The 72,089-nt window shown below is 37.6% G+C and overlaps 3 protein-coding genes across 3 annotated transcripts; all 3 read right to left on the minus strand.

The window, feature by feature from the left end:
• Window positions 1-14,736: 14,736 nt before the first annotated feature.
• LOC149213320 (putative protein phosphatase 2C 5) lies at window positions 14,737-15,624 on the minus strand. Its single transcript, XM_089393112.1, has 4 exons — window positions 15,555-15,624; window positions 15,198-15,351; window positions 14,982-15,045; window positions 14,737-14,828 (listed from the first exon to the last, which is right to left on the minus strand). The coding sequence occupies exons 1-4, from the start codon at window positions 15,622-15,624 to the stop codon at window positions 14,763-14,765; spliced, it is 354 nt and encodes a 117-aa protein (XP_089249238.1). The 3' UTR covers window positions 14,737-14,762.
• Window positions 15,625-24,810: 9,186 nt separating this feature from the next.
• Window positions 24,811-25,821, minus strand: LOC149213321 (putative disease resistance protein At4g19050). The gene is made up of 3 exons (XM_089388978.1): window positions 25,458-25,821; window positions 25,014-25,418; window positions 24,811-24,818 (listed from the first exon to the last, which is right to left on the minus strand). The coding sequence occupies exons 1-3, from the start codon at window positions 25,819-25,821 to the stop codon at window positions 24,811-24,813; spliced, it is 777 nt and encodes a 258-aa protein (XP_089245104.1).
• A 1,182-nt stretch (window positions 25,822-27,003) lies between these two features.
• Window positions 27,004-27,522, minus strand: LOC149213322 (putative disease resistance protein At5g43740). Its single transcript, XM_089388979.1, has one exon. The coding sequence runs from the start codon at window positions 27,520-27,522 to the stop codon at window positions 27,004-27,006; it is 519 nt and encodes a 172-aa protein (XP_089245105.1).
• Between the last annotated feature and the right edge of the window lie 44,567 nt (window positions 27,523-72,089).

Here is a 72,089-nt window from a genome sequence, read left to right on the forward strand (position 1 = left end):
TAATAACAATAAAATTTTGTTCACAGATGGAGGATAGGGGGTCTCATTACGAGCCAGCCTACCATGTTCATAAGGTTGTAACAAAGTGACATTCCCATTATGGCCACCACACCAGGGTTATGATCCATTGGATAGCCAAATTATCCTTGGAACAGGAGGTCTCATCACGAGCCGGCCTGATCACTTTTGCTACATCCCAGTGAATGGTAGTGTGGTTATCTGGTTACCACGCCAGCCCACTGGTCTCTTCTATAAGAACAACACTGAAACTCTCTAGTTATAAATTGAGGATTCTGGCTCATATGGGTTAAAAAGCAACCCTGCCGAGGCTATAAACGCTTGCTGGCAGTAGAGGCTCTGCTTATCGTATTGAAGTTATATCTTATCGTCAATTATTATTATAATACCCTTTTCTTATTTTTTTCTTTTTATCAGAGAAGTTATTTCCTTAACTTTTTCCCTGTTTTGAACTTTTATGCATGAGAAATTGTTTTATGATCAATCACATCATTTTCAGCTAGCATACTATCAGTAAAGCATCTTTTTGGCATATTGTCGTTCTTTTTATCTTTTTCATAACTTATCATCAATCCTAAGCGTCCTATCTCTTATTCATAACTATCTTTACATACTCTACTCTCATTATAACCATAACTCTCACTGTCATATCATTGATAAGTGTACTCTGCTTCATTTACTGATATATTGTTCATTCTTGTGCCTTGCCGTCAACATAACCCCTCTCATACGCTTTATGGTCATGGAATTCATTTTCCAATTGGAGGGGAGGAATGTATGCATTATGGGATTGCATGCGATATGATTACTGCACTCTGCCATAACTTGTTGATTTGACAAAATATTAATATTGCATGTATACAAAAGTTTTTCTGACTGAAAGTTTTGCATGCATCTTATCTCTTTCTCTTCAAAGCTAACACTACGGATTCAAGAACATTGTATGCAAAATAGTGATTTGTTTACAAGAGAACAACAAGTATGGGGGGAAACTCTATTCGCAGCATGACCACACTATTGCAACTAACAAAAGAGGCTCGAGCAACTTATGAACATGAACAATTCTTCAGACATGATGTGCTTACCTGGATCCCACCTTTTGCATCACTTTCATTGCCAACTCTGCCTACATCAGTTTCACCAAATGCCAATACATATATGTCATTCCACATTTTTCTTTTTGGAGGTAAAACTTGAGGTAAAATAGCATAATTTTCTGATTTATTACGAATTTAGGAGAATTTAATGAAATCCATTTTGAGCATTATTTATCATCCTTCATTCCACATCTTTACCACTTCCCCTTTTTCAGTGGCATATTATCTTTCAGTTTGGGGGAGTGTTGCTTTCATTCATTTCTTTCATATGACCATGTCATTCATATTCTTTATCATCCATTGCTATTCTTATTCATTCTCAACACCTCCCTTATTCCATGTTGTTTTACACCGAGCATAGACTTCAACAGATAGTAGCAACCACCTCTATTTGTTTTCTAGCATCACATGAGGGCATGCTAATTCTTCAGAGAGTGGGAGGAATTGCTACGCATGATAGATGTTTTCTATTTTCTTTCTCATTTAAGGCATACAATTTCAGTGTAGAAATTGATTTCCATAATATTTTTAAAGCTATGAACTCAATTCTTGTGATTTTTGGAAAACACAGACGTATCATTAATACAAACCTAGACAATTTCAAGATAAATTGGTTCATAAAATTTCGGAAATCATGCACTCTCACCTACAGCCATTTTGTTTATATCTCATGATCCGTGCATCAAAACAGTCTGATTTTTGGATCATAAAGGCATTCATATATTATAAATTTACTTGCCAAATTTCAACAAAAGCTGGTTTGTAGTTTCTGAGAAAATGGTTAATGAAGTTTGCTGTTACTTATATCATATTTTGTTGCAACTTCATATATACATATAGTTGAATGTCAATGTAAAAATTATTATGCCTTCATCAAGATTACTAAAAGTGAATATTCATTAATTAAGGAAGAATTCATTTGTTCTATCCATTTCATGAGCTGAGATGAACATATTTTTTATTGCTTGGTTAACACATGGGTTTTTGTCTTTGGGTTGCATGAGGACATGCATTATATTCAGTTTTCGTTGCATGAGGACATGCAACATATTGAGTGTGGGGGTATGTTGGGCCGTTAATATGCCATTATTATTATCACTTTTGAACACTTATTCCACCCATTTCTATTATTCTTCATCATGTCATTTATTATAATTTATTATATAAATCCATTTTATGATGATTTATGCTTCTATGAATGAATATTATTTATTCTCCTTTATTTCTAATAAATTGATGATTATGCATGATTTTATCAATGATAGTTTTAATAAATCAGTTGTAACATTATTCACCATTTTTAGCCTCCAAGATAATTTCCAGATTGAAGATTTGATCATTAAAAGTGCCAACTCAGAAATTCGCTGGAATAAGAAGTGACGGTTTTGCAGTTGAGATTCTGAGCAAATGAAGCAGAATCTGGAAAATCCGGAACATGGGTTTTGTCCAGAACGGACCCAATTAACTTTTCTAAAGAACGATTTGCCCAAATTCGGCTTGTACTGATAGAAACGAAGGGTTATTTGAGCACGATTTTCTCAGATTTGTTGTTGCGGCCGTCCTCCAAATCTGAGCTGCAAAGCCAAATTCGACTTGCTCTTGTTGAAAGCTGGATGGAAATATATCTTCTTGTTGATCAATTGGTTAGAAGCAAACCAATTTTGTAATAGAAATCATGTTGTACTTATCTTTATTGTAACTGCTCTCTGATCTCTCTTTATTTAAATCAGAACAGAGATCAGAGATGGGGTGATTTTGAGAGGATTCGAATGATGGAAAAATGATGGAATTGAGGATTTAGAATTAGAGATTTAGAATTAAGAATTCATGATAGGATAGGAGGAAGAAAGGATTGTTTCAGGCTGTAAGTCTCAAAGCTGCTGTTGTTGTAATGATTTTACCATTTAATGATTAATACTTGATTTGGGAGTTGTTGTTCATTCTTTTCATCTGAAGTAGCCCAGCAGCATCCGCTGACGGCTAAGGGCCCAGCCTCTGGTGGAGTACACTGCTGCTGTGTATCATATCTTTACAGTTGCTGCTGTGTGATGGTTTGATTTATTTCCTATTCTTTTGAATTGCATTATTTTATAGTTTCATGTTTTTATAGTGTGCTGTTAGAATATTTTATGGAATTGTTTTATTGCACAACTTGAGATTGAATCGAGTGGCTGTTCTTTTCCATCATAACAGAGATTATTATCCTTTTCAACTTATATTGTTATGCTGTTCATTTCAAATGTAAAGCTTCGCTGTTCATTTCAGATTGTTGGTTATTCAATTCCACTAATCAGAGTTTGTTGTTCAGATTTATTAAATATGAATCGTTGTTTAATTCCTTTAATTATAATTTTGTTGTCCATTTACTTCGTTGTTCAGTTTGGTTGATTAATTGCAAGATTTTGCTTTTAAAGAGTTTTCCTAGTTTACTTTCAAAGGCAGCTTTAGTTCAGTTTCGATTTCCTTTTGATTGCTTTAAAGCAGGACTGTCAACTGTAGAGAACATTGGTTATTGCTTCCTCGTTCCCAGATTGATTGTCTTGTTCCGGTTTGATTTCAATTGCATCAATATCCAGAGGAATGAGCTATTACTATTGTATCCTCGATTGATGGTTGTTTGAGTGAATGATTTAGTTTAAAAACATTTCAGTTTCTTGCTATTCCATTTCTTAATTGTTGTTCCATTTCTTATCTGTCGTTCCATTTCCTATTATTCGCATTATCTTTGCTTTGGTGTGAAGAACGATCTGAAACTGTAGTGGGCATTGGCATTTGCTGTCTAGTCCCCAGATTGATGATCTGTTCCTTGATTACTTTTGGTTACATCAGTTTCCAAAGGGATGAGTTATTGCTACTGGACCCTTGACTGATACATTGCTTATTTTTTCGAATGCATGATTTAAGTCTTAAGGTGCTTTGTTGTAAGTAGATTTTATTTCCAGCTTTCATTTACTTTTGGATTTTGAGCACTATACTGCAAAACATTACTCTTGTGTAAATAGCCACCTTAGACTGAGTACACTCTTGAAATAAAAAGTCGTCCCTGGGTTGATAATTAATGTGAAGGTAATTAGGAGTTCAAAAGACACCTTTTTATCGCTCCACAGTATGCTTATAGAATTTTCATTTCTTAAATGGAAGATCTTGAAGACTTTAGAGAATCTAGGGTTTGTAAACCCGCTAAGCTTTGAGTCAGAGAACCCAAGGAACAAAACCCTATCGAATAGTTTTTGTTGTAAGAAGTAGATGTAACCCTTGATGATAAAATAAATGACATCATGCTAATGTGAGAATAAGATTCGTGAATAAGTCCAAGATTAAGAGGGAGTTGTCCTTCCTCAAATGATAACTTGTAGGTCAAGGCAAGATCCATCAAAGCTTGATTAGCAGTTGGAAGAATTGGAAGAACGTGACAAAACATGAACATTAAGGAGGAAGAAGAAATTGAATACTTGACAGCACAAAACAAATAATTCACCTACCTAAAATGGAAAGAGGGAGCTTTGATTGGTTCAATTCAGGAACATATTGATTGGGTTGAAAATCATAATGCTGATAGAGATATTATTGATGATTGGAAGTTGATATGATTTCTTGAAGAATGTAAAGCTAGATAATGTGAAGAAAGTAATGTCGACATTAGAGGGAGCTAGAGGAAGAAATTAACTTGAACAATATTACAACTTGAAATTTGGAGCAACGTCAATAGCTTTGGCAATGTTAAGAAGAAGAGACACTATGGGATACATGGCAGATTCTTGAGGCAGAAAATGTGACAATTGGTACAATCAGTTGTGAAGCAGAATGCTTTATGAACTACTTGATGACATTTTAGATTCAATTTTTTTCAGGGATACAATTAAAGGAAGGTCAAATCACTTTATGATTCATGACATGATGTAGGATGAAGTCGTGTAGCAGCAGTATATCTCCAATGATGAAGAATATAGCTAATATATTGATGATGTTTCTTGGGGCAAGCTTAGGCTTGCAGATGTCTCCTCCCTGGTTGAGAGGGAGTGAGGGTGAAGATTGTATTCTCCGTGTGTCATGTACTATGGCCAAGACTAACAACCATAAGCCTAATAAAGGCACTGGAAAGGAGAATGGTGAATTGGATAAGCATCTACAATCGATATTCTTTGAGGATTTCTATCCACGATAAGAATATCTCGAGGACCGATATTATTTGAGGATATGTATCCAAGAAAAGAATAGTCCTATGAGGACATACCTTGTGAACATTTGAATGAGGTATGTGCCTACAAAGGTAGTGGTGTCCAAATTTATGCCTCCCAACATTGTACTTTGATCCAGTTGAGATATAGAGCTTATTATTCAAGGCCTTGCTATTTTTTAAAATGTTGGTTATGTTAATGCTTATCAATTTGAATCCATTCTTATGAGAATAGTTCAACTTGAGAGTATCTTGTTTTGTCATTATGAATACCTCCCTAGTTAAGAGGGAGTGTTGGAAACATAACTAGTGTTAGTCTTCATAATGTTATCCAAATGTACTATTGGTGTATTTGTTATATTCATTATTATTATTTATAGTCAAATCATGTTCTTCATGCTTACAGGGTCAATTGATTCAAAAGAAAATTTATTATGGGTCAAGGAAATGTAAATGAGTCAAAATCCCATTTGGACTTCTTGTAAGAAAAGGAAATTTATATTTGTCTTGAGTTAAAGAGTCAAATGTCAACCACAAGATCAAGTCATCTCTCCTTAACTAGTCGGCCTAAGAGGTATCTTTTTTACCTCTTGGATAGCTATAAATATAATTCAATTCAACTACTTGAGGAGCCAATCAGTTTCAACCATCATCATGTTGATTTTTGTGCCAAGAAAAAGAAAAAGATAAATCAGCAAAAATCAAAGGAGAGAGAAGAAAATTAAGTGAGAGAGAAGACGAGCTATTTATGCCCTGATTCTACTCACACATGAAAACTTTATCCTATTTTTCAGAGGCTGTTACAAGGTCGAAATTACAAGGAACTAAAATTTCAAGAGTTAGCAAGATTTCAGAGATTTGACCAACGTTGACTATTATAGACTTTGACTTGGTTGGAAGAGACTTGGAGGAGGATTGACTTTGGTATTTGTGACAGTCTTGGTATTGGTATTGGTCTTGGTCTTGGATATCTTGCTTTTATATGATTCTATAAGAAGAGGATTTTTTGGGATTTCCCTCTTGTGGGGTTTTGCCCTGGCTTGGAGCCTAATTTCTTGTGTTCTTTGTCTCTTTGTGATATTTATGTTTTGGTAATTTCATGATGAAGATAATATAAAATTAATAAGAAACCAACAAACATTCGCAAGTAATTATCAAGTAATATAAATCATTAATTATCTTCTAGCCCTTGCTTTCTCAACAAGGTGATATCAAATTCAAAAAATAGATATATTTTTACAAAATATTGTCTTGGATCTATAGTTTTCTTACGACAATTTCTAATAATGAAATCATGTGTGCTTTTATATGGTTTTTTTATTCTTAATTTAACCTTGTTTGTAATTATTTTCTTTTTAAGATGTTAATATATTGCCATTGTCAGAACACACGTGAATGGAGATAATCATGTGATGCATTTCATTGATATGATACTCATATAAGTACATGCTATATGATCTTTGTATTCATCTTCCATGAGGTCTCTTGGATTCTCGATGACTATTAATATTCACTTGTGACTCTTCATATCCCTTCTCAAGTGAATAGTCAAAATATCATAACCCAGACTGATTAAGTTTCAAAGATTCCCCCACATCCATCCCTAATCCAAAGTGGTCTATGTGAGTCAAATCAAAGAGCTAAAATTTGGAAGTGGAAAACTACCAGTGATTGAATGCACTCTCTAAATTTGGTGGTTTTGGGATGACCACAAACCAAATGGTTAATAAAATCTGACATATTCTACTAAATGGTGTTTTAAGGATGACCACAAACTTTGAAACTTGGCACTAAGGCTTAACAATTTCCTCTGGAAAATGGTGGTTTAGGATTACCACAAACTTTGGAAATTTCCATCTAAGGCTCAACAATTCCTTTTGTAAAATGGTGGTTTAAGATGACTATAAACTATGGAACTTGGCTCTAAGGCTCAATAATTCCCAGAATATTTCCTAATTTTGTGAGAAGTTGACAACTTCTACTAATTGGAAGTGCCTTGAAACAGTGGTTTCAATATGGTCGCAAACTGATGTCTAGTAGAAGTTGTGAGTCTTCTAATAAATTATGGTTTAAGGAAGACCACAAACCAAATCATTCTCTTAGAATATGGCTCTGATTCTGGCTCTAATACAACTATAACTTAGGTACTCCAATATTGCAATGGGAAACATAGTAATGAGCATATTCAAGTGTCTTTTAGCTTGAAATATAAGTTTGTCAAGATTAAGGTTCATTAATAAATAATGAGAGGAGGACCAACATTATAGGTATAATGTATGTTACACAAATAACATCATTCAACATGTCACTATAAGGAACTCTCAAGTCGGCATCAAAACTGGCCAAGACGCGATCCATGGTTTGGTCTCCAAATAGATGCCAATCCAAAAAAACTTGCAGTTGTGTGTACAATTGAACACAATTCCAATGATGTGTAGATAATGTATTTCATTTCTAAATGGTCCTAAAGTTCATTGTATATGTAATGAGCATTGTGATTATAGATTTAAGTCATCACAATAATTGGGACTAGATTGAATAGCTTCAAGAACAAATTATGATTAACAACATTTGGTAACAATCTTGGAGTTTGGATGGTGCCACTAAACAACTTTACAGTTGTGATACTAATAATGATCACAACAAATACAACAATAAGTGCAACTAATAATGTAAAAGTGAATTTCACAAAATCAACTCTTGAAAGATATAAATGGAGTTAAAATAAGGATTGTGGTGAGAAATAATATAAGAACACGTCCATTCCACCAATGAAATCCAAACCATTCTTATACGAGCATGATGTGTGCCATTTGATGAGGTTCTAGATAGCACATTACCTATTATAATCATACAAACAATAATAATTCCTAAATTGTAATTCTGACTTAGACCTACAACATCATCTTCCCAATTCTCCCAAAGGTGTCTCCCATGATGCCACAAAAGGAAACCACTACCCTGACTCTACTAAACTTTAATAGAATGTCAATGTAATAATATGTCATCAAGCCAATAAAGATAATGAAAAAACTCTCAAGGACCAATCCTAAGACCTTCATAGTGGTGGGTAAAGAGATAATCCTTGATCCCATGATCATAGCCGATAAATTGAACAATGAACTAGAGAATGAGTCACCATTGAATTCTTCATGCACACCATATGTGTTTTCTTAGTTCTTCTTAGGCAATAGTGTATTATTTTCACTCACCAAAGGCTTCTGCTTCCATGATCTCTTCTTCAATGGGGCCACAATATTCATTATTTATACAAATTTAGGCAGCAAAAAAATCATGGGTGGTGAGGTTTTTGAGATGGAGAGGAAAGGCTTGCAAATCGATTCAAATGAAGAATTTAAGATAGGAGAGAAATTTTTCACAAAGGATTTTTCTCAAACAGATGGCATGAAAATTCTATTGGCACACTCAACACATTTGATAATGCATTGAATAGATAGAGGAGAGTGAGAAACACTACAAAAGTAGAAATGCATAGACATATACCTTATACACATAAAAAGAAATGGTTGTGGAAGAAGACACAAGAGGCTTACCAAGTAGGCGCGTAGAGAATCTTGGCAAAGGGTGGAAAAATGACTCAAGGACAACAAAAACTACTCATGGAATTGACATGGCTACGATACCACTACTAGATAACAAAGGAAAAAAGATATGTGTGATAAGCATGTGATGCATTTCATTAATATGATACACATGTAAGTATATGAATGACTTTTAAGAGGTCTCCTAGACTCTCAATGACTATTAATATTCACATGTGAGTCTTCATATTCTTTCTCAAGTGAATAGTACAAAATACCATAACCCTAAGGGAATAGGTTTTCAACAACCATCTCTATATCAAACTTCATTTCTCATATCCAACATTTCCCTTTTATTTCAATGGCTTCATTGGTCCTGAATTACTTTTATTCAACAAATGCTTAGCAAACAAACTAATTAAATAATACCCCACAAATGTTTCAAATGCATTTGTAAGTTCTCAAATTCTACATTCCACACTACTCCAGTTCCCCGTGAAATTTTAAAATACAATAATTTTGATCTCTCCACCTTATAATGACACACTTTTTACACCTTTAGTGACAATTGTTAGTATTACACTTTATTGCATTGATAAATAGAAGGTGCTTTTGCAATTTGAGATAAAGGGAACACTCCACATATGTTTCATCATGATATGTGTGTTACACCATATTATATGTGTGATGCTTATAAAAAAAAAGAAGATAAAATCATTAGTTGAATTATGGTGTTAATAGTACACTTAATTGCATTTATAAACATAAGATACTTTTACAATTTGGGTGAAAGGAAAATGTCACATGTGCTATGCCATATTATATGTGTCATGCTTATAAAAATATTTTATCTATGTAATGCATTTTATAGGGAAAACCATTGAGCACTTTTTCTCATTTTGGGGATGATACCCATGGTAAATGGATTATGTAGAAGGTTGAAGCTTTGTCAAAAATATACTCATAAAGAGTTCAACATGTCACTTGTAAAAATTGAATTTGAATAGGGAGGATAACACTCCTCCCAACAACTCAAGCTAGACCTAATTCACCTACTTTGTATGAATTCTATCAACATCAACCAAATTATAATCTAGGGTTCTATGTCTATCAAAGTTTGAACTTGGATTTTAGAGTTTCATGTTTGATCTCAACCATTAAATGAAATCCAAAAAACAAGACCAAAGTTTTTATTTATTTTAAGTGAACATAGATTCATATTAATCACGTATATTTTAAGTGGTAAAAGATTTACAACCAAGTTCAACTTTTTATTTATTTTAAACTAGTGTAAATCTACATTAACCATATGTTTTAAGCGTTGAGAAGTTGCCCACTAGGCTTAGAAAAATCTGTGATAATGTATTATTAATACACTCATTGTGTAAGGGTTGTGATTTCAAAATTCCAAAAAAGGAGAAATTTACACTTAAATTAACTCTATCTATATATGTTTTAAAGATGAGAGAATTACATTTGAATTCAATATTTATTTCTTTCAAAATAACATAAATCCATGGTTATTTTGAATATTTTAAATAGCTAAAGGTTTGCATTTAGGTTTTCTTACTCTTTCTTTATATTTCATATATAAAAACTTATATTGACCTTGTAAATAAAAACATTCTAATTTAAAATAATTAAATTGTATTGAAGAATAAAATAATTAAAAAAAAAACTACCGCTTAACCATCTTGAATTAAAATAAATATATTTTTATATGTTTTATATAAAATAATAATAAATAATATATATAAGTTGTAAATTTGTTTTATTTTTATTATGATACTTATATATATACCATACTTATATATACGAGGAAGAAAAGATTTAAAAGCGTCACATATGTTTGTGTTGTGGTAAAAATATTAGCATTTGCACTAGATGTTGCAAAGAAAACGTCGTAAGGCATAAAGTGCGGAAATCCATTATCCATGTAGTGTGTGCATTATTCAACAAGGTGGATCTCTCTAAATTCATTGCAAACATTTATGTTGTTGCATTTCTAATTTATTTAGAATCTACTACTACCTCCTCTTCTTGGAATATTAAATTTCTTATCACCCCATGATGACAATCCCTCTAATTATTGGTATCACAGTTTTTTCCACTTTAGTGGGTTTACCTTCAACCTAAAGAAACATGAACTTGAGTCACTCAATTAAAAAGAAATTGCTAAATTGCTATTTATCAGGTTTTGAGTAAAAACAATTAATAACTCATATTTACAACCCCTTAAATATTTACAACCTTTTAAGTCTTGTATTTATAACTCATATTTATAACCCTTTAAAATGAAACTGACTATCTATATTTTTATTAATAATAAAAAGAATCTTCTTTATAAAATTGAAACTCACATGCTACTCCTATATATTTATGTTATATTTAATATTCAGTGTCCATCAATTGAATGACAAGATGAAAGCTCAACTTAATTGCACCTTTAAAATGTGACTTAAAAGTTTAATTGGTAATTATTTATTCAGTAATTTGTACATTGTTAATTGCAATTTCTCTTGAAAACTAATGTTTATATCAAAATTTTAAAAATTAACACTCACTTCTCTCGTAGTCTGGTGTTTCTTTATTTGATCATGGTACTCAAGATTGCCTTTCTCCAAAGTATCCAATGTGAAGATGATATCTTATGTGTTTCCGTGTTTCTTTATTTGATCATGGTACTCAAGATTGCCTTTCTCCAAAGTATCCAATGTGAAGATGATATCTTATGTGTTTCCGCTTTCTCAGTAGGTTCATGTGATTATTATTATTTTTGGTGTTAATGTTTATGATTTTTTTATGCCCATCCATTATTTATTATCTAAACATTGATGTTTGAAAATCCATAAGTGGCTAGTGTGGAAATTGCAAGGTATGCTGAGAATTTGGTTATCTAGTAAGCTTAGAGTCATTCTTGAGTCATTATCTTTACCATCTCAGGAAGAAGAAGAAGAAGAAAAGCCTATTGAATTGAAAAAGAACCCTAAAAAGTATTAGGATCCATGGGTCATTTTTTTTTGCATCATGTAGCAAGATCACATGGTTAATTGATTATGCCACATGAAGAATTAGCCTTTGCCAATATTTAGGCTTATGACTAGGTGATTTTTTCTACTAATATTCTTATACCAATTTACCATGATAATTCTCTTTTAAATTAAAAGGCAAGCACCATTTTTTAGTGTTTCAACTTCATTTATAAAGAGTTTAGTGCTGATAATTAGTAGATTATATGAAATTTTGAAAATTGCACTAATATATTATTGTTGTAAGGCTCTACATTCCCAATGGAACTCATATAGTGAGTGGATAAAGAAATGATAAGTTTTTCAAATGGTGAAATAATTTTCATATGCGTGATATTGTGATCTAGATAAATAAAACCAAACTCTTCATTTATCATGTGTCTTAACTCTTTTATATATCCAGTGTATTTTTCGTACAAATAAGAAGCATTTGTTAATCATGCATCATGTAATATGATCTCCAATTAGTAGAAAATACTTAATATCAAAGAAAGAAAGACAGAGGAAAATGCTTTTAATGTCCACAAATGACTCAATGTTACAAAAGAGATGCTTGCTAATGAATAGGATAAGGTAGCTTGGGAAAAGTGTAGTAACAGCTTTTATAAAGAATCCTATATAGATTTCCCGTTAACAACATATTAAGATATTTTAGAGAGTAGTTAAGTATGTTTAGAGATGTGCTAAAGAAGATAAGGTCACTAAATAAAAAATGAAGATAAACATCAATTCTTATTCGAAAATAATACAGAAAATAATTTGTGGGAACTTACTACTCTTGAGAGAAGCTTCCCAAAATTTCCTAATGGTGCTTCTCCTTAAATAAATAGGTTTAAGGCTACATCTAATTACATCAACATGGATAAGACAAGCTCTCAAGGATATGGATGTAATTTAATTACTAGAGTTGATATTCATGAAGTGAGAGTGCACACATTAATATCTCCCAAGATTGAGGGAAGTGGAGGTTAGATTAACACATACATGACCTTTGTTGTAAAAGGGATCAAAACAAGCAAATAGATTTGCAGGAGTGCATCATAAAAACCTATTAGATGATGAAAAGTAGGCATGTAGGCATATTTTCCCTAGTGTGGAAAATGAGTAAATTATATTTTAGTAGAAAATATTTTCCTATTATTTATAAGGTCTAATATTTTAACAAAAGATTGGCCAATATTTCACAATTTTTTATAATTTAAAGCAAGATTGGCTGAAAATCTAAGAGATTTTATAATTGAGAGAAAGATATGTCTAAATAATATATACATATTTGGTTATCAATAAGACATATATATATATATATATATATATATATATATATATAGAGAGAGAGAGAGAGAGAGAGAGAGAGAGAGAGAGAGAGAGAGAGATTTTGTAACTTAAGGTTTTATATTAATCAAAGACCATATTTACATGGGTTTATAAGGATTTCTAGACTGACCATGGAGGATACAACCTCTCATCGTTTGCTCCCAGAAAATATACCTTCAAGGTTCCTTAGGTGGATATCAGAGCTACTATACTTGACATTGGCAGTGTCCAGTAGATTTTCTAGCCCAAAATCTGCTATGTATGGCTCCATGTCAAAGCCTAGAAGGATGTTGCTTGGCTTAATATTTCCATGAACAAACTTCCTTTCATGTAAATAAGCCAGGCCTCTGGCTACTCCCTTTGCAATTTTAAATGATAAGTCTGTGTTTACAAAACATAATCTACTGCAAGGATGCTAAGCTGGAAATGGCTATCTACCTTTAGTGAGCATTATTGACCCCTCCTCAAAGATTTCCTGGACAATGTCTATATTTTGCTGCTTTTCAACTGACTTAGATGATGAATCAATGGATTTCCTTCTGAAAAAATTCTTAAATTTGCCTTCCTTCTTAACTGGAGCTGGTGGTGCGGATTTCGTAGGTGGGATCAAATCCACTACAATGCATGTAATGTCATCCCTAAGTCCTTTTATCGTCAAAGCCTCCTACAGCTAAAACGGTTAGGCTATGATAGAAAATAAACTTAAAGATGGTGACATTGATCGCTTATCCTTGTCAACAGTATTTGTACCTTAACAATTTGTTTTGCAGCAAGTTCTGCTGGCAAGCCTTGGCAGAAATTTGTAGCCTTCTCAGAGCTCAATGCATCCCAAACACCATCAGTTGCAATGATAAGCCTTCCTCCAGCATTCGATAGCTATTGAAACAAAAAATTACCAGTCTAAATCAAACAGACACATTGTGACCAGGTATTTTTTTCCTCCAGTAAATGGATAAAATCCATCCCCTGCCACTGCAACAATAATACACCATATATCACCTTCCCATTAAAACTGAGAATGAGCTGCAAGTAAACTGTGAGAATGTGGATGCCTCATAAGCATGGAGTTAAGTTTGATCCCTGAGCTTTGCTACAATCCTCAACTGTAGAAATATTGAAATTTTTAAGAAGACTCTGGCCATTTCATAAGCAGCTGAGTTGACAGCAGAGTTTGTCTGTTGCTGAGTCCCAATCATAGAGATGTCTATATGAGTTATGTCAATGTCTAAGTATAGCTGTTGAATATAGAATGTGGGTGTAAGTCCTCATCTCTGTCCAACTTATGTCAAAGCAAGGATGCTACATAGGAAGAAAGAATTGGTTAATCGGTTGTGGATGATGGCATTTTTTCTAGAAAATGCAATACCTCCATCATTGATGGTCTCTTTTGAGGGGAAGCAGAAGCACAATTCAATGCAATCCCCACAGACACTGAGATTTCTTCCCTTCCTTCAACCTCTAGTCGAAGAGTAGGATCTATGATGTGCAAAAGGCGATGCTTTTCATCTACAAAGTTTTGACCCCATGCTACAAAATCCTTATCTGAAGGCCAGCATGCACAGAAATGCCCTCAATAGGTGTGATGTCAGTTTGACAGACAGCACAAGCGAACAATCCTCATACTGTCTGCACCGTATATTCCGAGCCCAGCCTGCAATGTGAAATACTCAATTATTAGCATGACAGACTTGCAACAAGATGCATTCTACAATATTCTCTACAACTAGTTTTTATTTCAGTACATCACATGGAAAAGCAAGGATTTATGTCTATATATCCCACAAAAGATTGTGCAGATTCCTACCTCGGCTCCACCAACAGTATTCAATCTACCAATCTCACCACCACTGGCCATTATGCGCTCTCTCCTACAATATCATATATCAATACAAATCAAGAGCTTGAAACAATAAACTGGCTAAACAAAGACTGGTTTCCACAATCAACCAACCAAAGGAATACAGACACTCGTATAGCACAAAGGGTCATGGTTTGTTCTGCATCATGGCAAGAATCTTACTCTTCAAGATTGGCCTCAAGCCTGTGATCAGCAGTTAAAAGAGAAACCAACCCTCCAGATGATTCAAGAATGCAGCGAGAATCACCTACAGATGCTACCGTGACTGTCCAGCCATCTATTATCACAAAAGTAACGGTGGTTCCCAATGTTTGTTCTGGTAAAACCAATTATCACAAAAGTAACGGTGGTTCCCGATGTTTGTTCTGGTAAAACCAACAGATATCAGAACAAGAAGGATAGGAAGCGCCACTAGTAAAGATATACAAGACATGCAGCTAACAAAATATTAATGGCACATCCACAGGCATATATCAAGGAGGTCTCGGGATCAAATGTCATTGAATATCTAGTGGTTACCAGTAGTAGCTAAACAGGGGAAAAGTGTGGAATCCATAAGGAACTCATAATATGTAGGATCAAATGTCATTGAATATCTAGTGATTACCAACAGTAGCTAAACAGGGGAGATTGTGGAATCCATAAGAAACTCATAATATGCAAGCGATTGAAGGGCTATATTTGTAAAAAAAATAAAAAACAACCATGCAGAAACGAATTGAACGATATTTCTTGTAGATATACATGAAATGGAAAAAAGAGAACAAGAGAACCCACCATAATAGGCATTTGCCAAGCTTCCATGTGGAATGTAGTCATAAACTAGCAGTTTTTCCTCTATACCCCAATAGAAAGCTCGGAGGCGAACAATGTTGGGATGTTTAACCCTACCGATTGCTTTAGCTTCTGCTTCAAAATCCTTGTACCTTTCCAAACCACCATCACCAAGTCGCCTTTCTGCAAAAGTCAGCCCATCTTCCAGAACTGCCTTATACAATATAGTATAACCACTGGCACCCAATATATATGCAGAGGCTCTGAGTAGCTTATCTAATTCCATGTCAAGATCTCCATTTAATGTCACAAAAGCTCCTTGATGTTGATCTCCATTGTCCGAGACACTTCCATCTGAGCTCTCATCAACTTTTTTAAGGCAGAGCCATCCAACTCTACCCAAACTGGAAGAACAGTCTCCATTGTCGTCCAACTGAATATTCCTGGTATTAGGCCCATCCTCTGACTCCTTCTTTCTTCTTGTTCCCCAGTAACGGTACATAAAAACTACGCAAAGGAGGCTTATCCCTGCAAAATCGCCAACTACAATGGCAACTATGGTGCCTTTACTTAGACCTTTTCCCTTGTTGATAACAGGCATGGCTGCAATTGCTGAAGGTGAGCTGATTTTTGGAGGATCCGAGAGTGTTGAAGGAATTGAACATAAATTTGTCAGTGGGTGACCACAAAGACCTGGATTACCAACAAAAGCATCATTTTTCTGATGCAAAAGAGCTCCAAACTGTGGAATGGGTCCAGTCAAAGGCACAAGGTTACCCCAGCGTAAAAATTGCAGACGAAAATTTGCAGGTGTCTTCAACAACACCCAACACGAATCTGAAGAAAAATTTCGACAACGGCAATGGATTTCTCAACAGCTTTTCTTCCTCTGGGGCGGATTCACCCTCGACTCCTACAGATTCAATCACAAAAACCATTTGGACACAGCAGTCGTCGTCAGACGATTCATCTCTGACCTTATTTGATCTGGATCTCATTTCTACATTCAGGAAAGCCATGGATGAAATTTGCCCCAGAGATTCGATGGATGGAGCCCGTTTCAGAGGTCTGTCAGGGCAGCACGGGAAGCAAGAGCGGAGAAGACGAAAAGGGTACCCCAGGAAAATCTTTCAGGCTCCGATCTAGCAGCATTCAGGCGAGGGTTTGCAACTGTTTCAAAAATCGTGAACAGTTGCAACCACTCAACTACCTTCCCTTGATCGAACGATTAACAATCTTCTAATCGTCTAACACATAATCTAACGGCACACAGGGATGACACGTGGATTTTAGGGAAGTTCATTTCAAAGGGAAACGCCTTACGGCGTAATGAATGTTATAAATAATAATGAGGAACTTATTAGAATTGGAATAATCTCAAATCCCTAGGAAATTGGTGGTCGGGGAAGCGTGACACAAATATATTTTTTTAAATTTATTAAAAGTCAATGCAACCTAACAAACTTATGCTGAGCATATTCTCTCAATCTATGCCCTCAATTAAAAAAAAAAAATCAACAGATCCTCATCCACCTTAAGTTGAAATAAGAAGCCTTCGCAAAAATGAAACATTACAATGTAATAAAACTCATATCATTCAAATTTAATCTAAACAAACAAAAAAATCACCCCATTAGAATTACACCAAAATTATAAATAAGTAAAATTATTTTCAAATATCATAAAATTTTGGATATTAAGCTTTAAATAAATAAATAAAAATATAAAATTATATTTTACCATTTTTCAACCAAAAAGTCTAAACAAGTAAACTAGCAATTGTCCCAAAAGGTACAAAGAGAGGCCGATAGGATTATTAAATTGGAATTGTTGAATTTTTATAGAAGAGTTAATTGGTTTGTCAAAAACCTTGTTTTCTTGGACTGGATCATTGTGCAATTACTTTTCTTTAGATATTTTGTTTATATCTATATTACAAAGAACACATTGAATGTCTTATTTCATTTTAGAGTAAGTTAATTACCCAAAATCAAGAGGTTAAATTAATTACCCAAAATCAAGAAACCTCTATAGATGGCCAAGCATATACAAAGCTTGCTAGTGACCAAGGCAATAACCACCATGACTATCCAGTGCCAATATATTTCATTGAAAACCATAATTGTATATTGCATTTAGAAAGTCAAAACATAATATTAGAAAACATGTTGATATATTGCTATTAAAAAGTTAATTCCATTACAAACCATGATATTATTATTATATTTTATAAAGAATAATATACATATATAGAATGATACTACATTGAAAGCCATAATTGTATAGTGCGATTAGAAAGTCAAAATATAATATTCTTAAACCAATACTTATTGTATTCATATGTGATGTTTAATAAAATACAATTAAATTTGTGATGTATAATTAATTTTTTAACTATTTTTATTTAAAAATTAATATAATAATAATATAATTAAAATAATAATTAATAATAATATAATTGAAATGATAAAATATAAAGATTCATAGGAATGACCAAAACAACCCAATCTGCAAATTGACAATTGGACATCTTAATAGTAAAGGCATTTTAAAAATAAGCATGACTTTGAAAGAAAGTTGAAATTGATTTGATCATGTCAAACCTTTTTTGTTTAATAAAATACAATTAAATTTGTGATGTATAATTAATTTTTTTAACTATTTTTATTTAAAAATTAATAATAATAATATAATTAAAATAATAATTAATAATAATATAATTGAAATGATAAAATATAAAGATTCATAGGAATGACCAAAACAACCCAATCTGCGAATTGACAATTGGACATCTTAATAGTAAAGGCATTTTAAAAATAAGCATAACTTTGAAAGAAAGTTGAAATTGATTTGATCATCTCAAACCTTTTTTGACCTATGCAAAAATTTGATGAACAGTTTTGGACATATGCAAAAAGTTGCTAAGGAGAGTTTGACATTGAAAATATATAATCATTTTGGACATGTTAGCGCTTGAAATTTCACCTCAGGCTGAGAAAGGTAAACTCCAAGGCAACATCAAACCACTTAGCCTCGTAGCTAGCCCTACGGGGCAGGAGAGGGCTCTCTCCGGTTTATCTCGGTAAAGATCTTCAATGGGCGAGATAACCAATAGGGAAACACTGATTTTAGGCTAGTAAACTGATCAAGAGGTTTGATTTGGGATTTTTAGGTTTTTGGTGGAAAATTGGGGAATGGCAATTTCGGGTGCGGGGATTGGACACAGTTTCCGCAGGGGGTTCTTTGGGGCAAGGTAGGAGACAGTATTGATGCCTTTGATAGAGGTGGATGGATGAGAATGACCGGTGAGGAGTTAAGGAGAGCAAGCAATAACCTTGAATTCCCCTTAAACAGTTGAAAACATTGATATTAAGCAAACTTAAAAGCAGAGCATGACAGTCATGAATTCTACTTTAACACTTCATTTGCCTAATTTGCAGAAGGAAAAGTAAGGAAATGATTCACATAACACACTTACAAGTACAAAGAGAAAAACACTATCAACACATGTGACCACAAGAATCCCAAAAAGGACTGCAAAACCCTGGTCTTCCTTTGCCAAAAATTGCAGAGATACAGTGAGTAATACAATAAGAGCTTCTCCCTCAAGAGTCCAACCATGAAAATGACCAAGAAAGTACATAATATAGGCAATCTAACATCTTTCCTTGCCTCTAGGGGTCGAGCTCATCATCCTAGGAGCTGTTTCAACCAATTCTAAACTGAGCACTAAAATCTAGGCAGTCAAAACAACTTGCCTCTATAAGCTAGGAAACCAATTCATTCATTAAATGTTTGCTATTTCATGAATGAATCTTCTAGAATAGGTAAATAAGTGTCATGTCAACATGAAAATACATTAATTACATCAAAGAGGGTGAAAAATCCCATCCCAAGTCAAAACTGGTCAAAGCTGGGCGAATTCCTGAGCTGTAGATGAATTCCTGTGAAAACTGCCCAACGGATCACGCCCTCTTTCTGAACGGGTCGCGCTACTTTGGAGCTGATGTTGAGGTACTTCTAAGTGTCCAAATGAGGAAAACGTGGGCTTGTTGGAAAGGTCTGGATGTCTACTTTCCAACCCAAGTGGAATTTCTGAATTTGGTGGTCATTTGCCCCTCCAAAATTGCAATCTCCCAAGACTGCTTCCTGTGTGTCAAAAAGGTGGCAGAAAGTCATTTTTTGCTTGTTTTTTGACTTTCTGGAGGCCCAAAACTTGGTGAAATTTCTTGGAAATGGCTGAGAAAGTGTATCTTTGCATGAAAAATCCAAAAATGCTGAGTTTTCCCAAAAAGGAGTTTCCCAATGAAAGGCCGCGCGCGACCCGTTGGTGGAGAAAACCTGTGTTTGGCACAAAAAATTCACAATTGACAAAATTTTCTCCAAATTTCTTGAAATTTGGGCTGGGAGTCCCCAATAAAGTACCATGCTCAGTCAAAGAGGCTTTGGCCAAAATTTGGAGTGGATCGGGCCTTTTCCGTCGTTTTAGTGCCTTGGCCAACCTCCTTGGATCTGGCGATTGCAATTTTGACATTTCTCTAAAACCATGACACCTGTGCAAAACGTGAAGGAGGTTTTTCTTCTTTGGCATGTTATGGACAAAAACCTCTCTCAGTTTTACAAAATTCATCTTTTATTTATCTGGAACATCATTTGAGTGCGACTTGTACCGATGTGTAAAACAAGGAATTTTGTCGAAATGAAGCGAAATGAAGGGGATAAGAGGCTTCTAAATTCTTGGGGAAATTTTTGGAAGTAGGGAGGGATGTTAGGAAGCAGGGGAAAGTGGAATCGCAGAGATCGAGTGAGGGGAAGGGGTCCAAAAGGGCAAAACACAGGCCCAACCTAGAAAATTGCCAGGTTGTAGCTAGAAACTAGGGTTTGTGCAAAAATGAGGAATTTGGCGGATCTAAGGGATGGGAAGTGTTTGATAAGGTACTTTAAGGATAGGGAAAGGTGTATGAACATCAGGATACAAGTTTTGCTGATGATTTGACCGTCCAAGAGAAATTAGCTTTCAAAACCCTAGGAGAGAGAAATGACCTTGCCTAGGCGCAACTGAAGCATGAACAAGATGTAAAATGACTCATTAGACATTGACATGATAGTGACAACCCTATGAATGATGATAGACTCAGCTGAATAGTAACATAGATTGGCGTTTGGGCAATTTTGAAAGGAGTGAAAGCAAACCCTAGACCTAATGCCTAGTGACCAAATTTTGCTTGAAAACTCTTTGAAATGACAAAATTTGACCTTGACACTCTGAGACCACTTTATAAGAGCATATTTGATCACTGGAGGAAGGCTGGAAAGACTGACACTAACAGGACGTATGTGGTGGGTGAGAAAGTAAAGGTTGAAATTGAATTAATTTTTCATAATTATAATTATGATATTATGTGATAAAGGATTAAAAAATATAAAATCCCAAAGTAAAAGTTGTTCCAATTAAATTTACTTTATCATAAAAGAACGTTGTATCTCTGTGCATATTGTTCTGTATCTACATACCTATTTGAAAATGGAAAAACACCCACTTTAAATTCAAATTATACTCGTCTATTAACTGGAAATACTTTATCAATATGAAATCATATACCATATACCTGTCTTAACTATATCCACTTTATTAATGTGGATCCATGAGCTGGATGACACTTGTGGCCATATAAAAGTTTAAAGTCAAGAAGCTTGGTGATAATCGAGCATTTAAATAATATTTTTGAATTTTAAATATTTAAAAATGGTATATTTATTCTGCATCAAAAGATACCTTTAATGACAGAAAAGGGAAGCTGCCTTGCTTTTATAATTTCTAACTTCAAAAAACAGGAAGCTGCCTTTACTTTTATAATTTCGAAAAACAATGTGATAGAATTGAATAAAATATCATAAAATATCATAGACTGAAATGAACAAAATTATAATAAAATATAATATAATAGACTGAAATGAATAAAATTAAAATAAAATATTGAACAAAGAAAGTAGTAATCTTTCCATACAAGTAAAATTTAGTAGCTAATATTGCAGAGGGAAATCCCATCATATTACAGAATGAAATCCCATCCTATTACAAGTAAAACTGAGAAATTTCATATACCACAATACAAGTAAAACTGAAACCAATCTTGTAGAGTGAAATCCCATCATATTACAGAATGAAATCTCATTCTATAGGATTTACTAGGGTCATTACAGAGAAAATAAACATAAGTGGAGAGCTTATTCACAAGGCATGACATGGACTCTGTAGAGTGAATCCCCTAATCTTGAAGAGTGATTCCCATCATATTACAGAATGAAATAGCATTCTAAAGGATTTACCAGAAACATTACAAAGATCGCTATCACAATGGAGAGTTGCTTCACAAGGCAGGACATGGATTCTACTTACAGGATGTAAGCCCTTCATTCACCACAGAATCTCTTGTTGTTGAAGATGAGAAGCAGCACAAAAGTTAGTCATTCCACATCTACTACAAACTTACAACAATATTAACATCCTGCAAATATTCTCATCTATGAGGAGCTTTGGGGGCCTATAGATTACAAGAGAATAGCATAAATTCTTCACTAAACATGTTAGTAGCGTACTGATCATCTTGGTTGTTGGAGACAAAACTGGTGTTGAAGCTCTCTTTCCTCACAAACCGAGCAGGGGCTTTCTTGCCATAATTCTGAGTAGAGAAAGGTTGGGTAACCGAGTTGTATGGCACGTATGGCCACAGTTCTGCATGCTTCCCAGTGCATTTCACTTTCTTCAGTACCTTGTTCGGCTTCACATATCCCGTGACTGTCACTTTCTACATCTTTCTATTTATATACACCGTTTGAACTCCTGCACAAAATGTCCCACAGAAGAGAAACAAAAGTTATTACAATCATCAAAACCCCAGCTTATATTAATGTAGAAAAGAAAATGATGAGCCACTTTGGCCTGTGGCTTAGAGGCAGATCTCGGTTGTAACAGGTTACAAAAGTTAGCATCTCCTTACATAAATCAGCAACAAAGCTAATGGATTGGTAATGAGCAAACATAGATCCTGAGGTGCAACTTTTCAAAAGCCCAAAGCTAAAAAAATTGGTAAAACAGAGCAAACATGAACTCTAAGCTGAAAAACTGAAGAAACTTTAAAGAATTAATCAGCACACAAGTAGTTAATGTTGAAAGCATTTGCAAGGCAGTGTATCATTCTTCCACGTTGATCTGTATTTCCACCATATGTGTCAGTTCTCCTTGTGGTTTAAATAACCAAGCAATGCCTCTTAGTTTTCCAGTATTGAACAACGAATTTCAATGACGATTTCACCAGAGGCGAGGGAAAGATTTTAGTTAAGTAGTTTTCAAATACTAGGTTTCCCTAAGCTAGATACATTTGAAGAAACATCTTTGTTAAGCCATGGAGAATTAGTATGTAGATTTGCTTTTCAACTGAAAATACTTAGGCATCCATATGCACACAGTAAAGATATCATAACCTACAGCTATGATTTACTGTATGTGCTTTTGTGAAGATGGACATTGCAGTTCATAAGATACTTTTGTTTGGAATTAAATAATCAAATAGCCATTTGGAAGATGGAAACAAGTATAAGAGTTTGACACAAGCTACACCATAGTTATTATGATTAATGCGTGTGTAAACTAAAATGATTCAACGTAAAAGTAGGGTATTGTTTTGTAGTAGGTTCTTGATCTAGTCTAAAAACTATGTATGCATATTCGTTCCACAGACAAGATTTCCAGAGCACATTGAGATGCATTGCCATCTGCTAAAAATTCTTGGGGATGATGAAGCAGCCAGTCATGACATGGGAAGGCAACATAAAACTGGATCATCCTTTGTGATTGCAAACTGGAATTATTTATCTGCTCTTATGAAGGTGGACACTGCAGTGCATAAGATACTTTTGTTTGGAAAAATAATCAAACAGCCATTTGGAAGATGGAACTTTGCAATGCCTGCACATCATTTGTACCAATTGAATATCTTTGTTTAGGATCTGTAATTTGTAATTTGTTATGGATCATTGGAAACAAGTATAACGGTTTGACACAAGCTACGCCAGAGGTATTATGATTAATACAAATATAAACTAAAATGGCTCAACATAAAAGTAGGGTATAGTTCTCGAGTAAGTTTATTCTAAAAACTATGTATACATATTCTTTTCACAGACAAGAATTCAACATCACATTGTGATGCATTTCTATCTCCTAAAAATTTTTGGGGCCCAACTATAGACTATACCTAACTACTCAATACTAAATAGTGCTTGCTTTTCTCTGAGAATGGTCAATTAACTTGCAGGAGATATTGGGAGCACGAAGAAGTATTTACAGATGATGATGAAGCAGTTGGATATGATCCTGCTGAGAGAGAAGATTTAGCTCCTGAACTTCCTGCCCCACCCGAGATCAAGCAAGTATGATTGTATTCAGATGATTTGCTTATGATATACTAGGTTTTATTTGATAGCTGCAAATGTTGTTTGGTTATATCAGGTAACTAAGTAAGTTGTTTACTGTTTAACCTGCTATGAAGCTGGTTAGACACCCTTATAAGTTATGATAAAAAAAACTTAGTTTGTTTTGTTACTTATACATGAGATCATGCAAATCAAAGGAAATTTTCTTTAATTTTGATCTGTCTCGCTCTAACACCCTGACACATTATTGGCAAAATACCTTCTCAAGTTCTCTTCCATGTGAGGTTGCCTTGCTGCTACGCTTGTAGTTCTCATTTTTGCACTGGAGTTCATGGCCCTAACCTAGATACATTTGAAGAAACATCTTTGTTAAGCCATGGACAATTAGTATGTAGCTTTGCTTTTCAACTGAAAATACTTAGGCATCCATATGCACACAGTAAAGATATCATAACCTACAGCTATCATTAGAAAATCTAATTTTCAGATTGGAACCAGTTATCTTTATCAAAGATGAATAGGGTATTATCAAAAAAAAATATTCAACAAAATGCATTTTACCAGTTTACTGACCTGCAAATCATGTGACAGCATCCAGATGTTTTTTCAACAATTTGTCCACATTTTCCACACAGTCGCCAATCTTTTTTTTTGGCGAGCTTTAAGAGCAACAAATCATCTTTGTCTCTCTCAGGAATAGACAATTTCTCCAGGTCAGAGCAATCCAAACCCACATGCCATGGCACACCACATTGAGCACAAAACAACCTTCTGCATTCAGGGCATTCTGACTCTTTAATAACAACAACAAAGGGCAATCGATGAATTCCACGATTTGGAGTTTAGATAATGTACTTTCATTCCACCCATCAGATCCAGCTATATTCTCTAACTTGTTTAGTTCATCCAATGTTAAAGACTCTAACATTGGATAACTGCCACTGCCAATGTCCAGCTCCATCAACTGATTGCACATAGTAATTTGTAGTTCTTTTAATTTAGGCAGCTTCATTCCCTTTGGAAACCTTTGCAATGATGGACAATTGATAATTACCAATAATTGAAGTCGGGACATTGTTCCTTCATTCCACTCACCAGATGACCCTGCAACTAGGGATTTTAACTTGAGCAAGTTTCTTAAAACTAATTTTTCTAACATGGGAAAAGACTTACCTGCAGTTTCACTTTTGGTCTCCTCCAAGGCAGACTCACCTGCAGTTTCACTTTTGGTCTCCTCCAAGGTAGGAAGAGCCTCCAATTGGTAACATGAGCGCAAAAGTAACACTCTGATATTTTGTAACTTACAAATACTGTTGGGTAGAGTTGCCTGCTGATAATTAATGAGATGAAAATCCTGCAATTTCTTCATATTCCCTATGTTTTGGAGAATACCACGCTCAGGGGCTGCACCATCTCTATCTGCACCTGCATCAGCATCGTTGTCACATTCTAATGTTAAGCTTCTCATCTCATCCATTATACCCAGTGCAGTTTCTGATTTCACCACCATTGTCAGCTCCATGAGACTGGAGAGCTTTGAGAGATCTTCCACACTCATTGCACAAGTAGACTCCATTAATGGCAAAATGAGAGGAAGTGAGCTGAGAAAGATTTTCCGGAATCTTCTTGAGACTAAAGCATGCATCCAGCTTGAGATGCTTTAGATTCTGAAGACCTCCTATTTTATTCGACAGTGCATCCAATTCTATACAAGAATTAAGATTCAAAACTTGAAGACTAGATAGATTACAAAAGTTCTCAGGCAATGATTTTATTGGAGTGTATGACAAATCCAAACCTTTAAGTGACAGGATACTACAGAGGCTGTCAGGAAAATCAGCAAGCTTGGAGCAGTTAGACAAGTTGAGAAACTGAAGCTATTGAAGTTGCTTCAAGGTTGGCAATCCTTTTATTGGAGTGGATGACAAATCCAAAACTTGAAGAGAAGGGGTATTGTTGAACAATTCTTCTGGAATCTTTTCCAAACGAATATTGGAGGCTAAAACCAAACTCCTCAGTTCTGAACATCTCAAATCATTTGGCAGATCACGAATAGCATTATAGCCCATCGATATTCGTCTGCAATCCCTGGAAACTTTGTCAGTCGGAAAGCTCTGCAACTGTTGACCTGCTGCAAATAAGCATGTTCCCTCCTTTTGGCCTATGTCAATTGCCATGTCACGAAAAGATTCATGAATCTTTAAATACTCGACATTGTTATAGTCATCATCAACAATATACTCCACACGCTCCACCAAGCACCTTCTTACCAGTTCATCAATGCATTGTCGCCCAGCATCCATAAAATAAGGTGTCCCTGGCTTGTTGAGGAAGCCTTCCGCGTCCCACATCTGCACCAGCGTCTCCACAGCAATTTCTTTATCTTCCAGAAATGTTGCACAATTTAGAAAAAAAAAATCTTTAGATGGAATTCTGACAATTCATTGCAAGTCCATCTTAACACCTGATAAAGCTCTACGTCACTGGCCCTGAGATTTGTTGGGACGGAAGCATCTCTCTTTCTCATCAAATTTAAAGCATGGCTCCACTCATACTCATTCTTTTTAAACCTCATCGCTCCAGCAACTGCATTTATGGCCAACGGCAAGCCTCTACAATCCGAGGCAATTTCTCTTGCTCTAGCCTCTACAATATCATTCTCAAGTCCATTTTCAAAAGCTCCTTTTCTAAATAAGTCCCAACCTTCATCTGAGGACAAGGGTTCTATCTCCAGGGAGTAATCCTTTGCTCCCATCTTTTAAATCACTTGTGTGCTGCGGCTGGAGACTAAGAGTTTGCTACCAGTATTATCCCCAATTCTGACGCCCACTTCACTAAGATCTATTTCCTTCCCAATGTTGTCCAATATAAGAAGCAATTTCTTTTTGTCTAGAGATGCACTCAATTTCATCTTTTTCGTCTCAGGATTATCATTTTCCTCCATACTTATATTCAGAGCCTCCACAATGGAAGCCTGCAACTGTTCAATTTCAAAGTTCCCACAAACTGTAAACCAAATGACGAGATCAAAGAAACGACTGACCTCTTTCTTGTAGGTATTGTAGATGATTTTGAGCAAGGATGTCTTACCCACACCCCCTTTACCATATACACCGATTACACGAGCTTCGCGACGAGCTCCCTCCAACCAACCCTGCAGCTTCTCCCGGGCAGATTTAATGCCCACCCCTACGAATCCAGAGTCAGGCACAGGTTGAAGAAGGCGCTGTGCTCTAGGAGCGGCTGAGGACACAATCTGCTCTGCATTGGAGGACATCGAAAAAACCATTTCAAGCTCTTGCGACAGGGAAGCAAGAGTGGAGAAGACGAAAAGGGTACCCCAGGCAAATCTTTCAGGCTCCGATCTAGCAGCATTCAGGCGAGGGTTTGCAATCTTCTACCTTCCCTTGATCGAACGATTAACAATCTTCTAATCGTCTAACACATAATCTAACGGCACACCAGGATGACAGGTGGATTTTAGGGAAGTTCATTTCAGAGGGAAACGCCTTACGGCGTAAAAAGAATTTGTGTTGTGGTCAAAAGCGTCATATATGTTACTGATGGCTATGTTCACATAATGATTGTATTAGTTTATCTATTCAAAGGGATCATTTCTGGTTGACTCAATGATGGAGCTTGATCTCATGAGTGTCAAGAGAATTGAATCAATGATAGAGCTTGACCTCGTGAGTGTCAAGAGAATTGAATTGATGACCTCCCAATAGCAAAGGTGCATTAAACCAATTAAGCTAACCATCGAGACTTCATCTATATATATATATATATATATATATATATATATATATATATATTACGACAACACAAAAATATGTGACATAGATTTTTTAATTTTTTTCTTCTTCGCATTATAAAATATTATGGTTCTTTCAATATGCTAGATAATTTTGATATATTAAATTATATGGTTTATTGATTGAGATGAGATATTATTCAAATTTGATTATAAATATTAATAAATTGAAAGTTTTAATAATGTTGAGGGTTAGCTCAATTGGGTGAATTCTTGTTGTTAAAGCACTTGTTAATGGGAGGTTGCAGCATTGATTCTCACCAAGGCCATTAAGGTTAGACTTTGCTAATAAGTTGATCGGATGTTGATCCCTTAGGGTGATTTTTAATGTAAATAAAATAAAACTAAAATCATGGGACATGTTGATGGAGGATCATTTCCTATTTTGTATTTATTTATTTAATTTGGGTAATCTTAGAAAATTCTAGATTTTTTGGAGACTTTAGAAAATTAAGTAGTTATGATAGATTCCTAGAACTTAGAGAGTTTCTTTCAACTTCTTCCAAATATCTGGGAAGTAGTTCTCTCTTTGAGAAATTGGACAGTTTTCCTCCTTAGAGTAAATAGCCATATGTAATTCATTTATAAAACCAAGTTTTGAAGAAAATATAATTTAATAAAATTATATATTTGTTTGAATGAGAATTTTCCAAATCGTCAAATTTTGGTATCAGAGCCGCCGAGTGAAAGTTGAGATTGTTAAAGGCTTGAACGAGGCGATGTGATGAGTCACTGTTGACAATTGAATTGTGTATGAGGGAAACTCCTATTTCCACTCCTATTGAAATATAAATGCGGTCTGACATGCAAGGGGAATAGGAGTTGCCTTGCATTTATATTTCCCTCAAAGTTGACTTTGGCATGTTAGCAGCAAGGCACCTCCTATTCCCCTCGCATGTCAGACCGCATTTATATTTCAATAGGGGTGGAAATAGGAGTTTCCGTGTATGAGCGTCGAATAAATTAGTGCAGCGTTCAACATCGAATATTGATTGTGAAATATACTTTGTAGCTTTATGAAGCAACCATCCAATGTGTAGTCTGTGGCGCTTTAAAAAGCATCTGCGTAGAAAGCCATTCCAGCTACGTTAAAGTATGCATATAACAGAACCTACGCTAAACAATGACCAAGTCGGTGGGAGTTATTTTAGCGTGTGCAGAGAAATTGTTGAATTAAGGAGATAACGTTGGAGAAATTGTCAGTGAAAAGCAACCTGTAGCGGGAATGCACCAGACATTAATGTAGAGACCCAGTGACAGAAAGGTGAAGTCTTGTGCCAAAGACTGATTAACAAAAACCAAACTCGTTGTTGAGCCGCTTAAATCTGGTGGTAAAGCTTAAAACCTTTATGTTATTTAAATGAATCTGGTAAGTTAAATTAAACCCTTATGCTATTTAAATGAGGTATGGAGGAATTCGTGCCATTTACATTGAAAAGAATGGTGCTTAATACCATTTGTAAATGAAGATATGACATCCACTTTATGTGAGGATTAGTATGAGTGTTTTCAATGAGTGGAACTATTTTATGAATTAATTAATGTGTTAGTGGTTTGAAAGATAAGAAGGAGAAGGTGAGAGAAAATGTTTTTCATGGAATGTATATTAGCGAATATGTTAAATGATTCATGGAGTGGATTTATGGTTAAATATAGAGTGGATTAACGAATATGTTAAATGATTCATGGAGTGGATTTATGGTTAAATATAGAGTGGATTAATATATTGGGGTTAGCATTTAAGGGTGTAAAGAAAGGGAAAAATAATAATGGTTAGTAAGTTATTTAAAAATGGTATACATAGTCAGAGCAGATAGGGGAGTTGGAATTGGTTGAGGAAGACCAACTCTCAACTAGATTTTACTCGATGATGTGAGATATATTCGAACGAGATTAGATGCATTGGAGACAACACTCAGAAGAGATGTTGACACTGGCAATATCAGCGAATTAGAAGAAACCTCAAAAGAAGAAGTTGAAGTTGAAGAAGAAACTCCAAAAGAGAAAATGGTCAAGATAATCATGGAATTAACTAGCAAATCAAGATTGGAAGTGCCTATGTATAAGGGAAACTTAAATCCTGGAGAACTGATCGACTCGATTAGCACCATAGATAAATATTTTGACTATGAAAATGTAGTTGAAGATAAGAAAGTCAAGTTCGCGGTGACCAGATTAAAAGGACATGCTGCACTATGGTGGGACAATGTGCAAGTTGAGCGGAGAAATAAAGGCAAAGGGAAGATCACTCGTTGGGATCGGATGGTAGCCAAGCTCAAAGGTAAATTTCTTCCTCAAAACTATCAGTTAAATCTTTTTCGATAGATGTAGAAATCCATGTATGTAAAAGAATATACAAAAGAATTTTATAGATTAAGTGTAAGGTCTAGTTATGTAGAAGCAGATGATGAAAATCTAGCTAGATATATTAATGGCCTAAGATTTAAAAAACAATATGAATTGGATATTTTGCCTTTAAAAACTATTGAAGAAGCTTACCAGATAGCCCTTAAGATAGAAGAGAAACTAGTAAGGAAGAAAAGTTAGAGAGGAAAAGGACAAAGTATAGTAAGGAGAAGATGACAATCAAGCAAAGGACCACCAAGTAGAGGACAATCAAGCAGAGGATATTCAAGCAGAAGAATTCCCATTCAAAAAGAAGAAGGCAGTAGTTCACATCAGGCAGAATCATCATCAAGAGGAGATTTTAGAGGACAAAGACCATATCAAAGAGGTAGAGGTAGATCTTTTTGGGTAAGATGTTTACATGTAATCAAGTTGGCCATAAATTTTATGACAGTCCAGAAAGATCTTCTAGTCAAGGTAGCATACATATGGCACCTGAAACTAGTGAATCCTTAATCGTGAAAAGAACTTTATTAAAGTCTCCTAAAGAAGTAATGGAACCTACACAAATGAAAACATTGTTCAAAATTGTTTGTAAATCAGGAGGAAAATGTTGTAAAGTCGTTATTGATAGTGGGAGTATTGATAATTTAGTATCCACAAAAATGGTAGAAAAGTTAAATTTAAGGAAAACTAAATATCCTACTCCCTACAAAGTCTCATGGCTGCAAAAGGGACATCAGATACTAGTTAATGAGCAATGTGAAGTGGAGTTTCATATAGGATGCTATAAAGATAAATTTATTTGTGATGTTATGCCTATGTATGTGTGTCATATTCTACTTGGAATACCTTGGCAATATGACAGGAAAGAAATACATGATGGAAGGAGCAACACCTATACTTTTGAAAAGGATAGAGAAAAGCATGTACTCTTTCCTTTTAAGGATGAAAAGGCACCAGAAGAAGACAAATCCAAGGTAATGTTACTTAGTGGAAAAGAATTCCTTCAAGAAATCAAATATGAGGAGATAAATTTTGCTTTGATCGGTAAGCCAAAGGTAGTCCCCACAAGCAAAAATATGGATGATTTTCCAGAATAAATTAAAAATATGTTAAATGAATTCATTGATATTATAGTGGATGACTTGCTTGATAAGTTGCCTCCCATTAGAAGTATCAACCATCATATTGATCTCATTTGAGGTGTCAGCCTTCCAAGCAAAGTAGCCTACAGAATGACTCCAAAGGAGAATGAAGAAATTAAAAATCAAGTGCAGGAATTGTTGGATAAGGGTCTCATCCGAGAAAGTTTAAGTTTGTGTGTTGTTCCAACAATGTTAACTCCAAATAAGGATGGTGGATGGAGAATGTGTATAGACTCTTGAGCAATCAACAAAATCACAATCAGGTACATGTTTCCATTTCCTCATATTGATGATCTCATATATTGTTTAAGTGGTGCTGCATATTTCTCTAAAATAGATTTAAAAAGTGGATATCATCATATCATAATCAGATAAGGTGACGAATGGAAAATAACATTTAAAACTAATAATGGTTTATATGAATGGTTGGTAATGCCTTTTGAACTTACTAATGCTGAAAATGCAACAAGATGATGGATCTTAGTGGAAAGGAGTCGCCTCCACTGAGTGGGCCCGTAGGCTATTTTTGGCGCAAAGTCTATTTTTAGACTATGTCTATTTTTAGACATATGGATCATGGTCTATGAGTTGCAGGATGCTATTTGTGGATGATTGGTCATGTTGGTAAAAATAGATGGACTTCTATTTTTAGACATATGGGCGGTTTCTATTTTTAGACTGCCAAGCTAAAAATAGAACAGTCGAATATTATTAGCTCATAATAATATTTGGACTGTAAACATTATCTTATCCTCTTGGAGCACTTCAGTTTGAGCTACAGATGTGGCACATGCAGCTGTCAGAAGGAAATATGATTTTCTTGTGGGTCAGTTGAGCTATTGCATGCAGGACTTCAGTTAGAAGTCATGTGGTTGAGTTTTGGTGGAGTTGATTGTGGAGTTGATGGAGTTGTGTTCAGTTTGACTTGGTTAAACTAGTTGTATTTAGTCTAACTACAGAATACACTAGTGATGAGTGATGTGAATTAGTTGTTAATTAATTCACTAATTATTAACTCATAAAGCAACTAAAGAATACATCAGTTAACTCAGTGCATGGACAGTTCAGTGGAGACAGGTGTTAGAGGTTGAGATTGCTATCAGTTGTGACTATAGTTGTGCATGAGATATTGCACAATCAATGGGATTGAGTAATGCCAATGAGGATTGCGTGGTTCAGCCAAGGAAATACGAGTTTGCTTCAGCGATTCATCATTATTCTCATGCAGGATTGCGCAGTGGAGGCAGGCAAGCAGCAGAGGAGATTTGAGCCAGAGATTGATTCAGATCTGAGCTAGTTTGTGTGTAACAGGTGGAGATAGTACTGAGTACTTGTGAGGAGTATTGTACTATGTATTGTTACATGTTCTCAATCATTATAATATACAAATAGTGTGGGGTTTTCAGTTGTATGCTTTCCCCGGGTTACATACTTTGTTAATGTGCGCATGTGATTGATGTTTCATTGTTTTTAATGCTGCTAAATTGATGATCAACGTAGAGGAGGTTATGTATTATGCATGTATTCCGCAATAGTGTATAATCGGGATAATCTCTGTGAATAAGTGTCATATTATTCAAAATTTCTACATGGTATCAGAGCATATTTGATCATCAGATCTATTATTCAGAAAGTGTTTACATTTTATTTCTTCAGGCAGAGTCTGTAATCGGGGCAGGTAGCCTCTGGAATCATCCTTCCTTTGGAAGGTAAGATATCCGGTAAAAGCCCATACAGTTAATATCTATACGAGAAATACTTTGTTCTCATGTATTTTAGATTAGAAGCGGTTGAGTTTTGAGCTGGTGGAATTCAAATTTGCAGCAGTGTTTTCTTGGTGTCAAAGTTGAAATGTCTTTCAACGGATTGCGATTGGAGTATGCTCTTGAGGGCAGCTCGAATTATATTGCATGGAAAGATAGGATGGAGGCAGTGTTAGATGATAATGGGCTGAAGGAGCTCATAGAGGCTGAGGTCCCAAAGCCTACTGATACTACGCAAGTTGATGCTTGGAAAAAGAAGACAGCATAGTGTCAAAGGATTCTGTTGGAGGGCGTGAAGGATCACATTGTGTCCTGCCTGCATGGAAAGGCTTCTCCATACTTGATGTGGAAAGCATTGACAGATCTATTCCAAAGCAAGAGCGACCAGAGGAATTTGGCGCTCAAGGATAAACTCAGAAACATTAAGTGTGAGAATGGAGACAGTATGCCCAGGTATCTCACGAAGTTCACCCAATGCCGGGATGAGCTGGGAAGTGTGGGGGTGACTGTTGATGATGAGGACTTGGTGAGCTTGGCTCTCCTTGGTCTTCTGAAGAGTTGGCATTCCTATCAGGACTCTGTCAATGGTTGGGAGAAATTGCCAGGATGGGAGAGACTTTGGTCAGATCTTGTGCAGGAGGAGATCAGACGGAGCACCAGAGACAGTTCTTCATGCATGCATGATGAGGAGAACTGTGCCTTAGCGAGTAAGGCGAAGAAGGGGAAGGAGAAGGGTTCTCTTTCTAAATCCAGTTCTTCCAATGATGGGAAGAATGTTGACAAGTCAAAGGTGAGATGTTTTCTTTGTCATGAGTTGGGCCATTATGCTACTAATTGCCCAAAGAAGAAATCCAAGAAGGGATCCGGGGAAGGATCTGAAGGTGAGGCACTTGCTTCACAGTTCGAGTTGGATTTCACACTCTTCGCATGCATGGTTTCATCCATGGTGGGAAGTGGTTGGTTTCTTGACAGTGGAGCTTCTTTCCACATGACTGGTGACAAGAGTTTGCTCAGTACTTTGGAGGAGAAAGATCTCCAGATACTCATAGCGACGGGTAATGATGAGAAGTATATTGCCTCAGGTGTAGGCACGGTTATTTTTCAGAGGGAGCATGGATCTCGCCTTACCTTGACTGATCTCAAGTATGTACCAGGACTAAAGAGAAACTTGGTGTCGATCGCGATGCTGGAAGACAAAGGCTGTGATGTAGTCTTCAGTAAGGGAAAGGTTTTCCTTAGACACATCATCACTAGACATGTGAAGCAGATTGGTTCATGGGTCAAGAACCTGTATGCTCTTGAGGTTCAAGATGCATGCAAAGCCTTGAGCAGCGAGGCAACTGATGGAGACTTGGTGGTTGAGAGGGAGCATATATTACCTCTCAACATGCAGAGCCAGAAGAAGTCTCAGACGATTGTGGAGGAGCCACGATTGGTGCAGCAGCTTCAGGAGGTTGTGGAGCAACCACAACAAGGGAAGCTGAGAGGAGATCGAGTAGAGACATCTACTCATGCAGAGATGTCCAGTAGGGGGAAACTTTGAGTCGGTGGGCTGAGGGATCGCATGCAGCCATACCTCCAGGTAGGAGGTGGGGTGATGTGGATTGATCGTCCCAAGGAGGAGGGGCAAGATCCTTGAGGTACCCAACCTCTTGGATGAGACCTTGCTACGGGAGCCCTGATGTGGAGTAGCAAGAATTGACTGATTGGGTAGAGACAGATGCGGATGGAGCAGTAGAGAGAGCGACAGTGTAGGGAATCCCAGGACAGCGCATAGCTAGCACGCTGCAGCAATGCGAGAGGCATAAGTGTTTTGCACAGTGCTAGGTGGCACAGAGAAGTGTGCAATGGTGCGAGATGCATGGAGATGTTGCAGTAGTGTAGATGTCAAAGAGGGAGCACTTGTCAGCAGCAGGTAGAGCTTCAGCATCAGAGTATGTTTCTAGCCAAACAGAGTGGTCAGTTGGGAGTGTTTTTGCTCCAAGTGTTGTTGTAGCAAGTGGACCGGGCAAATGTGTTACAAGCAGTACATTCCAGAGTTGCAGGATAGGGGTTGTTGATAATCCATATCTTGTTGAGAGGGAGTGTTGAAAATGCAACAAGATGATGGAGCTTAGTGGAAAGGAGTCACCTTCACTGAGTGGGCCCGCAAGCTATTTTTGGCGCAAAGTCTATTCTTAGACATATGGATCATGGTCTATGAGTTGCAGGATGCTATTTGTGGATGATTGGTCATGTTGGTAAAAATAGATGGAATTCTATTTTTAGACATATGGGTGGTTTCTATTTTTAGACTGCCAGGCTAAAAATAGAAAAGTCGAATATTATTAGCTCATAATAATATTTGGACTATAAACATTATCTTATCCTCTTGGAGCACTTCAGTTTGAGCTACATATGTGGCACATGCAGCTGTCAGAAGGAAATACGCTTTTCTTGAGGGTCAGTTGAGCTATAGCATGCAGGACTTCAGTTAGAACTCATGTGGTTGAGTTTTGGTGGAGTTGACTATGGAGTTGATGGAGTTGTGTTCAGTTTGACTTGGTTAAACTAGTTGTATTTAGTCTAACTGCAGAATACACTAGTGATGAGTGATGTGAATTAATTGTTAATTAATTCACTAATTATTAACTCATAAAGCAACTAAATAACACATCAGTTAACTCAGTGCATGGACAGTTCAGTGGAGACAGGTGTTAGAGGTTGAGATTGCTATCAATTGTGACTATAGTTGTACATGAGATATTGCACAATCAATGGGATTGAGTAATTCCAATGAGGATTGTGTGGTTCAGCCAAGGAAATACGAGTTTGCTTCAACCATTCATCATTATTCTCATGCAAGATTGCGCAGTGGAGGCAGACAAGCAGCAGAGGAGATTTGAGCCAGAGATTGATTCAGATCTGAGCTAGTTTGTTTGTAACAGGTCTAGATAGTACTGAGTACTTGTGAGGAGTATTGTACTATGTATTGTTACATGTTCTCAATCATTATAATTTACAGATAGTGTGGGGTTTTCAGCTGTATGCTTTCCCCAGGTTACATACTGTGTTAATGTGTGCATGCGATTGATGTTTCATTGTTTTTAATGCTGCTAAATTGATGATCAACGTAGAGGAGGTTATGTATTATGCATGTATTCCGCAATAGTGTATAATCGGGATAACCTCTGTGAATAAGTGTCATATTATTCAAAATTTCTACAACTAATGCTCCCAGTAGCTTGATGATGTTAATGAATGAGGCCTTAAAAGGATTCATTTGAAAATTTGTTACAGTTTATCTTGATGATATCCTAATTTATAGTCAGTCAAAAGAAGAGCACTTAAGACATCTTAACATGGTTTTGAAGAAGTTACAATAAGAAAAATTGTTAATCAATTTAAATAAGTGTAGTTTCATGAAAACAAAATTATTGTACTTGGGTTTTATGATTTCAAAGGAAGGCTTAAAGATGGATCAAGAGAAAGTAAAGGCCATAATCAATTAGCCAACCCCAAGAAACATTTCATAGGTAAGAAGTTTTCATGGATTGGAAAGTTTTTACAGAAAATTTATCAAGAATTTCAGTGGTATATGTGCTCCAATTGTAGAAACTATTAAAGAAATAAATCAACCATTCCATTGGACAGAAGCAACTAATAAAAGTTTCAAATTATTAAAGAAAAATATTACAGAACAACCTATTTTAGCATTTTCATATTTCAACAAGTTGTTTCATGTTGAGACTGACACCAGTGGAACTGCAATAAGAGTTGTTCTAAGTCAAGAAGGAAGACTAGTCACCTACTATAGTGAAAAACTCAATGAAGCCAAACAAAAATACTCTTCTCATGATAAATAGTTTTATGCCATCATACAAACTTTAAAAAAAATGGAGACGTTATCTTATGCCAAAAGAGGTCATCCTTTACAAAGATAATCATGCTTTACAATATATCAACAATCACACCAAATTGAGTCAAAGACATGTTAAATGGATTAAATTCTTACAAAATTTTACATTGTTTATCAAGCATAAAAGTGGGCATTCAAATAAAGTAGCAGATGCATTAAGCAGGATCGTCTTAATTTTACAAGAATTCCAAGTGAATGTCTTAGTATTTGATGAGCTAAAAGATATGAATAAAGATGATCCTAATTTCAAATAATCTTATGCAGCTTGTGAAAATCCTGTAAGTAGAGATAGAACTCCATGGTTAGATTATATGATACAAGAGGGACTTCTGTTCAAAGGAAGACAATTATGCATTCCAAGATATTCGGTGAGAGAAAATATGTTAAAAGAAAAACATAGTGGAGGATTAACAGGTTATTTTGGGCAAGATAAAAGTATATCCCGGTTACAAGCATTTTATTATTGGCCACGCATGCAAGAAAATGTAAGAATATTTGTTGAAATATGCAGGATATGTCAATATGAAAAAGGAAGAAGTTAGAACATTGAACTGTATCAACCCTTACCAGTACCAAATCGACCATGGGACTCTATAAGCATGGATTTTGTACTAGGATTGCCCAAAACACAAAGAGTAAGTGACTCAATATTTTTTTTGTTGTTGACATATTCTCAAAAATAGCACACTTTATAGCCTGTAAAAAGACAAATGATGCAACTAACATAGAAAGCTTGTTCTTCAAATAAATAGTTAGATTGCATGGATTACCTACAAGTATTGTTTCTAACATAGATACCAGGTTTGTGGGCCATTTTTGGAGAACTTTATGGAAAAGGCTAGGAACCAATCTCAACTTTTGTTCAACATATCATCCTCAGACTGACGATTAGACAAAGTGGTAAATAGAAGTCTTGGAAAAATCTTAAGAAGTTTGGTAAGTGGACATCCCAAACAATGGGATCAAGTACTTGCTCAGGCAGAATTTGCCTATAACGATTCACCTAACAGAAGCATAGGATTAAGTCCATTCCAAATTATTTATGGAATGCATCCAAGAGGAATTTATGAGTTAAGGAACCTTGGAAGACAAGAATTTAGAAGTGCGGATGGTGAATATTTTGCAGCCATTATGCAAGAAATACATGACCAAGTCAAGCAACAATTACAAGAAAGCATCGGAAAGTATAAATGAAGAGTAGATTCCAAAAGAAGACAATTGGATTTTGAAGTTGGGGACTTTGTTATGGCACATCTTTGGAAAAAAATAATTCCTAAAGGGAAATCTAATAAGTTAAAACTGAAAAGGCTAATTTTTCCTTCATCAAAAGGGTGAGAGAGGAGGATGAAAAGAGGTCTGGAGGTGAGCGCTTGAGCTCTGGCGATTTTGAATCAGCCTCCCACGCTCGCCTGTTCCTGCTCCCCAGGCCCTGCCTGGCAGGGCTGCTGCACCTCGATCCCCTCTTTGATTTGGATTGTTCTGCTGATCCCTGCCCCGTTGGGGCCCAGCCTTTTTCTCTCGTCCTGCGCTGGTCTCCTCACGATATCTCCCGTTGGCCATTCACCTCTTGAATGGCCGGACTCGCTCCCCCCCCCTCCAGACTCTGAGAACCATGAGGAAATTTTTGCCTCCCTCTTTTCTGAATCGGCAAATCCTCGTCCCCGTCCCACAGTGACCAAGTTCATCAAAAAACTCGATGAAATCCCTAAGGTTAACCTTCCTCCATCCCTTCCAAGGAAGTCAACAATAATACTTGCGAAAAGAGGGCTAGTAGGCCAGTTCACTGGCCTCTGGCCCTCTCCGAGATCAGTCCAGAAATGGGTAGAGCGCAACTGGAGCGCGATGTTACAAGGGAAAATAGCCATCAGATTCTGCGGAAGAGGCTATTTCACATTCCTCTTCGAAACAAAAGAAGACAAGAATCTCATCTTCAGAAACGGCCCCTACTTCATGGATTCAAGAGGACTTTACTTGAACAGATGGACTCCAGACTTTGATCCGGAAATGGACATTCCAAACGCAGTACCAGTTTGGGTCCGGCTCCCTCATTTGCCGCTTCATTGTTGGGGAGACGAATCAGTAAAGGCAATAGGGAACGTAGTAGGCAAATACATCGACAGATCTGAGCCAAGGGAGAACATGCATGCATGCGCCAGGTTTTGCGTGGAAGTAGACTTAGGGAAAGGTCTGCCGGAAGCTATCAAGATCAAGGTAGACCAATGGACACATATCCAGCAGCCGGACTACGAGCAGCTTCCCTTCAAATGCAAGGTATGCCATGAGTATGGTCATTTCGCAAATAGATGTAGTAAGTCAAAAATAAATGAATCTACTGATAATGAGGAAAACCCTGAGGGTACATGGGAACCAGTAAAAAGGAAAAAATATTCCACCACCCAAGGACCCAGCTCTAAATCCCCTCCGGAATCCCCCCCCCCCCCCCCCCCCCCCCAGCTCAGCTCTCCCTTCATCCTCCAACCCCTTCAAATCTCTGTCCGTTGAAGAACCTTCTTTCCCCCCCTCTTCCCCTCGAGCAGCTACCTCTCCCTCCCATGTGATCCCCCTCCCTTCCCCCCCTCCAACCATAGAGAGAATCCTCACTAGAAACAAATCGAAAGAAGCCAGTCAATCCACAGACCCCCCGAGAAAAGCCGGTCGAAAGTCAAACAAAGAGCTCAGAGATGAAATAGCGGCAAAAGAAATGGCAACGGGAGCACAGCAACCAATCGACTCATATCTACGCAAACTAAAAGGAAGCGGAGAAAAAGCAAAGGAGAGGAGTGGACCTCACCCAACAATTGGTAAATAATGATCTTGGTCTCTTGGAATTGTAGGGGGATGGGCTCTCCCTTAAAAATAAAAGCAATCAGGGATTTATTAAAACAGGAGCAGCCAGACCTTCTTCTCATCCAGGAGACCAAAATCTCTGAACAAGACTTTCAAAATCAAATCCAAAGCTTCAAAAACTTCACAGGGGTATCAACAGGCTCAGAAGGTGCCTCAGGAGGAATAGGAACAATATGGAATAAGAATAAATGGGACATCACTAACTCACAATTTTGCAACTGGTGGGTAAGAACAGACCTAAAAAACAAAGGATCTCAGGAAATCTACTCTATATACAACATATACACCCCAAATCATTATAGGGACAAAGGCCGCTGTTGGGACACCATATCCTCAGATCTTCAGTCCGGGCAAAACAAGAATATAATCCTGGGAGGAGACTTGAATGTAATAAGAAACGTGGAAGAAAAGTTAGGAGGAAACTACCGCGCAGATCCTTCAAGAGACATGCTGGAATCCATAATACAGACACACAATCTGATTGATATTCCCCTATCCAACGGGAAATATACATGGAGTAACAAAAGAACTGGCTCCTACAATATTAAAGAGAGATTGGACACATTTCTACTCCAAGAAATAATCGTAGCAAGTTTCCAGTCCATCAAGAGCAAATTAATTCATGCTTCGGCCTCCGACCACAAACCTGTGGTATTAAATCTGGACAAAGGCAGAAACTTGGGGCCTCTCCCCTTCAAATATAACAAAACGTGGGATCTCAAAGAAGATTTTCGCACTCTCATTCAAAATCAGTGGGCCAAGGAAGTATATGGATCGCCCTATTACATTTGGGAAACAAAGTTAAAATCTTTAAGAGCAGTCATCAAACAGTGGGCAAAGGAAGCAGCAATTTTGGAAAATAAAAAAAAATCAGATCTGCTCACGAAGATGGAGCAGTGGAATAAGGTTAAAGAGAACATTCAATATACAAGTGAAGACTTAGATTATGAAAAAGAAATGTACAGGGAACTCTTTAGACAAAATAGAGTAGAGGAAGAGGATCAAAGACAAAAATCCCGATGTCTTTGGCTGAAAGCTGGAGACAAAAATACATCCTTTTTTCATAACAATATAAAGCTCAGGCGAGTTGGAAACCAAATAGAAAAAATAGAAGCTGAAGGAAAAGAGATTAGTGACCAAGAAGAAATTAAAGATGCAGCATATAACCACTTCAAAACTCTTCTATCTGCTGCTCCTCAGCAAACGGACAGCTCCAACTTTCTTAGTGCAGTAGAGAGCAAAATATCAAATTCTCAAAATAAGGAGTTGGATCAGGACATTCCAGAAGAGGAAATCATAGTAGCAACCTTCAGTATGCAGCAAGACAAGGCCCCGGGTCCGGATGGGTTCACGGTCGCCTTCTACCGAAATCATTGGGAAACAATCAAAAAAGACTTTGTGCGGATGGTAAAGAATGTATTCAAAAATCACAAGATGGGAGAAAATACTAAGTCTTCTCACATAGCTCTCATTCCTAAGGAAGAAAATCCTCTCTCTTTTGACCAGTTCCGCCCCATATCCCTATGTAATGTATCTTACAAGATTGTAACCAAAATTCTAGCCAACAGGCTCAAAAAACTTCTTCGTCACTTAATCTTTGAGAACCAGGGAGGTTTTGTCCCGAGTAGGCAAATAACAGACAATGTCATTTTGATCCAAGAAGCTATCCATAGCAGCCTCAACAGAGGAGAAAGAGGAATGATAATCAAACTCGACATGGAAAATGCTTTTGATAGAGTCAACCATTCCTTTTTAATAGCAGTTCTCAAAAAATTCGGGATCTCAAAAGACTTCATAAGCATTATCAATGGGTGCATCTCTAACCCTTGGACCGCTCCCTTGATTAATGGTTTCCCCAGCGAATATTTCAGAAGCTCTAGGGGGTTGAGACAAGGTTGTCCTCTCTCTCCCTTCTTATACATCATAATTGCAGAGACTTTGAGCATTCATCTAGAAAACCTCCGCAGGCAAAAAGAGATCACTGGAATACGGATAGAAAGAGGGACCAAAGAAATCAATCATTCGCTCTTCGCGGATGACACCCTTCTCATTGGGGGAGATTCAAGCTTAATGGCAAAAAGATTCAAGAAAGTGTTGGATGCATTTCTAGCAGTCTCAGGAGGGAAGTTGAACAACAGGAAATGCAAGATCTATACCTGGAATGTCCCTCTCCAAATCCAGCAAAGAATATCCTTGATACTGGACATTCCAGTGCAAAGGAACTGGAGTTTCTTCTCTTATTTATGTCTACCATTAGCCAAAGAAACAGTCAAGTCAGAGATCTGGGTCAAACACATAGAAAAGATGAGAGGCCTCCTGCAGAGTTGAGGAGTGTCTTGGCTAAACTTGGCAGGCAGATCGATTCTTATTAAGGCCATCCTCTCTACTCTTCCAATTTATCAATATGCAGTTACTATGGCCCCAGCCAGCATCCATAAACACATGGAACTCATCTTGCGAAGTTTCCTCTGGCAGGGAGGAAAACAGGAGACCAAGAAATTTAGTCTTGTCAAATGGGATCAAGTAACCCTACCATATGAAAAGGGAGGGTTATCCATCAAAATTCCGAGCCTCTTCAATCGGGCTTTGGGTTTTAAGTTGATCTGGAGAATCCTTACTGGCAAAGGATCGTGGTGGGTGGAGGTCATAAAAAGGAAATATCTCAGAGGCCCGAACTCTAATCTTCTCTCTGAACCAATAGCCGAAAGACCCTGCACCCCGATGTGGAAACTCATAAAAAAAGTGCTCCCCCAATTCAGAGAAAACACATCCAGACTCCCTGGAAACGACAAGGATATTAACATTTGGTCAGACAGAATTATGGGCTCTAAGCCGAGAAATCTACTCCAAGCTCTCCAACCTTTGCAGATCTTGATGGATGAAAGAAACTTAACCACCTTGTTTGATATATCAATATGGAATCATAACAATTGGCAAGACTGGAAGGATCTTCGAATCCCCAACTATCTTAGAGATCTCTGGTCCAATCTCAAGTCCTCCCTCTCTGGTTCTGCGCCCACTAATATAGAGACTGAAGACAGGTACATCTGGGATCCCAGTGGAGGAAAATTCACGATAAAAGAGGGGTACAAAGCACTACAGGTCACTACCCAAATAGCAAACTGGAACCTTTCCACAACTGTCTGGAATTCAGAGTGTCTCCCAAAGATCAAACACTTCAATTGGACTCTTTTTAAAAGTAAGACCCTTACTGCTGAGAATTTAAGGAAAAGAGGAATTTTGGGCCCATTAATGTGTTACTTCTGTCGAGCCGAGGAGGAAAGCATTCAGCACATTTTCTTACTCTGCCCCTTTGCCCAAAGCTGCTGGAAGCAGGTGATAAGCCCCATGGAAATTGGTGAAAATTTTGATCAGATCTCCTCTCTTCAGAAAAATTGGGGGAAATGTTATCCCTTCCCCAGGAAAGGCAATCATAATATCAGCAGATTGTGGAAATGCATCCCAGCCACCCTATGCTGGCAAATTTGGCTAGCAAGGAATAACTATGTCTTCAACAATAAAAAGCCCAATCCGGCCAGTATCCTAGCTAAAACAACAGCCATCATCTCAGAAACAATAAGCACAAATCTCATCGCCCTCCCAGATCAGTCAAGTTGGCATCAAGAAGAGATGGATTGGTACAATAAATTTAGCCTCAATTATACCAACAACTACCATCCCCAAACAAAAGCACACAAAAAAAGGATGCACTGGAAACTCAGAGGATCTAAGGAAGAAGTTAATTAGTGGATCATAGATCAGAAGCGCCCTACTTTGCACTTCGATGGCGCTTCTAAGAACAACCCAGGGAACGCTGGAGCAGGGGGTATCATAAAATACCATCTTGGGAAAACTATCGTAAGCTATGAGTGGGATCTGGGGAAAGTATCCAACAATGTAGCTGAAGCGTATAGCCTCCTTCTAGGCACCACTATCCTGAATAGGTTGGGAATTAGAAATCCAATCATTTTGGGGGACTCGGCCATCATTATAGCAGCCTTGGTCTCGGGAGAAGAATTCAATAAAGCAGCCCTTAGCAATATAAAGCTCAGGATACAGGATAACCTCAGAAATATGGGAGACATGACGTTCAAGCACGTCTTAAGAGAAAACAACACCGAAGCAGACTTTTACGCCTCTAAGGCCACCAGCAGACAGAGTGGACAAATCAGAGAAAATGAGCATATCTATGTCAAAGCAATTCCATAGCATACCAAGTTGTTCACCAAAGTCTCTGAACAGCAACATCAGCACGCTTCTGAAACCAAGTCACTTCAGTCATCACTCATATCTATATTTTTTCTGCCTCAATCCTGGCAAACTGATCTCAATCCGCCCCCTCGAGAACTGTGTTCCTTCTCTCTCCCAGTATGCACCCTGGCTCGCACCAGAGACCCGATCACTCCATGTATCACGTGACTCCACCTCTCGGAATTCTGGTTTGCGTCCCTTCATAATCCTTATCGACTGCATCACTGATACTATGAATGATTCAGAGCCTGCCCAAATCCATGAGCATATCCTGTACCATCTGCTGGCTCAGCCTACCTCGATGTGTTATATACTCCTCACTCCCCTCGCTCATTCCAGATCTCTTTCGCCCTCTCAGAAGCAAAGCAGAGGAGCAGTGTTTGGTTCTCTGCTCCCGGAAGCCCGCAGAAATAGTAGTGGACAGCAGTCCTGTTCCCCTAACATCCAAATCTTTCCCCTCTCTGCCCATCTCAGATTCACACCTCCTCTTCAACAGCATAGGAAAGAAACAGCTCCCGTCATTCAGCCTCTGGAGTTCGGCAGCAACAGTGGTCGTTTCCAGCACATCTCCTCAGCGAAATCATCATCTGCAATCCATAAAGGTATACTCAGCACTTCACATCCGTGGTTGCTTTATCATAATCAGTCTTGTATTTGGGTTCTTTTCGCAGATTGGCCGATCTCTCCTAGTGCCGATTCTTGCCTTCATCCTCTCTGCTCTCCCATTCCTCATTTTCCTCTCTCTCTCAGAGCTCCTTCTCTTCATTCCTCTTCTCTTAACATCACCTCTGAGATGGCCTCAAATCCGAAAAATGATGAACATGCCGAGAATCCCTTGGACAGAGTAATCACGAACAGCTCCTGTACACTCTGTAAGGCTCATTGCTTTATGATAGCCCGGTTTGTGATACATTTCAACGAGCTCAAAGAAGATTTTCAAGCTGACTGTAGATCTAAGAGAAAGAAATTGGAAAAACAGAAAGTGGAAATTGAAGAATTAAAGGAAAAATGCAAACACATGGAGGAGGCAATCGCCCACATCAAAACGCTCACTCAAAGTATGCAAGCGGAGAATTCTACCAGAGCCAGCGTAAAGCAAGAACTGCAGTATGATGATTCGGTCAACCAGCATGAATAATTTGTCTAATGTCTTGTAAATTTTGTCTATTAGCAGGCTAATATGTAAGGCAATATAGCCGTTTCCTTTTCAATCAGTATTTCAACTTAAGCAACAAGGAGCCAGGGTCTGCGAACCCATTTTGGAATCCTCCTTCTTCTCTTTCTCTTCTCTTCCCAGATGTAACAGGACTTGGTCCCATCAGTTTTTTATAATATATGAGTATCTGATCATGTTAAAAAAAAAAGGTAAAACTGAAAAAGATCAGACCATGCAAAATTTCAAGGAAATTTTCCTATAATGCTTATGAAATATGAGTACCCAAAGGCTTTGGAATCTCACCAAATATTTAATGTTTCAGATCTATACCCCTTTAAGGAACCAGTAAATGATCTTACAAATGCACCTGCTAGTGATAAATTTCAGTGGGAGAAGAAACTACCTTCAACACCAACAAAGCATATTGAATCAATCGTTGATAAAAAAGTAGTTAAAAGAACCAGGAATAAAGAGTATTTTCAATACTTGGTTAAATGGAAGAATCAACCAGTCGAAGATGCTACTTGGATGATAGCAATAGAGATTTCAAAATATGGTACAAGTATTGAAGAACTCCAAAAGAAAAGCATATGAATGTATCTTTTCCTCCTCAATAGTATGATGCATGAGCATCTCCTATTTTGTATTTATTTATTTAATTTGGAGAATCTTAGAAAATTCTAGATTTTATGGAGACTTCTAGAATTTGCTGGAGATTAAGTAGTTAGGATAGATTCCTAGAATTGAGAAGATTTTTCTCAACTTACTCCAAAGATCTAGGAAGTATTTCTCTCTTTGAGGAATTCGAGGGTTTTCCTCCTCCAGAATAAATAGCCATGTAATTCATTTGTAGAACCAAGTTTTGGAGAGAAAATAACTTAATAAAATTATATGTTTGTTTTAATGAGAGTTTTCCTCATTTGTTCTTTGTGTCACATGTATTCCAAGTTGAATGGTGGCCAAACATTATAGTGCGAATCACTTGTGGTTTATTTATTGCTATGGAAATTGGGAAAGGTAAAGAGGAAATAATTGACATTTAATTATGAAAATAAAGGAAAATAGGAGAAAAGGAAGGTGAAGAGACACACATTTGTATGCAAGAGAAATTAGAGGAAAAATGAAGGAAAATGAAAGAAAAAGGAAACGTCAATAAGAAAAAGGCATTAGAGAATCAGAGCATTACAGTTGTTTGTTCAACTTTTGTCAATTTAGCTTTTGACTATCTTACACTCTTGCACACTTAGAGTATTCTTAGAGCACTCTAGCATTCACTTGGATTGGAGAAAGAAAGAAAATGGAAGCAAGGAAGCGTAAGGAGACAGTTGGATCAACAACTACAACAGGTTGATTTTGCAGGTAACAGGTTGCATGTGTGATCTCCTTTTTTTTCTTCGATGCATGGTATATGCATGTGGTTCCTTTGTTATGCGATATCATTGGCATGGAGATTTTCTTTGATTGACAGTGGTTTCATCCTTTCCCTGCCATTTCCTGGATAGCCATGATGTAGTGGGTTCCCCATTTTGTTTTCGATTGGTTTTCAGGTTTCCTATGATTGTGGCTTGTAACAAATTCTCTGGAGCCCTGAAATAGCTTGGGTTCCCTAGAGACTATCGGTTGAGATGGGAGATCTCTGAAGCCCTGTAATGGCTTGGGTTCCCTGGAGGTTTTGGGTTGAGTTACTACTTCCTAAAGTCTTGAAAAACTTAGCTAGAGACCAATCTGGTTGATGTTATTGCTTTCTGGACCGTATAGGTGAGATCATTGTGCTTGAGGGTTGAGGTGTTTTAGCCTCTGGAATCCCTGGTTATTTCTATTTTGATTTAACCCTTATAATCCCAAATTCATGCTTGGAATATGACGCAGAGGTGATTGGATGAAAGAGAGATTTAGTTCAACCCAATCTATGGTCAGGTGGTACGTGGAAGTCCCTGACTTGGTTGGAATTTTCATATGTTAACATGAGCTATTTTCCTATTGTGATCTATGAGCACTTGTACTAGTTATTATGGTGATCTTATGGTTGATTTGTCATAGTTTCTATTCTAGTTATATGATGGTTATATGCATGGTTTTATGATGTGTTCTAGCTATGGCTCGTATTCAAGATTTGATAAGTTATTGAATGATTGATGAATGCATGGACCAACAAGTGTTGTTGAAGCTAGCTTAAGAGGGCATAGAGCATTATTGGTGATTCTCAGATGAAGTTCAGAAGTTTATGATAAGATATGAATTCATGAACTATAGTTTATATGTTTATTATCTGTTTGAAAAAAAGTTTATCATGCATTAGGCATTTCTAGGTAAAAATCTTGCTCAAGATTTGATTGTTTAGAATTTTTATCACCATTGTCATGATTCTGGAAAGTTATAGGCAGCTTTGGGCAGTGTTATGGATGCTAGCCTAAAAAAGTGTCATAGATCTCATGACTGCATGCAGTGAACAGGGAAGTCTGGGTCATAACCACATGGAGACAAGCCTATGGGTGTGGTTATAGCCTCCCAACTGCATGCATGAAGTGTTATGGGTGCAGTTAGGGAGTAAACCTAGTGAAAAAGAGTTCCAACTCAGGGATTGATCACCTGGGGTGGTTGGTAGGCTCTTGAGTGATCTGTAGTCTCTGAGGGATGTCAATTTACTTCTAGTTTGTAGGCCCCACTTCCATAACTGGAACTTGGAGGTTAGGTCATATCATAGTGACACTTAGCTCATGTTTACCCTAGAGAGCTTGTAAAAGTGGGTAAATGTGGGAGGGGTAGTTACAGGGTGGTATCAAAGAAATTTTGTTCTATTTGGGGGATTTCTGATACCACAAGGTGGTATCAAAGCTTATAGGTTCAAACACTTGGACTGGATGGGCTAAATGCATATTGTTATGCATGCATGTTAATTGTATATGTGTCTACTATGCATGCATTGTGGTGGTCATTATTTCATTTTTGTGTTATCATGAATTATGTTTATACGTTGATATTATTATGTATCTCTATCGTGCTAATCTGGATTGATTGTGCAGATGAGATAACCTCCCCCTAAACACACTAAGGTATGATTTGGATTATGTATCTATTTTGTTTATCTAATAGGACATGTTTGTGGGAGATAGAAGATCAAAGATAAAGAGAAGAATGGTGGACTATAGTTCACATGACTCCCCTTACAGGTCTGATGTGAATTCTATGGAATGGGAAAGGTCAATTGGGAAGAAAGGAGAAGATTTCTCTCTTGATTTAGCAAATATGTTGAGACTTTTGAAGCAAAGAATCAGAATTTACAAGGTGGATAATAACAGGATGATTAAGGCACAAGAAATACTTTCCAAAGCTCAAGAAAAATAAGCAAGAATTAATGTAGTCATCCTTCAAAGCCTTTTAGATTTGTAGAAGTAGGGATGGTTGGGGATCATTCAGGGATGGGAAGAAAAGAAAAATGGGGCATATGGAAACAAGTCTCAAAGAAGACATAGATTGGACAAGGATGACACAGAAAGAGGTAGCAAGTCTTTGTATACACCTCACAGATAGGCTAGCACTCATGGATTTTATTCTAGTTTTGGTTTTGAGGTATATCATTGTCATTACTGCCAACATCCTTATAGGAGGAGTGAGAGGGGGTACTTTCTAGCGGAGTTCAAGAAAGTCAAGGCTCCTACTTTTGATGGGGATGTGAAGAAAGCAGAAGATGCAGAAGAATGGCTTCTTAGGATGAAGAAGTTCTTCGAATTGCATGATTATTCATATAATATGAAATCCAAGATAGTTATCTCCAGTCTCAAGGGAAAAGCAGATATCTGGTAGGAAGATGTGAAGTGTGTTAGAGGCATCAAGGTAGAGGAGTTGAGTTGGCATGAGTTTAAAAGACTCTTCAGGAAGAAGTACTTGTCTGAGAGATATTATGATAGAAAAGTCGAGGAATTATATAAGCTTAAGATGGATTCCATGACAGATGAAGAGTACACAACCAATTTTCTAGAGTTGTTGAGGTATTTTCCCTACCTCAAGGATGAGAAGAAAAATGTCCAAAGGTTCATCAATGGATTTCATGTAGCATTCAAAGATCAGATTGAGCATTATGAGCCTTAGTCATTGAAGGAAGTCATCAGGAATTTGAAGCATTGTTATGAGTAGTTAAAGTGCAAGTCTGAGCCTAAGCGATATTGGAAAGGTAATGAGAAGACTAAAGGAAAGTGGGATAAGAAGCGAGGAAGACTTCAAGATGCAGGTGACAAGGAGAACATAGCACCTTATAAAAAGTTCAATGTAGTTGATAGAGGATATGGATTTCAGCCTGAGGAGTAGAATAAGGGTAATGGCAGTAATTGTTTGAGGTGTTAAACTTGTGGTGGATAGCATCATAGGAGTGAGTGTCCATCGCACCAAGGTGAAAGGCCTCAAATTTATAGTGCTCATGAGGCACAGATAGTTGGGGATGTTGGTCAGAGTATTCCTCATATTTATATAGCAGTAGATAGCAGGCAGGCTAATCATCAGATATCCATTATTGAGATGGAAGGTAAGATTCATGATCAAGTTGTGTCCATTTTGATTGATCTTGGATCTAATTATAGTTATATCAGTCCTGACCTAGTGGATAAGAGTTGTTTGAATAAAGAAGTTCATGTAGAATATTGTGGATCAAGAGAAGAGTTCATCATTGGGTGAGATCTTGTGCATTTGAGCTAAATGGTATGCCTACATTAGCACATCAAAATGTGCTTCCTTTGGGTTCATATAGTATGTTTTTGGGCATCGATTGGTTGTTCATTCTCAGGACTAAAGTGGATTGTTATGATAAGGTTATTGAGTTTCTAGATGATGTTGGGGAAAATAGAGTTTTGGAGGGAAAGAATAAGCATATATCACTGATAATAGTTCCAACTATGGAGACAAAGCGCAGTTTCCAGAAGGGATGTGTATTATTTGTAGTTCATATTTCTAGTGATAAAGGAAATGATGTTGAGGATGACAAAATCCTAAAGAGGTATCATGTTTTGTAGTAGTTTCAAGATGTGTTTCTTGTAGAGATTCCAGAGTTTCCTCCTCATAGAGGGGCATAATTTTCTATTGAGTTGATGTCAAGAGCAGCACCAACATCTAAGGCACCGTATAGGACGAGCACTCCGGAGTTGGTGGAATTGAAGTTGCAGCATAAGGAAATGATTGATAAGGGATACATAAGGCCAAGTGTATCGCCTTGGGGTGCACCAATATTGTTTGTGTTAGGGTCATATAATTTAGGGTTGAAGTGTTTCCTTCCTATTATTCATTTTGAGAATTTGATGGTCAATTTAGCCTATGAATCACTAAGTTGTCACATCCTAAAGGATTACTTGTCCAAGGAACCATTTAGTTCTTGAAGTCCTATGGTAAAAACAAGTCTAAATGTTTGGGATATTTTTTACATATGAAGTCTTGTTTATATCATGTTGTGGGTGTTTTCATGCTAAAGTGCTCAGAAGCAGTTTTCCAATGGTATATCCAGTTCTTCAAATTGTCTCCTGGATCAAAAGTTGGAACAAATTCAAGTTTACTCTTCAAATCCAAAAAATAAACTGGAAAAAAGGACTAAGTATAAGTCCCAGATTTTGCATATCATAGGATTTCAAGAGAAGAGGAGTGGAGCAAAGCGAATCAATGATTAGATATTTTTGATATTGCATATCAGCGATCGGAGGTTCAAGCACAATAGTGAGGGCATATCACCAACTAGCGACCAGCAATCAGTCATATCGACGAATCTACGCGTTAGAGGGCCCAAAACATATTGCACATCACAACAGTGAAGGCACATCAACGAATAGCCATATCGACGTTTGCATGTCACAGGGGTGACATCTTTTGAAAATTTGTGATATGCAATATTGTTAAAGTCGATTGTGTTAAATCGCCAGGAAAGCACAGAAACAGTTAACAAAGAATTCGTTGCAAAACAAAAGTATGACAACCCTTTTCTCTCTCCTCCAGTGGGATGTGTGGTGCAATGTGATTGGTTCCAATAAGGGACACGTGGTGAACAAAAATTGGTTCTGATATCCTACGTGGCAGCTGACAACATCATGATGTGGTTGTACGATGGACACGTGGCATGCAGATTCGACATTTTAAGGGGTCGTAAGAGGCCAAAAAAGGGTCACACATGTCACCACTCACCATGTGACTCATGGCAAAAGATGATGTCATATCGCAATCAGTGATCAAAGGATGACGAATGTCCCTACTTGAAATTAAAACCTCTAATCAAAAAACTTCGATTGAAAGGCTCTGATATGGGGACTAACCCATAGTCACAAAGAACACAAAAAACCAAGGGTTATTGGCACAAGGCAGGCGACAGTATAAATATATGTTTTATTTGTTAAAATCATAAAATTGGGTGGAAAGGTTAACAAAGGTTAGTAAAGGTTTATAAAGAATAGAAAGGTTTAACAAAGGCGCGGGCCCTCCCGATTCCCTCTCCACGTGGAATTGAGCCACATCACTCATCGCATATCGCAAGTCTTGGGGTAGTGCAAACAATTACAATGTTATGAAATTGTTGATCTCCGAGTCCCGATATCTCAAAGGCATAAGCACATATGTGTTGTGGTCCAATGTATTACACATGGGGAATGTTTATAATGTGGAAATATTACAAAGAATTGGCCCCCGTCCCAGCCACAGGGTTTAGCACCTAAAAAGGCTTTGGCCCTGAGTCTCTAGACCCCGGTCATACAGATTCCACCAAAGCCTTGGGGGCTAAGCATATCAGATATTTTACACCCCCGTGCAATTCAAAGTGGAAATACACAAAAAACTTTGATTAGTTAAAGCTATGATGTGTTGGCTTGCAGTTTCACCTCTAGTCACAGAAATAAGAAAATCTAAAGAAACAGAGCGCAAAAGGCTAGAGAGTATCCATGAAACAATAAAGCAGGAATTTCTTCGATAAGAAAGTATGAATTGTTAATAGATGGATGGGTCGGTAGTTGTTGAAACACGGGAAAAAGGGGGTTGGTAGTTTGAAAAGGAAGCTCACATCTTGTGCAAAAACGACTACAGCCACTCCAGATTCAAAGGCAAAGGATTAGCATAAATGAACCAATTTCCATATTTCTTGCATTGTTCTAGTGATTGTTTTTATTTTTAGTGTATTGTTTATATTTTTTCCAGAAATTGTTAGATATTATTTTATAATCGATTCCTTTTTGGAATCCGAAGTTAGTTCAATAGGTAGTTTATAAATACTTTGTAATAAGACTTAGAAAGGGTTGGAATGTGTGGGATTATGTTGGATTATGTATGAAGAAAAGGGCTTTGCATTGATGTAAGCCTTGGCTTGGACTCTAAGTGATCAATTTGCATAAATACTGAGATTTTTGTTCCAAGATTCCCGTGTCAGACAATTGGTGATGTGATTTCTTATGTTAAATTATTTCTCTCTTCAGTTTCCATATGTTTTTCCCTTCTTTATTGTTTCGAGAAGATTAAGGACATAATTTTATTAAGTGTACTATACTCTGTCTTGTTAGCAATATCCATGTTTTCTTTCTGATTTTAAATATAGAATTCATCCTAGTATGCTCTATATTTGATTCAACTCAAATCATATTCATCCTATTCACCCCACAAACACTCTATAAGATCCAAAAGTTTTCCTATCCTACCCTATTACAGCTACTCTGTCATTTTTTGATTGATTACCCAAAGGTTCATGAACCCATGGCTAATGGACTTTTCCATCATATTTCAACCAAACTTTGAAAAAACCATCTCGAACTCAAATAGATAGCCTAAAATCTAAAACAAAAATCTAAATCCTATAGAGAGATCCCTCTTCGAAGTCGGAAGAGATAAATCCCATATTTAAAAGTGATTTTGTGGTTACCTTTGGGTTTCTCTCCTTAGCCTACGGAAATTACAGAGTGTTAACATTATGGCAACCATACTGGGGACTCAAAGGGTTCTATATTCCCCGAAAATATCATCAGAGTTTAGATATGATTGTTGATGGTGGACAATGTTTAGACACAAGAAGGCTGAAAAATTCACCTGGCGAATCCAATCATTATTACATTTAGATTCAAAGACTCCACTAGAGGACAAGATTTGTTGACAGAGGAATGGAAGGATATTTCAGAAAGACAAGTATCAAAAGTTTCATTTTTTACAAGAAACTTTATTCTTTTACATCAGATACCTCTTATCTTTCTTTAATCCTGTAAAAAGGAGTTTCCTTCATCTACTATAGCCGAATGAATACTACGGATCTAAAAATGCATCTCCTTATTGTATTAGTGATCCTTAATAAGGCCCAAATGATAAATATAATCAAACCATTACAATTCCATCTCAAAAACCACAGTCATGGTTGTTGGCTGAAATGCTCCATTAGATCTGCAATCTCCTTTACATGATTTACCACAAAACTATGATCAAAGGTTGCCTCAATTTGATGGCACCAGACTCACTACAGCACAAAAACACATAGACAAAATGAATGACTTTGTATATATTGAGTAAGTTGATTTTTATGATGTTAGGATGAGGCTTTTTGCACAAAGCCTGGATGGAGAGGTCAGAAAATTGTACAAAGGACTAGCAACAAGTAGTATTGTTAATGATCAATAGTTTGAGCACACTTTCCTTGATAGATGGGAGGTCAAAAAGTACCCTTTCCAGATTATGGTTGAGTATATGAATCTAGAGAGGCAATCGAGAGAATCAGTCCAAGATTTGTCAGCTAGATTCAATAAGGTTTACAATTCTATCTTAGCAGACATAAAGCCTCCCCCGGGATTGTCTTTAATTCACTATCTGAATGGATTTGATGCAGAGATAGCTTATCAATTAAGGGAAAGAAACCTAGCAACTTTGGAATAAATGCAGAAAAATGTTGTTGATATAGAAGTGAATATGTTGATCAAAAGAGCCAAAATGGAAGCTGAAAGAAGGGCAGTGGTTGAGGCAGAGTTTCCTCCATCGTTAGACAATAAACTAGATGCCTTAGTGAAAATAATGCAAAGGTTGATGAACAAATTGACTTTGCAAAAAAAACCTATTGTCTAGTCAATTTAACGTCTTAAATTGCTCTACATAAATTATCAATCCGGGTATCGTAAATTGATGAAGTATGGTGCACCATATGTGCTTAGTTAACCTTTTTCTTACTTTGTTGTTTTATAGATTTTATTTTGTTTTGGGGTTTTATTTTTGTTGGTTTCCTAAAGTGTCTAATGCAAATGGAATCCTATTCTAAGGTCTTAAGAATACTTTTAAAGGTCAAGTATGGGTAGAGATTTCAAGACAAGGTTTATGTCCCTAATGGAAACTTCCAAAACTTAGCACTTCAAAAGATCTCAAAACATGCTATTGATCAAATCAGTACTTGAACAAAAGTGTAAATATGCAGCTATTTAAATCAAACAAAAGATGAAATACTGATCATAAAATCATTGTCTCTGCTGCTTGTCTAAATACGGAAATAAAAGTTAAGCTATTACACTCAAAAAAATCAAAAACTACAAACTAATAAAAGTAAAATCAAATCACATCATTCATAGTTCGATTCCTCGCCAAGTAGTCTAAGCTATGGCTTTTGGAGATAATCGTCAATGATATGAGCAAGTTGATATCTAATTGCAGGAAAGTAAAACTAAAATCAAATCACATCATTCATAGTTCGATTCCTCGCCAGGTAGTCTAAGCTATGGCTTTTGGAGATAATCGTCAATGATATGAGCAAGTTGATATCTAATTGCAAAAAAGTAAAACTAAAATCAAATCACATCATTCATAGTTCGATTCCTCGCCAGGTAGTCTAAGCTATGGCTTTCGGAGATAATCGTCAATGATATGAGGAATTTAATATCTAATTGCAGGAAAGTAAAACTAAAATCAAATCACATCATTCATACTTCGATTCCTCGCCAGGTAGTCTAAGCTATGGCTTTTGGAGATAATCGTCAATGATATGAGGAATTTGATATCTAAAATAACTGACAAATCAAATGAATAAAACTGAAATCAAAGCATAACTGAAATTGAAAAGCCAAAAAAAACAAAGTCAGCAGAGAGGCAAATCTCATGTCACTATTTGATGGCAAAACATGTAAAGAAAAACTAATCTACAATCAACCAGTTGAACACACTTACATGAATTAAAATTTCATGAATGGAAAATCTAATCTATCAAACTTGAAAGCAATCAAATGACATAATGAAATCAAATCAAAATTACAAAATGAAATCCACTCTACCTTACATTCTAATATGCTCCATGACATCTACTTCACATCTCCTTCCATGTTGAGAACATCAAAGCTTTATTCAAATTCTTCAAAATTACAAAGTACAACAAAGCTCTCTAAAGCTTTCAAAAGCCATCAAGGAAGAACTACAAACTCCAAGCTAAGCTAAGACTCACAAGCTAAGCTCTAAACTCTAAGCTAACAAATGAAGGAGAAAGATCTCCTATTTATACAAAAAGATGAGAAGCCATCTCATTAATGAGAGTCCATGAATCTCTCCCTATACCTCTAGAGTCCTAATCAAAATAGGAACTGATAAGACACATGTCTTCTTAGAGTTTCAATACAATTAGGAGATGTGACACATATCCTCATGATCCCATGATTCTTTCCACTCAAATTCGAATTTGGCCTTATAGTGCCACATAAGGGTCTTCTAGAAGTCTGCTTTTGACCTACACATGTCAACAATCTCAACCCACTTGTTAGGTATATGCATATGCACATTATTTTCTAATTTTTAACCACAAATTCACTTTAAAAGGCTAAGAATTAATAAAGTTTGGAAAAACATAAATGTGGCGCAATGATAATGAAAGTGGGATGAATGTAGTGACATAGTAGTCAAATGGAGGTGAAAAGGAGGTGATATAATGGACATAATAGTGAAAGTGTAATGGAAATAAATGACATTTTCAAGACCTAACACCTATTGTTAGGAAGCAACAAAGAACACCTCCTTTCCAAGCATATTTTGTAGAAGAAGTAGAGATTGTTGATTCATGTCAACATGAACTACATACTGATTTTTTAATATATTCACTTGAACACAACAATGAAGAACATGGAGAAGATACTAAATCACGTGAAGAAACGTTGCCCTTGTGTTTTGCTTCATTTCAATTACTGAAAGAGAAATTTCATAGTGTTGTAATTCAGCAATCTCATAGTCTTGACATCAAACATGAGGAAAACAATGAGTTAGTTGATGGAAACACTCTACCCTTATCTTTTGCTTCATTTGAATTGCCGAAATTAAATTATAATATTGTTAATGAAGCAGGAAAGCAAGTTGAAGCTACTTGTTACACAAAAATATCGTCACCATGATTATTTGCAGTCAGTATGGGTCTATCATCACTTGTACTGTCCTCCTAAGCAAGTCTAGAACCTCAGCTCTTCAAATCAAGCTTTGGAAGTGGGAGAAAGACATTAAAAATCAATGTAACTCTGGTTCCGCACTTTCTCTCATGGTCACCTGCAGTCCCGCACCTTCTGTGTACAAAAGGTACGTACCTACCTGCTCTGTTCCTAACGGTGCAGGTGCGGACCCCTGTGAAAGTCAAAAGGCGCAATTTTTATCTTTAAAAACTCACTTTGGGTTAATTCTAGAGTTTTCTAGAAGGAATTTTGACGTGGATTGTTCGCTCTGAGGTGGTTCATGCATCCCAAAAGAGAAGGAGCTAATCCCTTGACTAAAGGAGCTATCCATTTGAAGGAGGGCTTTATCCCTTTGAAGGAGGACCTAGTAACTTCCCTCCATTGCACTATAAATACAGGCATTGGGGTGAGGACTAGGGAGGTTAGAAGCTAAACATTTTGAGGGTAAATGCTGGTGAAATCAAGACTCTTTGGTTGAGCTTGAGAGAAAAGATCACATACCTCTTGGTTCCATTGGAGAGTGAGTGAAGCTTTTCAAAGTAGAGGAGACATTTTGTTGGACCCTGGGAGGAGCTTGTACAGCGTCAAGGCAAAGGTTGTAAAGTTCTTCTTCTTTTGAATTAATACAATCAAACTCATTTTTCTCAACAAGTATCTTATGTTATTTGTTTCATGGACTCCTTGACTTTCATGTTAAATATGTTTCATGCAATTGGTTTTTCAGGTGCTATTTAATTTGTTTGCCTTGTTTGTGTTTGCAGATTCGCAAAGAGGAGCTCATTTGGATCAAAAGAGCGAGGGCATCCACAAGCTTGCATTGGACCAAAGGTAGGCCCTAAAAACCTTTGTCTGCTATTGTTTATTGAAGCATATTTAGAGAAAGATAGTGTCTGGTTGGTTTTCTTGTTGTTAGGTCTTCTTTAGATTCTAGGAAGGTCTATCTTGTCCGCAAGATCGACCCATTCCACGCGACAGAATGGCGACCATACTGGGGACTTGATTGTTCTCTTTGTCTATACTTTGACCTGAGAAACTGTATTTTCTATTTCTGTTTTTGACTTGATGATTGTGGGATTGGGTGTATTTAGTTAATTTTGAGTTAGTTTTCATTTTTCATACTTTTGGGAGAGGTACGCACCCTCTGAGTTAAGCACAGTGCGTACTTGTACGCACTTTTTCTTTGTGCATAGAGCGTAGACGCACCTGTGTAAACAGGTTGCCTGCGTACCCTATCAAAAATTTGAAGATTTTAAAATTTTCCTCTTTTTTATCAGTTTAGAATTTGTTTATAAGTTTTAGCCATTGCCCAAACCTGCACCGTTTTTGCATCCTCCCAACTACAACCAGGATTACTTTTTGTACCTCGCCGCCTCCCATTCCACCATTGGAATGGTATTAGTTCAGGAAGATGAATTCGGAACGGAACATGTGATATATTACCTTAGTCGCACGTTAAATCCAACTGAGCTAAAATACTCACATGTGGAGAAATTGGCATTGGCAGCCGTTCAAGCTATCCAACGTTTTCGTCACTACATTTTACTACGTAAAACTATGGTAATTTTGGATTGCAACCCTATGATCTACATTTTGACCAAACAATTGCTAGGGGGCAAGTACTCTAAATGGATCATTATCCTGCAAGAGTTCGACTTGGAGTTTGAGAAATCTAAGTCTAAGAAATCTTTAGTTTTTGCAGAGTTAATGTGTGATTTCCCGCGTGCTGACACAGAAACTGTGGCAGAGGAGCCCATTGCGGACGAATCTTTGTTTCTAATCAGCACTTTAGATCCGTGGTATGGGGATATCATCGTCTATCTCCAGACCCAATCCTTTCAGCCAGAAATTTCAAGGTCGGAACGTCGGAAAATTCGATTCCAGTCCCAACAATTCAAAATTATTGGAGATACTCTTTATCGCCGTGGGGCGGACTCTATTTTTCGACGTTTCTTAACTCACGAAGAGGCTGAAAGGGTTCTAAATGACTGTCACTCTGGAGCATGTGGCGGTCATATGTCTGGGTATGCCACAGCCCAAAAGATATTGCGCGCTGGCTATTTCTGGCTGTCCTTGTTTAAAGATTGTATTACGGCGGTCCGAAAATGCCACAACTACCAGATTTTTTATCGTAAGATGCGCGCTCCACCTGCTCCTCTCCACCCTATAATTTCCGTTGGTCCTTTTGCCAAATGGGGTATCGATTTTATTACATGTAACGCTCACTCGGCCGGGGGGCATGCGTATATCATCCTAGCGGTAGATTATTTTACTAAGTGGGCTGAGGTGATGCCTACATTCGAAGCAGACGGCAAGACAGCTGCAATTTTTGTGTTCAATCATATAATTTCTAGGTTTGGTGTCCCACAAGCGATAATCACTGATCATGGGCGTCATTTTCGAAACGTTATGATGACCGAACTTACAGGCCAGCTTGGTTTACGTCACGATAGTTCAACCCCTTATTATCCACAAGCAAATGGTCTGGTTGAATCCATCAACAAAGTTTTAGTTATCATGATCCGACGAATCATTGGGATTCATCGGTCGAATTGGCACAACATGCTATTTTCAGCGTTTTGGGCGTACCGAACTTCAGTAAAAACATCAACAGGGTTCACTCCTTTCCAACTAGTCTATGGTTTAGAAGCTGTGTTACCCATTGAGTGCGAAATCCCGTCACTGCAAATGGCCATCGAGTTACTTCCAGCTACTTCCGAAGAGGAGAAGCATTTGTTATACTTAGCCCAATTAGATGAGAATCGACGTGTTGCTGCATTGGCGATCGAGACCCATGCAAAACGTATGAAAGCTCAGTATGATCGGAATGTGACCCCTCGAAATTTTTCGGAAGGAGACCTAGTGTTATTGTATGATCAAGCTAATGATAAAATAGGCGCTGGGAAATTCGTTCCTATGTGGCATGGTCCCTATATTGTTAAGCGAAAGCTAGCAAAAGGGGCCTATGAGTTCGTAGACTTTGATGGGGACTCTTTGGGTAAACCCAGAAATGGCCTTTACTTGAAGAGGTACTATGCTTAAAAGAATGGGGTATGGAGATTTTTAGTTATGATAGTTTTCTTTCTAGCTGGTGTGTTTTAGTTTAAAAAACAAAAGTGTGCTTAGCTTAGAGAGTGTTTTTCGTCATTATTCCTGCTTATCTTGGTTTTACTCTTGATATTGCAGATGTCGATGCCTCTCCAAACATACATTGGATTTGTTGATGGTGCTTGTCGTAATACACGGAACATCTCTTCCGCAACTTGGGTTATCTATTCGCCCTCTGACGAGTTAGTCTCTATGCATGGGGTAAGTCTCGGTCAAACAACAAACAACATTACAGAGTATAGTGCAGTGATTGAGTTATTATCTGAATCTATTTCATTTGGGATTTGGAGTTTGATAGTGAGGTTGGATTCTGAACTCGTTGTATTGCAGCTTAATAGAGTGTATGCCATTAGAAATCCAGTGTTATTAAGATTATTTTTGAGAGTGCGTCTCTTGGAACGTGAGTTTGATTACATTGAATATCAGCATATTCCAAGGTCTTTAAATACATTAGCAGATGCAATTGCTTCTCGAATGTTAAATAGACATTTGCAATAATCATACATGTAAATTTAAAACCATTCCATGACATGATTTACAAGATAAGCCGGTAATAGTGATATATATATATATATAGGAGTGTGTCAAAAAATACATCGTCTTCGATCATAGGTTGAAAAACACCTTATTATCGGCAAAAATGATAAGTACAAAAAACAAAAATGTCACATCTGCCCACAAAAGGCGATCATCCTATCACTGGTGATGATCTCTATAAGAAACCACTGCCCGAGCCACCTTGCAAAGGAACCTCCTAAAAGGTCCCGGGACTCCAATCACATAGTGTTGAAGTCGACGAGGAATGTCGTCGATAGTAGTCTCAGGAATATCTCCTGTCAAGCGCTCAAGATGACTCTCCAACTCAGCCAAAACCTCTGTTGATTCGTCCTGTGGGGCTTGGCGCGGGTGCAAATGGTTGCCTAATTTCGAAAGGCCGGAGAGCGGCTGGTCGCTGTGGACCCACATCTGCATTTGAAATTTTTACTATCAGTTTTGAGACGATGAAAAATATAAAAAAAAAAATTATAGGGAAAGTTGAAAAGGATTTTACTTGACTCGTCCCATTGCTCTCCTGGTGGAAGAGCCATGTCTGGGTCACCACGGAAATCTATCCCAATGTAAGGGAAATCCTGAATGCAAAAGACCTGGTTTTCCAACCATTGGAAATACTCAGGTTTGAACCGAGCAACCTCTGTCCTCTCGTCTGGGTGACGGGCCATGACTGCGACCCATCGCATCAGTTTGGGCTCTCGAGGAATCCCAGCTCCAACAGTAAGATGTTGTGGGATCAGCATAGGAACCCTCTCCAGGCCAAAACTCACGACCAAAGCCCCATAACCAAAGGTCTTTAGTCATCCGCTCTTGGCCCTGGTCAGTTGGCCTTTCACATTGGCCAGCACAGCATTGCACCAGTTGAAGATGGTGCCTTAAAAGCAATCAACTGCCATACGCATCTGGGATCTGGTGGCAACATGTAATGTGGCAGCTCCGCAAAGTCTGGTGACAGTAAACGCAATCACCATGAGCTCAGGACGGGATATGGTCTTTATGTCTATCCCTTTGTCTTTAGCCTAGCTGTTGCAGTACTCTAGCCGAAGGCTATCGACAGACTGGCCACCTGGCCTAGTCCCGAATAGAGTCAAGTCCTCGCCTCTCTTAGGCAAACCAGTCAAGAAATAAATGTCCTCCAGCTCGATTTCGAGCCGGTGTCCGCCAATGAAAAAGCATTGGTCCTGTACGCTCCACCTGTCAACCAGCCACTGTAAGAAATCTACCTGAGCCCTCATGCCAGGAATGGTCCAGAATTTGTACAGTCCGCATGCCCTCAAAGCATCAAGTGAAGGCTGATGATTCCATGCGGCGGTATCCACATCCTCATGCTCCCGTTCTCGCCAATCTAGCATGATATATTCTCTGCATCAAGTATAAAGATTAATTAGATTGCTAGAAAACATTTTGATTGGTCCATTTTTGAGGAATTTTAGGTTCAAAACCCTTGCTGCGGGGTACGCACCCTCCACGTTAGACACAGTGCGTGGGTCCGCACTTTGTCTACATGGAAGGTGCGGACCCCGAGCTTTTTCCCAATGGAGAAAAAGTCGGGGTCCGCGGGTCCGCAATGGTAAACCTGCGGACCCCCGCGCGCGGGTTTTGCACCTAAAAACTCTCCCAAAAAACAAAATGAGGGGCTAAATCAAAAAACTAAACGGTTGAAAATGAAGAGTAAGGTGATGTGGATTACCTGGAGAAGACGGCGCTCGATTCCGACGGTTGGATTTTCCACAATCTTCACGGGAAGTTTTCTAAGCAAAAGCACTATTTTCTCACCCAAACTCGAACGGTAAAAATGAATTGACAAAGGCCCTTTTAATAAGTTTTTTGAGTAAATAAATCGCAAATTTTTTTATGTTTCACTTTGAAAAGGTATTTTGCAACACTTTTATCCATTTCAAACAAGTATGAGTAATGTTTGTGTCTTTGTGCAGAATACAGGATTATTCAGGCGAAATCTATCATTTTCAACAAAAAAACAAGTAGAGTCATCTTTAAGCCCTTTTCTGACTCCTAAAACATGAAAAGATTGCCGAGCATTTCTTTACACTCGTTAAAACAGAATTAAAAGACGGCCCACTTACAACTCTTTTCCGACCGTAAAAACATGAAACGATTGCCGGATTTTTGTCGTTTCAAATTCGATATTGGTTATAAAACAACATGTCATTGATCGCTTTTTTACTTTTTCGGGTCACTGACACTAATAACGAAAAGTACTCCTTGGTCGTAAAAGATCAAGCAGTTCTCTCAAGTATTATTTTATACTTTTTCGGGCTTGGGAGACACAAATTTATGAAAAAGGTCAACCCTTGAGTTTTCTTAAGTTTTTTCAGACTCTCTAAAATTGAAAAACATCGAGTTTCTCCTATACTGGACTCGTTAAAATTTCACAGTAAAGGACCTGTTCAATTACAAACAGGAATGAACCACTCCTTCTTAGGGTTCGAATTTAAACTAAGTTGGACTCATCCGAAGGATGAGCTTATAATCAAGCAAATGTTATCCTCCTCAAGCTTGTCAAAAATAAAGAGGTACTTGCCAGAAATGGTGGGGGAAAAGAGAGGAAAATGAGTTTGTTTGTCATACTTTGTAACCCCTCTTGAACACGACACTTTTATTCACCTGGGTTGGGAAATCCTTTGCCTAACAGTTGATCAAACCACATTGAAAGTCTTCAGCCGGTTTCTTGGGTATTAACTTTGGGTCAATTATCACCAAGCCATCTGTTGTGTCGTTATGTGTTCAAGAGGTCACTGCCAATAAGCCATTCATCTGCAAAATATCTGTCATCCATCTTGACCATCCCTGAGTCGGTCCTTGCAACAAAATTTCTTCAACTTGATCTATGATTTCGTGTTGCGGGCTTGCCTGCAACGGATCGCTTTCTATCGACTTCAGCTCATTATCTAGAAAGATGATATAGAGATTGTTAGTACCTTGGGATCTGCATGCCTCAATGGCACGTTTCTCGCCTTTGACGACAGTTTACATCATTGACTTTCGATCAAAGGATTCCATGATATGTTCGACATCAACACATTTACTCACATCTCATGGATTGTACTGGGTACTTTGAGAGCCATTGACATCACTGGTGGTTTCTCTCACACTTGTTAACAGTTTACATCATTGACTGGTAACCAAGTGGTTTCTTCCATGTTCGACATCAACACATTTATTCGCATGGATAGAATCGTACTATTTCGGGAAGTAGAAATGAAGACCCTGGATCTAGTTTCCACCATCCAGGCTGCGAGGAATTTTGTACTCATTATGTTGTGGACTATTCATAAAAGATGGCTGCGTCCATACTGTGTTCACACGAGTCTATACTTATGATGTTTTACAAGATCATTCCTATATCAGAGCAGTAGATAGGTTTCTAGTTAGTTTTGATCTGAGTATGGGAATGCCTACCTCAGCGATGATATGATCTCATATATATATCTTGCATTGAATGTTTTTACAGGTTCCGACCGGGCTCTCCACAAGATAATCCTCGAAATGATAAAGTACTTCACTCTTCCTATATGATAAATGAAATCCTCATCTACTACAGACTTTGCACTTTAGGGGGCAATCTGTTACACAAAAATATCGTCACCATGATTATTTGCAGTCAGTATGGGTCTATCATCACTTGTACTGTCCTCCTAAGCAAGTCTAGAACCTCAACTCTTCAAATCAAGCTTTGGAAGTGGGAGAAAGACATTAAAAATCAATGTAACTCTGGTTCTGCACTTTCTCTCATGGTCACCTGCGGTCCCGCACCTTCTGTGTACAAAAGCTGCGTACCTACCCGCTTTGTTCCTAACGGTGCAGGTGCGGACCCCTGTGAAAGTCAAAAGGCGCAATTTTTATCTTTAAAAACTCACTTTGGGTTAATTCTAGAGTTTTCTAGAAGGAATTTTGACATGGATTGTTCGCTCTGAGGTGGTTCATGCATCCCAAAAGAGAAGGAGCTAATCCCTTGACTAAAGGAGCTATCCCTTTGAAGGAGGGCTTTATCCCTTTGAAGGAGGACCTAGTAACTTCCCTCCATTGCACTATAAATACAGGCATTGGGGTGAGGACTAGGGAGGTTAGAAGCTGAACATTTTGAGGGTAAATGCTGGTGAAATCAAGACTCTTTGGTTGAGCTTGAGAGGAAAGATCACATACCTCTTGGTTCCATTGGAGAGTGAGTGAAGCTTGTCAAAGTAGAGGAGACATCTTGTTGGACCCTGGGAGGAGCTTGTACAGCGTCAAGGCAAAGGTTGTAAAGTTCTTCTTCTTTTGAATTAATACAATCAAACTCATTTTTCTCAACAAGTATCTTATGTTATTTGTTTCATGGACTCCTTGACTTTCATGTTAAATATGTTTCATGCAATTGGTTTTTCAGGTGCTATTTAATTTTTTTGCCTTGTTTGTGTTTGCAGATTCGCGAAGAGGAGCTCATTTGGATCGAAAGAGCGAGGGCATCCACAAGCTTGTGTTGGACCAAAGGTAGGCCCTAAAAACCTTTGTCTACTATTGTTTATTGAAGCATATTTAGAGAAAGATAGTGTCTGGTTGGTTTGCTTGTTGTTAGGCCTTCTTTAGATTCTAGGAAGGTCTATCTTGTCCGCAAGATCGACCCATTCCGCGCGACACTACCATAACTTGGTAGAAACCTTCTTATATAGTTGAGGACCCTGTTACTTGTTACATTTAAGACTCCTTCAGTCAAAGATTGCAGGAACCTTCTTCGGTTTTTGATCATCCAATAGTTGATTACTTGGATGATTTATGCAATCAAATTTCTCCTCCTTTAGCTAGTTGTGAGTCTGAAAACAGGAGTGATGGAAACTTATTTTGGAAACCAGAATTATTGTCTTGTCCAGCAATGGTTTCATCACAAAGGTCGCAGGAAAATTTGTTGAAGGCTTGTAATTTTTTGTATGATCATGGCAAGTACGAAGATATACAGTGAAATGTCTAGAATACAAAGGTTTCGTCTTTCGCTAAAAATCAAGCAGATTGTACTCTTGATGATGAATCTCGTGTCTTTTCTCCTGAGTCTGATGGGTATATTCAGCAACCTTGCCAATTGCTAAGTAACCAAGAAGAAGATCAATATATTCTTTTGAGTTGTTCTTCGGCCCATTCATTTTTTGAACTATTATTTCAAGAAGAAGTCTATGAAAATCAGAATTTTGAATTTGCAGGCATAATGGATTTAGATAGTGGAAATGTTCTAGGTGATAGCCACCCATAATTGCAGCGATATTATGAAGAAGAGCAGATTTTTGAAGACCCTGTGGATGTGGACATTTTTGTTGTTGGTAAGCTAGTGGCTGAAAAAAAAGGGAGTGTTTGGATTTTTGTTGGCTTTCGAGATGGCGTAATGCTTCAGAATATTGAAGACCATTTTGCTAATCTATTGCAGTGATCAAGGAAAATGGTTGTTCTTACATTTGTGGATTGTAGTGAACAGTTTCAGTGGAAGTTTGGGTTGCTAGTTTCATATCTTTTTTGCCTGCTCATGAGAAGTATGAGCATAATTCAGTCAAGTAGTGATTTGCTTGACTGACTACATTGGAGAGAAGAGACCACCTAGTGTACCTACTTTCAACAGGTGTGGACATATATCATCATGGTTTGAAGCCCGAGCAGAAGGCTCTAAGACTTTGGTGATGTGTTGTCAAATTTCTTATTTCTTTTAAATTTTTCTACTATGTAAGTCAGTCATTCAGTTTGCAGTTAGTTGGTTTTTAGTTTGACTCCATTTCCCAATGGTTAGGCCACTAGTCTTCTTTTTTTCTTGGAACCTCACAGGGAGGATGACATCCCCATTGGAGCCAATGTTAGGGTCATATCATTTAGGGTTGAAGTGTCTCATTCTTGTTATTCATTTTAAGAATTTGATGGTCAATTTAGCCTATGAATCACTAAGGTGTCATAGCCTAAAGGCTTACTTGTCCAAGGAGCCATTTAGTTCTTGAAGTCTTGTGGTCAAAACAAGTCTAAATTTTTGGAGATGTTTTTTCATATGAAGTTTGGTTCAGATCATGTTGCAGGTGTTTTCATGATAAAGTGCTCGGAAGCAGTTTTCCAATGGTATATCTAGTTCTTCAACTGGCCCCTGGATCAAAAGTTTAAACAAGTTCAAGTTTACTCTTGAAATCCATAAAATCCTGAATTTCGCATATCGAAGGATTTAAATAGAGGAGGAGTGAAGCAAAGTGAATCCAAGATTAGCGATCATCAATATTGCATATCAGCGATTAGAGGTTCAAGAACAACAGTGAGGTCATATCGCCAATTAGTGACCAACGATCAGTCATATCAGGGAATCGGCACATCGGAGGGTCTGTAAAATATCACACATCGCAAAAATGAAGGCACATCGACAAATAGCCATATTGGCAATTAGAAATCAATGTTCGCATGTCGCAGTGGTGGCAGCTTTTGAAAAGTTGCGATATGCGATATTGTTAAAGTCGATAGTGTTAAACCGCCGGGAAAGAACATAAACAATTGACAAAGAAATGTGTTGCAAAAGCAAAGCAGGATGACCCTTTTCTCTCTCCTCCAGTGGGACGTATGGCGCAATGTGATTGGTTCCTATAAGGGACACGTGGTGAACAACATATAGTTCTGATATCCTATGTGGCAGTTGACATCATCATAATGTGGTTGTACGGTGGACACGTGGAATGAAGATTCAACACTTTCAGGGGTCATAAGAGGCCAAAAAAGGGTGACACATGTCACCGCTCATCATGTGACACGTACAAAATATGACATCAAATCGCAATTTTCAATCGAAGGATGAGGAATGGCGTTGTTTGAAATTAAAACCTCCGATCGAAAAACTCTTATTGAGGAGCCCCGATATGGGGGTGTTTACAGTGCTGGAAATTTGTCAACCAAGGGGATCTCCCCGATATGAAGTCCCAACTATACCTCATACCGTTTGCTGTAAGAGTCCCATCAAGTATAAAAGCTCGGTTTCGACATACTTAGAGATATGCCTCAGCTCTAGTTGTCAGCGCATGAAAGTGTTATGTTGGTACCTTCAAACATCAAGGTAAGTGTGCCCAGTGAGTGCATAACGTAACTGTGTCATGGTTCTCTTGCTGCAAAAGGGGGGGAGAAAAGTGAGCCTCTAAGTGAGAGGTAAAAGTACCACCCAAGAAGAGACACATGCAAACTAGGATGGTTGTCTGACATCCAACGGAATAGTCCAGAGTAGATGCGACAGTCATTAAAACCAAAGTACAAGGGGAAAACCTGCCCACCATCCAGCGAAGTAGTCCACAAAGGATGTGATAGTCGTTATAACTAGTAAGCAAGGAAGGTCTATATAGTATCCTCCGAAGTAGTCCACAAGGATGAGACAACAGTGTTAACCAATACAACAAATTCCCAATAAGGTAAGTACTAAAACAATCGAAATACTTCACCTATCTTAGTACATGTGAAACAAACATTAATTACAAATGTCGAAAGAATAGTCTTACAAACATCCACAAGTCATGCATGAAAAAGTGTTGGCCTAAACAGGATTTTGTATTAAGAAAAAGTTCCAAGGCACATATGTACAGCATACATCACTAACCCCAGTAATGGGGCATTGGCCACTGCTCACTCCTCAAAGAACTGACTAAAAGCTCTTTATGCTTCATTTGAGGTGCCAAGAAGAAAATTCATGTGCTCATAAAATGAGGGGGTATATATAACCAAGGTCAATGCTTGACCCTTGTGACTCTTTGACTACCCTCATGACTATTCAACTGACATGAGTCTTCATATTCGTGTGTGTCCATTGGACTTCCACTTTACATTACATTTGATTTACAATAAAAAAATGCTCATATTAGTGATGTGGCCTCATGACATGACTTGACATGAAACTTCTAACATGAATATCTTGATGAGGTGGCAATGTCAAGCCGATGTTGTTGTTGAGTGATAGATGTGTTCTTGGATGCACTTTCTCTTCTCCTCTGCATAGCTTGATGATACGGGGTCCTCAATGATCTTTGTTCTTAGGAGATGGTTGCATGCATGTGTTCCCTTTGCTCGTACTTGATAAGATTCTTTGTATGTCCAGTTGTAAGTGATTCTTCTAGCATGTCTTCTCCTTCTTCATCATCTCGCCATGCTCTAACAACATACATGTTCCTGTAATTCACTCATGACAGGATGACATCAAATCCAAAAAATCCCTAGTCTAAGATGATGCATTGTTATCCATAGTGTAATATGATGCACTGTTATCCATGGACTGAGACAGGTGACAGGGAGGGAGACTGGTCACTACAACTGGACACAACATAGCTTAGGCTTGGTTGAGGAACTCCTGAACACATTCTTCACTGCTGCGAAAAATTGTGCAGAGTCCACTGGGAGACAGGATTGCGAAGTTGAGACCATCAGTAGTTGCTGCAATATGGGACCTTGGGAGGCAAGTATGTGCAGTTTTCATAGGCAAGGCAGGACTGGGCAGCAGAGGGGCTTGGAGAACAGATATGTGTAGTTTTTTTATATTAGTCCCGATTGAGGGAGGACACTGGGGGACACTTCTGTGAAGTTTTTGGAGGTAAGGAAGGCTTAGGTATCTGTGCATTGCTAGGTTCCAGTAGGCAAGGAGGATGCTTGATGACTAATCTTGTGAAATGCACATTTCAGGTCAGGCTTGAGGCAGTTTCTCCACAATTCTGGGGAGGAAGGTAGTCTGCTCAACTCTACAATTGTGCATTGTAACTTCTCCTAGGGACAGTCTCTACACACTGAGAAGTTCCAGGTAGCAGAGTAGCAGCACTAAGGGTTGAGACTGCATAGTGTACATCTCAGTTGGGGTCCGGTGAAAGAGAGTTGTTTGAACGGAAGGATTTTCAAGAAAATGGCTAAGTGTGGGAGGCAGGTGAACTTGTGAGGAACTTGACATTGTGATCACACACTTAGCATACTTTGATGATGCGATAACCTAGACCATTGGAACAACAAGACAAATAATTACCCTTTGTGAGATTATCTAGAACTAAAAGCGACAAGTGCGACACTTGAGATAGACTTTAAGACGACCGTGACGACACTTGTGAAACAATGCTTAAGACTTTGTGTATGAGTGGGACAGGTGTTTACATGGTTGGGACAACTTGTATACACAAAGACCAACCTTCGAGGTCACCAAAAAGTTTTGCAAACATGACATAACAACCAAACATGCCAAAAGATGAAAATTGATCCAAAAAGTGAAATGGGGCAAGACACTTAAAGGAAACACATGGAATGACTATCAGTGCTTGCAACCATGCATGTCATTGAAGACATAATGATATTACAATGATAAGCGGTCCTTCATGCTATGCTAAGAGGTTTATTTCAAAATATGTGCTTTGTTTTCCATACCTACCCTCCAAAGGGTTATGCATCAGATGGAGTCTTCATGCGGTCCTGATCTTCTATCATACCTTGGGTTCCTTGGTCTCCTTATCTTTCTCCTTAGCTCCTTGAGAGTCATCTAGCATGTTATCCTTCTTCATGGGCACTGAGAGACACAATTGCACAGTTTCAGTGGGCAGTGACTGTTGAGGGATGAGGCCCTGGGAGGACACATCTATGCAGTTTCAGGATGCAAGGGAGACTAGGCAATTGAGATGCCTGAGGGACAAAACTGTGCATTTTTTGGAGATAGCGGGTTCCTATTGAGGAAAAGACATTGGAGGAAGACATTGTGCAATTTTGGATGTCAAGGGAGGTTGGAATTTATACTCATTGCACAGTTATAGCAGGCAAGGGAAAAGCTTGAGGATTGCAGATGTGAAGTGCATAGGTCAAGAAAGTTGGATGAGGCTAGGTTGCTAGGGAAACTCCATAATTTGGCTAAGTGTGAGATCAGTGGAACTGATGTGAATAGTGATAGAACTTGACTATGATCACACAGTTGAAAACTTGGTGACACAACATAGACCATCCAAAACATATAAAAACATACTTCTCTTAATGAAACAACCTTTGTGGTAGCTTACGCCAAGTGTCATTCTGATGATAGACTCTGGGAGGATAAACGTGACACTTGTGAAAGAGTGTGTGGAATGAGTGAAAAACATGTATATGTTATGAGAACAACCTATTCTCACAAACATTTCCCCTTGAAGCAAAAAAAACTTTCCTTTGCATGACAAGCGATAATACCCATGCCCAAAGATAACACATACTATATACATATAAAATGTAAACAACTCTTAAGATCGAAGAGGGGAGCTTGAGATCATCATATTACCAATAAATGACTAAGGAACAATCAATCACAAGATCCATAGTAGGCTCTGAAATTTAAGTGTAGGCCAAAATTTTGGAGGGTGTTGCAGTTGCTACAACACTTGGCGACACACTGGTTAAATACCATATTCTTTATCTTGATTCATTTTAGTGCACAACCTTGGTCCTTCAGGGAGTAATGATTCATCATGCAGATTACTTTGGCTCCCCCACTTACCCCACTGACAGACATGGTTTCCTTAATACCTTCTTAGTTGAACACAACATAAGATTCAACCAGATCACAGTGTTTCAAATTGGGAAGGGTAGTTTAGCTCGTGAGCTTAAGATTTTTAGAGTATAGTTTTTCATCTCTGGTGTTGATCTATTGCTAGCAGGCCTAGACAGTACCCCGATAGAGTCACGCAGTAACATAAGCATTGCTCCACTTCCAGCGAGCCTAGACAGTACCACGGTGGAGTTGCTTGCTTCAACTCTTTGCATAGGAAGCCTTTCTCTTCTTTCGCATTTATTTATTTTTGAGAGAGAACTATGCATCGACACTTATTTATTTTGGGGTGGAAGAGGGATCCCGACTTATTGAAATCATGAGATTTTTCTCCTTTAGAGAAGCATATAAAGACCTCCGATTTAGATTTTCCCCTTCTCTATTTCTACTAGTTGTATAGCTTGAAAACACCAAAGCATAAAATTGAGTATAGGCATGAGGTTCCTAGACTGGATACAGGTTCATGGTTGGAAAAAATCTATTCTTACACATGGATCATATGTTCCGCCATAACTTCATCGGCCAAAAGGTACAACCAATTACAAGGAAGTCAGACACAGGACTAGCCAAATGTTGATGAGTCACAAGGCTCTTTGAACTTCGGGCACATACACACTTGGAAGCCAAATAGGTCCGAGAACAACACTTATTCGTGTAATGGAAATGAAAGGAAAACTCAACAAGGAAGGAAACAAATTGAAAATAAAGAAGACACAAAACTAGGAAACAAAATCATAAGACAAGATAACCAAATGACTAAAGAAAACGTGATACAGATCCAGAATAAGAAAACCAGGACAAACTATAGGGAATGGGTGCAATGAAAGAAAACTAATATGCAGATAATCCTACTTCTATCCTAATAGTTAGAAGGTCGAGGTCATGTAAAATGAAATTTCCAGTGAAGCCACCATGATTATTCTCAACCTGCATCCACAAAGATTGGAAAAATTAAAACAGATAAGAAGTGATGTGCAATAGAAAATTAAAAAACTTGAAAAACTTGCACAAGAAAAGGAAGGTCTTGCATGTGGGTGGAAAAGTGT

Source organism: Pinus tabuliformis, chromosome 1_1 (assembly GCF_031772625.1).
Source record: "Pinus tabuliformis cultivar Carrire ecotype Pingquan chromosome 1_1, CPIR1, whole genome shotgun sequence".
NCBI classification, from domain to species: domain Eukaryota; kingdom Viridiplantae; phylum Streptophyta; class Pinopsida; order Pinales; family Pinaceae; genus Pinus; species Pinus tabuliformis.

Coding starts and splice junctions, on each gene's coding strand:
- LOC149213320 (XM_089393112.1), bottom strand. CDS start 15,624: ATGACATTTGATCCTACATATTATGAGTTCCTTATGGATTCCACACTT. Junction 15,352..15,554: donor CCCCTGTTTAGCTACTACTG/GTAACCACTAGA, acceptor TGGTTTTACCAG/AACAAACATTGGGAACCACC. Junction 15,046..15,197: donor CTTGAGGCCAATCTTGAAGA/GTAAGATTCTTG, acceptor ATGATATTGTAG/GAGAGAGCGCATAATGGCCA.
- LOC149213321 (XM_089388978.1), bottom strand. CDS start 25,821: ATGGAGTCTACTTGTGCAATGAGTGTGGAAGATCTCTCAAAGCTCTCC. Junction 25,419..25,457: donor GACCAAAAGTGAAACTGCAG/GTGAGTCTGCCT, acceptor GTGAAACTGCAG/GTAAGTCTTTTCCCATGTTA.
- LOC149213322 (XM_089388979.1), bottom strand. CDS start 27,522: ATGTCCTCCAATGCAGAGCAGATTGTGTCCTCAGCCGCTCCTAGAGCA.